Here is a 72,089-nt window from a genome sequence, read left to right as displayed (position 1 = left end):
GTCAAATATATTATGGAATTCGTGATTGAACAAATGAATAAGTTCAACGGTGTATATTTTCATGATATTTCTACGTTTAATTTTGTATTTTAGCGATTTTTCCATCAAAATTTAGTTTCTTCCTCAAACTGAACTTCGACCAAAGCCTAAAATGTTTAAGTAAAGCATTATTTAATTAGCACTTGATTTTCCTTGATAATTTAGACTTCGCATATAAGACGAAGATTTTGTCGCAGCTAATTTTATGTACTTTTTTCCTCAACTGAGTAACTTACTACGGAAAAATCTTATATCCACTAGATATATTTTCATTAGAAAAATAAGGGAATAGTTAATTTGTGATTGTTGCCTTGCTCCGTTTCCTTACAAGGGAGTCCCGAATGCTTGTAGCAGTACGTATTTTGCCAGTCTATCTAATTATTCCCTTTCATTTACCTTTATAAATTTTTGCTTTGAAAATGATCTTTCTGTCTTAAATGCTGTCAACTGAGCTCGTGTATCGTGTACGCGAGTGAGTATTTTGTACGCGTCCAAATGTTCTGATTATAGCGAGTTGTTTCTTTGTTTTGTCATGTTTAAATCATTCAGCCAACTGTCTCAATATTAACTGTGGAGAGTTTGAAGTCAAAAAAATAATATCCTATAAAGAAATTATTATCTTAAAAATCCTTCTCTTGCATTTTAACAACTGACCATGACAAAATTCAATGAGGAAAATATAAACCGATTTAACCTTTCCAAGTAACAGATTTCAAAGCATCTTTCGTTCATCCGATCAGATTTCGATTCAAACTCTACGCAGTTTGAGGAGTGTTGAACGAAAACCGCCCTCTCGCCTCGAGCACCAGACCCATCTCCGTAACTGTTCCAAGAACATTCTATTACCCGGCAGTACCTACGGTGGGGATGGAGGAGGAAGGAAATTCGCCATTTTTTAATCAAACGAGGAGACAAACAATGCAAAGCAATTGCAGTGCGAACCCCGCTGCGTCTATCCCCCGCCCCCCTCGACCCTGCACAACCCTCGGCCTGTTACCTCATGCGAAGTGGGCCCTGATCGACGCGCAAAATGGAAGTTTTGAGCGATTGAAACTTACGTACGAAACTTTTACGGCTTTAAATTAAACTCTCTGCTCTTGAATAGGTGTGGTTTTGGTTAAATAAGGGCGGAACCAATTTTTTCCCCGTAAACTTTGAGGGAATATGAAAATTTACCTGTAGGCAAAGCTGTATTCCTCATTTTTGGTTCCAATTACCAACTCTTTGCAACAAAATCCATCCTTTCTCATTATATTTTATATTTTAATTCAACGAGATTAACTTATTAGGGCAATATAGTATCCAGTAAGTACAGCGTGTCACGCAGTCATGACGGATGACGCTGCTAATGTTGTGGGGTTTTGTCTACGATATCGATATTATTATGAAAGTGTAATTTGGGATACTCCCCGCCAACTATCGTATTCATAACGAGTTCAAGCGTAATGGTCGCATTTATTCGCACGTGAGTTTGCGATACAAAATGAAGGATTTTTCCAGTATTGTAATCGGATCGAAAGACTTAAACCTTGATTAACTTGCCAACTTATTTTGCGATGGTTTATTTGTAATATTTCAAAGCAATCATTTTTATATTTTTTAATCGGGGGGTAAGTGGAATTTTTCCTCGCAAATATTTGTCGCGAGAATTTATCTCAGGTCTTCAGGATATATATATATATATATATATATATATATATTTGTGTGTGTGCCGGCGCGTGTGTGTATTATAATAATATATGTATATATGCCATATATATGGCCGTGCGTATTTGTGTGTGCAAAATGATTATGGTCATCGTATGGTTCCATTTAACTCTATTAATGCCTCCAAAACGACCTGGGTAGATGGAAAAGGTTCATTCCAAAAAGGTGTAATTTTTCCATGTATTTTTCGTTTTACATTTGGTGGCAAATCATAAGAAATTTCAATTTATCCGACTAACCTCGATAACCCATCTAGAAAACCCTGAATCGGGTCTTTACTTTGACTTCTTATAAAAATAACCCTCACTAAGGTTTCCCACGGAAATAGTTGTAATAATCAAACTTTTATTTTTAACCTTAACCTTTTTTTACTTACAATAGCTTAATTATCGTGGCTCATTTACATGCTACTGAGCTTCTTTACCTGGCAATGATAGTTTTAAATGAAAATTTGTAGAGCATTCATATAGCTTTCTGTTTTATTGTATTGCTATTATAACAGCTTCTAATAAATCATGTTTGTAGTTTAATTCTGCCTGCTTTGTTACTAGATTGAAACAATTGATTATGTCAGTTTTGTTACCTAGAGTCAGTCACTGGGTTATTTAAGGTGCCGAAGTGTTGGAATAATAATGTCCACTCCGGAGAAAACCATATACCATCTCACCGGGCTCACAAGTTTAACTGCGTCTAATTTCCAGGCTACACATTTATTTATATATTCAGGAATATAAATTAATTCCAGCTTTTGATAAAGTGGAAAGTTTATAGTGCTGCATGTGTGCTGTATTTGTACCTAGTCGGAATATAATCCTCTAATATTTTCCAATCAACGTTTTCCAATCGATGTTTTCCAAGCAAAACCACAATCAAAGATCACAAATTTATAACTACACAATGCAAACAGTCGGAAGGCCATGTGGCTGGGAGTGCTCGGGCACCATCCATACATTCAGAAATACTTGCCATACATTCAGCACTTGAATACATGCCAGCTCAAACAACTCTCGTGCATATAAATGCCGATATAAAACATGCAATCATTGTTCCACCAATACGATGTATCAAATATCAATTTCAAAGTTGATTTAATTTTTTTTCGAGTTCTTGTGCCCGATTTTGCTGTTTGCGTGTCGTGCGAGGGAAGAATGTGTACTTGAACGTCTCTCAAATCACTATATTGCTAATCAAATAGCTAAGGCATGTAGGATATACGTTTCCATCTTTGTTTCAGGGGTTAGTGAGTTTCAGTTTCCCTGGCAACCGATTCAATTATGTTGCGAGCACTCAGGAACTGTTCTGGTTTCACGGTGAATATCGCTCCTATTAACGCAAGAAGGATGTAGGAAGTGGTTCTTTCGGGTTTTCTTCCGCGTGTATCCATTTTTCGGACGATATTTCGCCAACGTTCCAGTTGGCTTCCTCAGGTCCACTGAGGAAGCCAACTGGAACGTTGGCGAAATATCGTCCGAAAAATGGATACACGCGGAAGAAAACCCGAAAGAACCACTTCCTACATCAATAATCTCCGCGGAAGCCTACATGGAAACGCAAGAAGGATGTTTATGTGTATTCGAACTTGTCCTTTGGTAACCTTCCTCAAAATGTGCCAAGCAGTGGAGTCAGTTCGAACTGCTCTATTTGCTTGTAGTAGGATTATACGCAAGAGCATAGCTGGAGCATATAGACGCAAATAGGTCCCCCAGAGTCAAAGCATTTTTGGAATGCGTGGACATCAAGAGCTGGGATGCCCCTCAAGGTCAACCAATGATTCTTAGTAGTATATTAATTGTCACTTGAAAACATTCATCTAGTTTATAATCAGTATTTTAGTGCTCTCCTCTGTAGTTTCCATGGTATTTTTTTCGATATGTATTTCAGATATAAACGATGAATTCGGTGACGTGAAACTACTGATATAGTTACTGTTGGGCGAAATTGCTGCACCTACGTAGTAATTTTGTAGCCTCGATTTCATTAATAATCTCTCTGCTTAGTTCAGGATAAAATTTTACCAATTCCTCCTCTCTTGCATATAGAGTACCTGTAATTTCATCGTTCAATTGCCTCCTTTTTATTTTTTTCTGTACTATATCCTTTTATTACTATACTATCACAATCATTTTGAAAAATCTGATTTTCTTTTTCCATATTTTCTCTTGCAACACGAGTTGTATTGGCAGGGATTTCTTTAGATCGAGCTTTAAGTTGTGTCTCGCACACCTACTACTAAGCCCTAGTCTGCTTCCTTCAGTAGACTTGCTCATGGAAAAGATTGACGTCGCGAACAAAGAGTAGATTCAAGAGCTACATTTTATGCGTGCTGCGTCAAGGAAGGGGGTGTTAAATTACATGGCCGTGGATTTAGAAAATTTTCACCTTCATACCTTCCAGTTCTTCATCGGTTGCTTCATTATGGTTATATCTGTCTTATATCTGCCGTATAATTGGTTGTGGATCATTTTGATTTCCTTTAAGGGATAAAATTAATCGTTATTAATTAACTAGTGTTACCTACTAGTTTTTACGCTACTATGTATCTATACGCAAGGCATGTATGTGTGCACCTCCATACACGTCATTTTGATGGATTTTAAGTATTTTTTCCGTTTTCCTTCACATCTGAAACACCCTCCCTCACATTAACCCTTACCCTTTCCATCTGATACTTGCACCCCCTGCCATACATTTGTATTGGGGGTATTGTATTTGGGGTAATCGTGTGGATGTAGATGAATACTACATGAGTTTTTTTATAATGTTTGTAAACAGAGATATGTGTATTGGCATTTTAAGTAGATAGCTTTGAACAAAATGCATACGTGCATGCATTTAAGGTCCTGAAACGATGCTTCACATATATATATATATATATATATATATATATATATATATATATATATATATATATATATATATATATATATATATATATATATATATATATATATATATATATATATATATATATATATTTATTTATTTATTTATTTATTTATTTATTTATTTATTATAAAATATAATAAGCAACACCAATTACTTTCATTTCGATAATGGTAATTGTCACGGCTAAAACTGGTGCATTGCAAGCTCTTCTACCTGGATCAATAAATTCCCATGTGGCTTTACTACTACTACTACGAGGGTCATCCGGAAAGTAGTACCCGTTCGTGCCGCATGAAGTGCTGACGACGCGAGTAGCCGCTGGACGAGGTCAGATAGCTTCAGTGGCTTGTCTGCCTTCTCTGAGCCAAGTTGCGTGACGCTAGCATTGCCTGTGTTGTTTCTGTGATTGTTTACAATGTTTAAAAAAATTGAGAACGCCGCCAGTTGTGAAGTGAGGGCAGTGATTAAATTCCTCAATGCAAGAAACGTTCGCCCATGTGATATTCATCGCCAATTAAAGGAGGTGTATGGAGACAATGTAATGGACGAGTCGTCTGTTCGGCGGTGGTGTCGCAACTTCAACATGGGGAGGGGGAACACACACGACGATGAGCGTTCGGGGAGACCGTCTGTCATTACAGACCAACTGGTGAGCTCAGTTGACGAATTCGTGAGGAACGATCGGCGCGTCACAATTGATGACATCTGTGAGCATTTTCCCAATGTTTCTCGAACAATTGTTCATGAAATTGTTAAACACCATCTGCATTATGCAAAAATTTGTGCAAGATGGGTCCCTCGCGTATCTCAATGAGCTGGCGGCGAAGGACTATGCAGCAGGAATACAGAAACTTGTCACACGTTATGACAAATGCCTTAATTTGCTTGGAGATTATGTTGAGAAGTAGTTTAAAGTATCCTCTTTCAAACAAAATTTTTTATGTTTGTTAATATTTACTTTTGTGTCTTTATTTCACGAACGGGTACTACTTTCCGGATGACCCTCTTATATAATTATTAAAATTTATTTTTTTGCGGGATATTTCACTCAAGACTCTTATTTCTGTATTTTTAAATTCTATCCCTAATCTTTATATCTCATATATAAGCCATATACTTCTGCGTAGTTACCTGTTCGGCTAATGTGTCTGTCAGTGGATGAAACAGCACTAAGCATGCAACATCAAAGCAAACTAGCAAAATACCATTGGCGATTATCTCCCGATGATATCGGCTCTTTCGGTCAACTGAAGTGAGTTCTGCAAGTGGAACATAATGGCCCTGATAAATGAAGTATCCAGCTGGTACACAGACTTATGTTCTCTATTTCAAAAATTCATTCCTGAGATACATTTTGGTTCAAGTCCTGAATGTTCTCTCCTTTACAATATCCCATTAGTTGATTTTAATGTTTTTCCTTGGAAATTAAAAACTGTCTGAGGGAATCCTACAGTCACAAATTAATCAGTAATTGCTATGGGCGTCTTTAAGTGAAAATTGATTGGAAGGCGGATGAAAGAGTACGCCGAGACAATATCGCCTACAAGAGGAGCGGCGAGCGATAATAACACCATGATGGGACTAAAATTTTATATTGCGAATAAAATAAGAAGTGGATTCATTACAAAGAATAAAAAATTCAAAGGGCGCCTTCTTCGGAGGTTTTAACGCTTCCGGAATTGAAAAAGGAGTAGTGCTCAAATTTAGAAAAAATTCTTGTCTTGATTTTATTATTTTTTCGACATTAAAGCCGTGTTCTCTAGTGCCGTGTTCCCTGCTGCCTTTTCCCGTATTATCTTATCTTTTTTTTCCTTTCTTCCACAGCACACTCTTCTCAGAGGTTGCTTTTTATGTCGCACATACACGTAAATAGGAACAGGCCGAAGATTTAAGGAAAACTGCACGAATTCACCTTTCTCTCCCTTTCTTTTCCTCGTCACAGCCTTACTCTTCTTCCCCCAACTTCCTTCATGTTCTCGCTCCCTTCTTTGCTTCGCCAACCTTTCGTTCCTCGTGCGAACAAATTCCATCAGTAGTGTATGGGGAGAATTGTTTTAATAATATCCATTGAGCGATAAAAAGGGCACCCAATGTGTACGGAAATCTGGGATCTGTTGCGGAGTAATTAGAGCGAGAATAATGCGCACGTTATGACCGTTTTTGGAGCGAGCAGATTTTTCTCATCTTATCACCCTTTGTGAGGCGTTGGATTGCAATATGGCCACGTTGCATATCATACAAGCATCACATTCTTTGTGAAATTCTGGAATATTGGATGGATAAGTTCATATTTTTTTACAATATCGAATGGTGTGCAAGGTGCATTCCTTGCTTGTGCATAGTAATGCAATGCAATACGATAATATTGATAGTAATTCGTAAGAGAATGTTATGAAAATGGAAAATAGGGAAATGAATTCAGAAATCGTTGGATTGAAAGATGTTAGTGACAGTATTGTTGCATGAATTATTGAATATTTCATACGATAATGCATCTATCAAGCAATTGGAAGTAGTCATCAAGTTTTGCCTTCTAATTACTTCCGTTCTCTCTTCAGTAAACTTATATAAAAATATTGTGTCCATCGCCAATTCTAAGCCCAAATAATTATAGAACTTGCTAACATACCAGTAAGGGTTGTAAAAAATTTTCTAAAGGACAAAAAGTATACGAATAGGAAAAGGACGACTTTTTGAAAAAATCGTCGCTAATAAAATACACAATGTGGAATACTAGCCGAGCATTGTGGCCAAATAATATAAGGCAACCATTTACGAGTCAGTCTCATGTGCTTTTAATTACTTTACAATATGATTACTGTCTTGTTAATTATTCGGCTACATTTTTTGCGCTGCCCGATATGATTTAACAAAGGCGAAGAGTAATCTGCGGGTAAACGGGCTAATACCAGCAAGAAAAATTCCATTTTCTTAATTATATAATTCATCAAAAACTGAATCACAGGCGAATTAATTCTCATTTATTTGCCTGGGAATTTAAACAATATATGATCATGGACTCGTAATTGATTAATTGGTAAATAATGTCGGCTAGGTAAGATTCCTGCACTTTCGATAGAGTAGTTCTAAATTCCATTTATGAGTGAGGACCTTTGCGTTATATTTAATTTTATTTGGCAGGTTTTATTTACTCTTATTCGTAAGTATTGGCAATTTTAAATACAAAAGGAATGAGTTAATTAAAATAAAAGGCTTGGACGATTTTATTTCAGTGATAACATCCCGAACCACCGTCCTCCGTCCTGTAAATATCTTCGATTCCTATCAGATCCGATCTCTTTGCTGCCCCTCACATAAAAGGATAAATAAAATATTAGTTGATTTAGAGCGAAAAGCAATTTAAAAGAAGGGTTCAAGAGAGGCAATTTAGGAAAATCGTGGAATAAATAAACTAAGAAATAAATCCCCGATATCTTAGCCAACGGAGAGAGGAAACCCAATCGAATCTATGCATTACCCTGGGAATTCTCGAGTCACATCCCTTCAGGGTATTGAGCCATCCTTACCACTAGAGTGCTCGCTGCACGTAGCTTAGCAGTAGTAGTTTTATAGGGGCCAAGGAAGGCTTTCGACCACAGCACACATGTGCGGTTCTGCTCGTAGAGTTATTGCCAATGGAACACGTTCAAGTGGTGATACGCATTTCTGAAAAGACGGTCAATGGATACGAAAGAAAGCTTCCCCATTGGACGTGAGAGAAAGGATGCGCAGGCATTTCTTAGAACACCAAATCTCTGCTGAAAGCTGTCGATTCTCGTCAAATAGCAATGAGAGTGTGTTTTCACTCTTACGGAAATGGAAGACTCAAAGGTGTGGTGCAAATGCTCAACGGCAAGACGACCACTTCGGCTCTTAGAGTTAAATCTTGAACAGACTTAAAGACTTTGATTCTCTTTGACCTTACTCCAGGGAAATACAAGGGAAAACGCCATTAAAAGAAGGTTCAATACATCGAGACAGAAAGCAAGCACATATAATTCCTCTCTTCCAAGGCGACCATAGGTAGGAACGCAGTAATTACTAACCGATTTCGTTAACTGCGATATCCTGCAGAATCTTAGAATATTTTATTAAAGTAATTGGTAGTGATACAATAAACTATGTCAACTGTATAAATGTTTCTTGTAGAAACCAGCACAGGAAAAAGCAAAATGCACTTTAGTCTTTTTATTTTGATTGTGAATTGGGTGAAAAAGAATAAAAAAGTGGATTCTGTATTTTCATGTTTCAAGAAAGACTTCAAACCCTGTCACGTGAAAGTGATATACAAATTATGATACTATAATTTGAATGATAAATTAATTGACTGTATTGGGGACGTCTTATCGTCCACAAAAAGTAATCGTTAACGGATTGGGTTCATTTGAGTCTAATATAACTTATAGATTGCCACAGGGAAGTGTAATGGAACTCCAACTATTCAAGATAAACATTGAAGACCTAACGTCCCACATTTGCAGCAATCTTAGATTATTTTCAGTCGACACAGTGATTTATAGATAAGGTAAGCCAGATAGCGTGCTTCATGACACCTTATTATTTTAATATGATAGTAGGGGTTATAAACACATAATAGAAAACGCATAGCACAAGTTTTGTAATAATATAAATTATAAACAACACGAAAATCACCAGAATTATATAATACGTTGATTTAAAAAAAATATCGGCCTGCCAAAATTTGTGGAAATGAGGATCTCATACTCCGAAGTGGAACATTGCATATTATTAACAGAGTGGAGCAATATGGTAATGCGACAAGCATAAAAATGAAAATAAATTTGTTAACAAATATGGATGCATATATTTATTTGTCTACTTTGAACATGAAGCGGTATTACACCAAATTTATGACTTAATACAAGTGTAAGCTATTTCGATAAAACTTTATTGATGAAATGTTTCACTAATCAAAAAAATATAATTCTAATGTATTTACATTTTATAGTAAAATGTCCCCAGTACATTTCTCATCAGGAAACAGGGTCTTAAGATGGGGAAACAGGAAATAACGTTTCTTGAACCGTAATAATGAGAAATTTGAACCCAATTTTTACAAACGTATTCCCGCCGATGTTTTGTAAACTATTTTATCAACGTTCTGTGTACTCAACGCATGAAAATAACATTGGATGAACTCCTAAGCTAGTACTAAATCTCCCGACGCAATTTTTTTGAATCCCATTAGCCTTTTGTTGTAAATTTTACATAAGCATGCATCTATATATTTTCAGGAAACATCAACACGTGTAACAGATATAACATATTTTGGAAAATGCCAATTCCCGCAATGACTGCGAATTATCCCATTTACTTGCTCGCATTGTGGTACAGCTGATTCCTTTTCACTGTACCAGGATTTGCAAATAGTACACGTGAGTCATGAAAAACTTATTTGGTCAGCAGATGGCCTTGTTTAATTTTATTGGTGAGCAGTAGTTAGTTATTATTTTTACAGATAATGTACCGGTTAGGTAGGTTTTGGATGGGCGCAAACTACAAAGTAATTCTCTTGTATTTTTTAACACATCAAATTCAACATCCTTCTCTTCAACAAGCCCCTCTTCATCCCCGTACACTTCCTTCATCCTTCCACCCCGTCCAACATCCCTATCCTTTTCCTGCTCCTTCCTCGCATGTCTAACATTATCCCCTCCATCACCTGTCTTCAACATTTCCAATCAGTATTCTTTGCACCTATTTTTCCTGTTTCTTTATGATTTCTCTCAACAATCCCTTCTTCTTCCCCCCTCACCTAACACTTCCTCATTTATTTTCCTTTCCGTCCATTTCACCCTCTCCATCCATCTCCCCATCCACATTTTAAAAGCCTCTAATCCACGCCTATCATCCTTCTTCAAGATACCATGCTTGCGCACCGCATATGCCTACGCTCCATATCAAAGTTTTCACGAGCCTTTTCTTTCCATCCTTACTCAACGTCCCTGTCATCAACTACCTCCTCTTTGAGAAAACCTCTTTCTCTATTGCAATTCTCCTCCCAATGTCCCTACTACTTTGACCATTTTGGTCCAAAACGAGATACTTTTCTGAAACTGTTCCACCTGCTACAGTTTTTGCCATCCCATTTCAACGTTTAACTTAGCCTTTCTCTTTCTGGAAAACCGCATACACTTTGTTTTATTTAAATTTATTCTCATCGCATATCTAACGCACCGAGTTTCCAATTTCACTCAGCAATACTTGCAACCTCTTCGCTGATTGACAAACTTAGGCTTTGTCAATCAAACTGTCTTTGTTGTGATCAAACTTGTCTTTATGAGTTCTTAGTAACTGCGGGAGAAGCCTTGACCGTAACTTTTAACGGAGTAATCCGCTAGATGTGCGTTACAATGAAACAATATCAGAGCGTAAAAACAATTTCCATTCATCCCGGTCAAGGTGGACGATTTTTACTCTGAGGTTGTTGCATTGTTATCTGTATTAATTTCACGCCGACTTTTATTCTCATCTCAATATCTTCCCAGGCCTATTTAATCATTTCCTCCACATATCACATATGCTTCAATGATATATATATATATATATATATATATATATATATATATATATATATATATATAAAGTCAATGTTAAGAGTATAATTTGTGGTCACCTTTCAACAATCGGATGATATTCTCATTATGATCTTAAACCTTTAGCTTAAATAATAATGTCATGGCTTTTTTAATTTAATTAATTGATAATTTAATTAATGGAAACTGTATTACCTCCAAAAATAACTAGAAATACAGTTAAGGTTATTCAATACACGCCAAAAATTTTGCAAAATTCCTTTGAAAATCCGCATTTATTTACTTCCGTGAAGATGATCCAAAGTTATAGAATTTACAAATTCATAACTCCAAGGCTTTCAGAATTCTCCATTAAATATGCTCAAATCTTCCCTAGTGGTTATTAAAGGATCTCTAAATGCCTCACAAACCTGGAAAAAGTGTTTATAAACCAATAAAATATTCCCATTCCCAGCATTAGGAACCCTACCATTTAAATTTTTTCAGGGGAAAGAGAAATAAAGCCATCAAGGAGACGAACTGAGACCTAACTAGAGGATATATGCTAAAACGTTCTTCAATAAAGTTCTACCGTGAGGGTATATATTCTTTTTAACTTGATGATGGACCTACGCATTAGTTCTGTAATTTTTGTGGCACTTAACATTGAGAACTATTGTTAATCATTTTAGGAGATTTTACGTTTCATGCCCGCTTTAGAAACATACAGTAAGTTTATTGTTGTGTCTGTGTGCACAACGACATTTTTTCGCTGTATGCCATGAAAGAGCAATGATACTGCGGATTGGCAAGCCATCGTCTTATATTTGTCTTTTTGTTATGTTACTATCGTCAGTTATCTAAAAATATTATATTCATTCGTTTCATCAAATCTGGTAAACAGTTTAGTAAAGAAGAGCGTTTACTTCATATCAAAATATTTTTGGTGAAGTTGGAGTAAATCTTAAAAATCATCCCCATAACGTGTGAAATTCCCACATGTTTCGGATGAAGAGGGAGAGGGATGGCTAAAGTTCTTTCCCCCTCTGGTGCCTAGATAATCCAGGAAGTTCTGGAACCCAGATTTTGTTTGCCTACGATTTTCCAAAAGGCAATACCCTGATTTTATGTCAATAACCTTCGACTGTTAGTAAAACAAAATGCACTAATCTCCCGCATCCCTTGAATCGCCACGTCCTCCATCCCAGTTTCAAGTAAATAAAAACTCTTGGAATCAATCATTTCATGCTAAACGGTTTATTCAACAAAATTGCATATTTGAATTCCTCATGTAGGAAAAATTGGAAACGGGAAATAATATTTCCGTGTTCCTCAGCGAACGGTATTATATTTACTCTTTTCAATATAGGTCAAGAATGATACAAATGATTCTCACCTACCAGCATTTTTTTCCAAATGTGCTGTTGTGAATTTCACTTCAATCACTCGTTATCCTACGGAGGACGTTTCCTATTCTTTTTTTTCTCATATTCCTTCCCACAGTCTTAAATTCCCTTAAATTATTCACTTTCGTGATACTCATCATCCTCAACACTTAAAATGTATCTCATTCTGAAGAGATAGGCGTAACTTTTAAACATGGAACTGAATTCCATGATTTTACAGCGCTCTCCAAGAGAAGTAAGTCTATCTTTTAATGCCCTGCAAGCCACCGTTAGGCTGTGTGGCGGGGGATGATACGCACCAGACTAATTTTGACCCGAATATTTTCCACGAAGCGCGGTCGGACAATATTATTCTGATGCTTAATCGTTCGTGGGAAAAATGAAATCTTACATCTGGTTTATATATCTGTTCTACTCTAAATCTCTCTCATTTTATTGGCACGATTTCGCCTACCAGAGTACGATGGGGCTAATGATACATTTTTAACATCATTGCTGAAAGGACATGCTTCAAATTAATGCAAGAGATTTAATCCGCAATTTAACCTCCGCTCCGTGAGTGATTCGCAACATGGCCCCTATAATAATTTTGATACGGCATGCGAATAAGCTATTTTGCGACAATTTAAATGAATTATGCCGAATAAATGATATGAGTTTATAAAAAATTGATATTGATAATCTTTTCGCGGAAGCATGAGGAGTACGCTGAAGTTATAACTTTGTATCCATACTTGCATTAAACGTAAGTCCGTAATGTATTAAGAATTTGTATTAATATTTTTAAATTTTTGATACAGTTAGTGGAAATACATTTTAAGTAGAATATAATAGCTCTAACTGATGACATTTCGTTAGGACAGAAGTCTGTTCTGATGGTTACCGGGATTTTTCTGGCATGCCTTCCGATAAGGATTCGAATATCTCGTCGAGTAGGTATTCAAGTAGAAACTCACTGCTAAATAATTGATGAATTCTAGTTTAGAGGCACCCGAGTGTAAATAGTACTTAGAGCTATGTCATTGCTTTATTATAGCTTGCTCATTAAGGAAATATTTCATTTCTGCTTAGTTAGATGAAAAAAACATGGTTTTAAGAAAAATAATATAAATTTTAGAGAAATCAACGTAGATGCATGTTAGATGCTGTAAATGATTCAAAAATAAATTTGAGAAATAATGTATTTCTGTCAACAGTCTATTGCTAATAATAGAAAAAACATTCAATGTATGTTTAACGGAATTCGAAATCAGTTTCAATTCTGACGAGTCTAAACACCATAAGTAACATTTCTGCGCGTCAGATTACGACTCTACCGATTTTCTTGAGTATAACATTACGCCTAAATGTTTAAGGTATGCTTTTTTACAATATTTCACTTAATGCTGCGAAAACTAAGCTCTATTATAAATGAATGAGTAATACGTAGTAATACCACGATTTTTTAAAAGTCAATTCTATAAGTACCAACGAGGTCTAAATACCAATTTATTTCTTTATGGACATAATTTTTAAAAACGGAAACTTATCTGGTGAGAGGTAATATCATTTGTTTAGTGATCATTTTCAATGGGTTCAGTACTTACACGAAGGATATTACAGAAGCAAAAATGTGGACTCAATTTATCAGGATAATACAATAATTTCGTTTTGATGGATAATTTATTATAAATGAACATAATATCGCTAAAGTTGCTTAATGTCTTTTCCTCAATGATAGAGTACTTCATATATTATATTGTTGAATAAGTATTGAGAATCTATTTTTATTAAAACCTTTAGCAAAAAGATTTGGAAATTGCTTTAAGAATGAACGCGACGGATAATTTATAGCCAGTGCACCTTATATCTTGGCACAGCCCGCCCGCTGAGTTCTTCCAATAATCCTTTTCAAGGGACCTTTTGATGAGACAATTTGTTTGAAATTCCTTAATTTGAAAATAAAACCTTGAGAAAATGAATTGAATCTTCGCGGTCTTTAGCCGTTAATAGAAAAGCGGTGAGAATTAACGAGTGACCTTTTGATGAGATGAACTTAAAATTAATATAAAATTGTGACCTAAAATAAACGGATGATACTAATAATCTTTTAAAAAAATCACACTTCAAGGAAATATCCATGCTTTTATCATATTTTAAAAATGTCTTATCCAAATGTTTATAATCATAGATAAATTTGCAACATTTTCATGCTATTAAATTTTACCTACTCAAATGCGAAAATAAAATTAACACATGGATGCGTTAAATATCAATTTTGCATCAATAATGGAATTGAAAACTATTGAAATAAACTAACCCTGGCCTCTATTACCAGTTTTAAACAGTGACTCATTTTGGTATCCATGACGTTTCAAAATTAGTTAAGACAGATCTCCATTACAAATATTTGTTAGTGAAAATGCCCTTTGTGTCATCCCTATGGCATTGAAGGGAATGAAAAAATCTTTTTGGTCTTTAAAACCCTTGAGTAAAAAGGTAATTGGGGAAATGGAACCAAAATGTCTAACTTATGCTTGAAGGCACTGAAAGTGATTACAGTTGAAAGTTTATTGGAATGGAATTTCAGGTTGATTAGATTTCATGAATCTATGAATTAGCCTTTCGAAATAGATACATGTTAATACATTTCCAAAAGCTATTCCCGCTAGTTATGGTGGAACTGACAATCATATTCATCAAAGTCACCACGTCATAAACATTAGTCTATGGAAACAGTCCCAACTTTAATGAAGAATACCCGCACAATTACTTAACCCTACGTGAAGCGTAACATGCCTGGATTATGGTTATTTCTATTTCGCGGGAACCCGAAATTGAATTGAGGGAAATAACTGAAATAAAACATCAAAGAATCACTATATTCCACTTGTGAGCACCATTGGATTATATTTGTTTGTAAATAGGCTTTTTTAACTGCAATGGTTATATTTAATAATTTTAAAAGTAGCTTGAAAAATCTTTAGAAGTATAATTGGCTGAATGCAACTAAATAAATGACGGATCTGCTGTAAAAAATAATTTTTCAATGAAAAAAATAATCTAGTTTGTACAAAGGAGGACTGATAAATTCAAAGTCAAATTACCTCAGTTAAATTATTAACAGTAAGTCTTTCACCCCATGTCATTATTTTTGTGTATTTAGTTTTAACGGAAAAGTGCCATATCTATTTTTTATAGTATTTTAAGATTTAATTTTTTTTATTATCCTTAAATATATTATTCTGCAAATTAAATGTTAACTGCGACAAATCCATTTAAATTTAGTTAAGCACTGGCATGCATGTATAGTTATGCAATTAAACACTGCACTTCAACTATCGTGAATTCGTCATGGGATATTTTTTTCTTAAATAAGCTGGATAAAAGGTTTCCTTCCGTGTACTACGCATTCACTCTCAAAGTCTTTGCATTTTTTAATGAAAAGCGACTTCCCTTTTGTGTTTTTGACACCCCGTCGTTTTCCCGTAAGCGCTCGCTGTTGGAGAGAAAATTGGCGAGCGTCATACAATGTTGATGGATTAATGGAATAATTGCTGATAAAAGGCGTCCTTGCCGCAAGGTGGTTTCAGTACTTGGTGTATGAATTATTGAGCATATTTGTCTGAAGGAAAATATCAAAGGGAAAACATATGTCCTCTTCAGAAATTCCCCAGACACGTGCGCGGAGTTATACGTAATTCATCCATTGAATATAAAAAAGCTATATTTTTCATTTCTACAAAACATTTCAATCACTATAAGGCTTTGATTATCCATTCCTTTACCATTTTAAACATGGGCAAGGCTCTGCAGATGTCTACCATGATTCGAAGGGAGACTGTTTCAAGTGGAGAAATTTTAAAAATGGGCATGCATACATCCTTGATGTATGCTTATTTTAGATTAAAATTCAAGAAAATAAAATTTGGTAAGGTCGACATATTAATTTATTTGTGCTTGAGATAATTCTCTTTTAATAGGCGAGAGTCATCTCTTTAATATCAGGAACAATTAGTGATAAATTAACTGTTGGCGTAATCATAATGTATTTTATTGCAAATTACAAGCGTGATAAATCAACAACAGGGTTTTCCTAAAGTTCCGAACCCATGAAAAGTGGCCATTAGATCTTTAATGTCATTGCTTTCGTCTTTCTAACATTATTTCGTAATTCTCTTCACAAAATTCCTCCTTTAATTATGAAATTTGGAATAATGTTAAAAAACGCTGTCATTTCCACTTTTTATTTCTGCATTTGGCCTTGGGCATTAGATTGATATACTTCCGCTTATTAAATGTAAATATGAAAATAATTTTTGTTTTTATAATTTGGTGACAAATATTTCATTTTGTTGCTCTCCCCGCTTTTGTGTGCAGCTTCGTATGTTTAATATTATTATGTAATCATAGTGAAAGTGATTTATGTACAAGATGATTACAATGTGCGATGATCACTACAAATGCCAGGTGAAGTGTTCAAGGTGGGGTCCTTGTCTTTAATATTGCATACAAGAGTCACCATGCAATCCGATTGTTTACTATTATTTACCCAATGCTTTTCAAGTAAAGAAATAAATTATTTTGCATAGAATTCGTAGAGCATACATAAATATATTCAAAATTAATCTCCCAAATATAATTCCATACTAATTTCGTTTTCTTCTGTTTTTTGAATTGTTTTACTTGGTATTCCCTAAATGCTATTTTTAGCATTAAGTGAGTTCTAAAAGAGGTGCGTAAAATGTCTGCCTAAATATTGAAATACAATGGTTTCCAAAATAAAAATTAATAGCAAAAATATTTTATAAATGTAAATGGCCCATAAGTTGGTATGTTATGATAAAAAAACTGTTTTGTTCTCCTACAGTAATTATAATTTTAATAAAAATGTGATATCTCTCCATATTAGTAGTAGTTTTTTAAAAATAGTTTAAAGACCGCAGCATAATTAAAAAGGGTATTTATTGCATCAAAAGTAATGATGAATGATTCTGAACGGTTCATAAACCTGGACCGAAATTGATGAGAGAGTGAACATGAAAAGGTAGATAAGCTTAAGATCGCGGGATTCCAGGGGCACATGAGTTTAAAATATTAAATATTAGCTGCTTTTGGTTTAAAACCTCCAAACGGCTAAGATTATATTGCTTTATCGAACCTAAGTTACTGAGGTAAAGTAATCGAATTTCCTTCGCGTCGTGGAATCCGAACCTTTAATAGCCCAGCATTGAACGTTTTGAATACTGTGCCCTGCGACTTTCGAAAGGAAAAAAATTGTTAAAACATTTATCGAGAGGTGCAGAATGATTGTAAACCGTGATATAAGCCACTCGCTTGTATCATGTTTCGGTAAGTACGGTTGAAAGTGACGGAGAACAGAAAATTAGGATGACGTGGAAAGGATTATATCGAAACCAACATAAAACAGTGTGGGATAAAAGTTGTTCGTTTCATTTCAGAAATTCACCAAGTTGGGCATTGCTTTTTTTTAGAGACCGTTCGTAAGCCTACGTCAACACGATAGACTAGATACAATAGTAATAGGGTTGCACGCAGCAAGTCCTGGTAACAGCGGACGCAGGTGTCCGGCGCAAGTTTCCTTCCCCGAGGGACCACGGGAAAGCTTCTCTCTTCGCCATTCATATTTCAGCATTTTCCGCGCTTCGTCGTCTGCAGCGCCCGTGATCCCTATATCGAGAGCGAGAAGGATATGTTTGTTGGACGGGGACGCCGTTCACGTAATGTCTCTCGCCAACTCCTTCTGACTTCCTTCATTACGCCTAGCAATGCCGGATTACGAACGATGGATTTGGGCGAAGGGGGCACGGGTGGAGAAGGATCCAGCTAACGCGGCCCCTTCCTCTCTTTGGTTCAACTCTCGCTCCCCCTGCCGATAGCAGGCAATTTCACTATCTCCTTCCTCCGGCAGAAGAACGATCTGGTTCCGCGAGGAGCGCCGCGATATTGAGCAGAAGGATTTTTCGAGAGGGAATGGGTGGAAGAGAGGGAGAGGATATCACGGAATGGCATTTTTAGAACCCCCATTCTCCTCCTCTGCAACCCCCTCGGGGGCATTAAAAAGAGACTCTTGGCCCATATATTTTTTCCCGTAATTTTCATTCCACCAAAACGTTTCCCATTCGGGAGGTTGGAGGGAGTGGAGGGAAATTATATAAGTGTGCAGTGAGAATATATCGGAAAGCCTCTCGGGAAAAATGCGAGGAGTAGTAGTCAGAAATTTACCTTTCTCATAATTTTGGCCACGACTGCACCATACTTTTGCTGCGAATAGTGTTTATAGTCAAATGCCAGCACACATCGTAACTCATCGTGTCAACTTGAACAGCATAAGTATGCAAAGGTTTTGTTGAATAACATTATCGTCCTTCTTTAAATATTCTCTCTTACCCTTAATGGTTGCAAGGGGTGGGTTGCCTCAGCCAAAAATTCCGGAGACACAACACTAGTAGTCAACCTAGTGATAGAGAAATGACACCTTGGCATTTTCTAATTTTCTCGATTAAATTTTAAGTTTAGCTATAATAACAATTTTAGCACTGGTTCAAAATGCTTTATTGGTTAATGAAATTACAGTTAAGCTGATTGACGACATAGATAAATGTAATTGTTCAGATAAATATGTGAAAAATAGCTTCTAAATTATGGTTAATGCCATGGATTTTTGAGTAAATGTTAATTTGCAGGGATTTATTGGATTAATTTGAATACTCGTGCATTGAAAATTCTAATTTTTCGTGCTACAATGCCGAGAAGTTCTTCAGGTGAACCTGAAGATGACATTAAGTGTTTGAAACCCGGGTCGTGAATAAATCTCTATTCAAGTGAAATTTGCATAGTTTGGAATCTGTAAATTAGACTTATTATTATTTTTCCTGTGCAATAATTCATTTCTATCTTTTCAAGCAAATTCAATTTAATTGAGCCATTATATGATGTCAGAGCCCTTCTGGAAGTACGCAGACCCTTCTGAAATACTAAAGATACTGGCCTATTGATTACAGTTTTGCCTATCATCGTCCTCCAGGAGAGATTGAACTTCCTCGTTTTTTTTCCCATTGACCCCGAATTAATATTTTGTCATTCTTTCTAATTATTACCTTTACTACGTTGGACAAATCGGCTTTCATTGACTTAACCTCCAAGTTACTTAATAATTTATTGATGTGTGACGTATGTATTTCTTGATATTGTCCTCTCCAGACTTTTACTACTCAATCGGATTCCATTGAGTGAGTACACATGGGTCCGGTGGTTTTTGTCCATACCGATGTTATCTTCTCTCTCTTCAAAGCTTCCGCTACTTGGTGCAATCCAATATTTTAGAATTGATTTGTTGATCTCCGAATGGACTATTAACTAGTTTTTCATAATGCTAGGTGTTCCTTGTGTTCATGTTGTCGTTGACTATCTTACTGTCGTATGATTTGACTTTGTTGTTTTGTACAGGGCCTACCATCCGTACTATTCTTTAAAAATAACTGAAAAGTTAACCTCTTCCCCTTCTGTTGTTTCCCCATCAGGTTATCCAATCTAACTTCTTTGATGGTGTCTTTCGCTGCTTCCAATTTTCCCTCAGTTGTGCGTTGAATCTTTCCTATTAATATTTTTCCTCCTTAGTTGTCATTTTCCATTGTGTAACATTTCTTACCTATATTTATCTCTTTTTGTCCCATTTATTTCTCTATTATAACGGGGTCATCACTATTTTTAACTGCAATATATCAATTACATTGCTCTAGTTGATATTTGTAGTTTTCCTATAAAATTATCGGGTTTTAACTAGAGAGGAAGTTCTCATAATGTGCGAGTGAAACTCATGATGTTATAAATACCTCATTATTTCATGCAAAGTGATTAATGGAATGGTTTCATTTCCGCTTATATAACTGTGACCTGTTTTTATAATGCTATCACACAATTATTTTAAACTGCAAAAATAATCGTACCTTTCTATCGGGTGAATATTGCTGCTGCTGGATACCCGTATCTTCCTATCTTTCCTAAAATCTAAATTGTATATTGCCCCCAATTTCCTCCACAGATTCGTGAAAAATATTATCGAATCATCTTTTTCTCTCGGGTTCCCCAAGCCTCGCCAAGCAGGTCCACCCTATATGCCTGTGTGGCCTCTTCTCTCAAACCCACTCCTGCGTTACCCTCCTTTATTCCAAACAGACGCCTCTTCTCTCCAAGGAAATGATTTATCCGTTAAGGAGGCCGGGGAAAAGATAGAAGACATCCACGAGCCTCCCTCCTGGACTTCCCCCTTTACATTTCTCCTTTTCCTTTACCATTCCGCAACTTCTTTCCACCCTCCCGATTTCCCATTATCTTCGTTCTATTCATGCGATAAAGTGGTTTTTTTTCTCTTCAATAAGGTACCCTCAGTCTGAGTTCTTTAAAATTTCATGCCTGCCTGGAGGCTTTCAGACTGGCTAACCAGATACTGTTTAAGGAAAATTACTGAAAATATTGTTGTGAATTATCCGGTTCACATACCGGGATATATATACAGGGATATATATATACCGGGATATATATATATATATATATATATATATATATATATATATATATATATATATACTGTATGTATAATCAGTGAATTGAACTCATTAGTCTCATCTCTTCAATGTCAAATAAATAAACAGATGATTTTCCACTCAAATTAAATTCCATTTACATATTTCAAATTGTATTATTTCCTGAAAAATATATTCCTAATTGGTATCGTTAGCATTATCCCTTTAAATATGGATATCCTTAGCGTGCTTCGTCGCAACAGTCAATTATCGAATGACGCAACTGCTAATTAAAATCACATATTGTAGCAAAATTTACCGCATATTTTCTTTTTCTTTTAATCAACTGTTGATTCCGTATCACGGAACTTATATCCATCGTAGAAAAACATGAAAATTCAATTCCTCATAAACTATATATTTACTTGTTACGCATAAGTACTACGAAAGTAATCGATCTTCACCATAAATATTTTATAAAAAAATAGATACATTATCAGCTGTGTAAATGGAAGAAGACCACAGAATAATTTCTTATATCTAATATGACTATTTACAATAAAGTATTTCATTTCTTTTGAACACTTGGTCAACGACATTTGATTTTCAAGGATATAGCCTATTTAAGATTTTAACATAAATGTTCTATTAAAATTTTTATTTCCCGTCAACAGCGCATCAAATGATGAATTTAGTATTGAATTGTGCTACCTGAAAGAGCGTGTTTAATCGATTAATTAGCCTAACTATTAATTTTCATTTGCTGCACAGGTAATTATACCACATAGCTAAGTGAGTTATTCAATGATTACAATCGATGAAAACTGAGTCTTTAGACTTATCTCTCTCTCTCCGTAAATTTCTCTAAGATTTAAATCTTGTGTTTGGATACTTTTGTTAGAGAAAATCTCATTTGCAATAATTAAAGTCAAGTTTTAAACGTTTCAGTTGGTCCGCTGTCGCAACCAGCGAGCTCAAGAGGCCGTTTACTCTGTTTAACCTATTCTACCCTCACCTATAAATAATCTCCTGTTTCTTTATTTAATCTTTGTTGCTTTAGTCCTTGGTTTTTTTCCATCCGAAATATTATCTTTTATTTCTCAACTCTCTGAAAGATAGAAGTGTGGGGGTATTAATATCAATCAATGATTCTTAATACTTTTATCTTCGTCACCCTTATACCCTCACCGTGACCCTTAAGAAAGAAAAGTCTTTTTCTTCCGTCCCTTCCCCATCCATCCCCTACCTTTTAACTCGTAATATCTCTCTCTCTCTCTCTCCCCCCTTCTCTCTATCTCTCTTTCCCTGCTTTCCTTTCTCCTGAGCGCCATCGCCAACGCTCTATTTCCCTCCCCGTAAGCTTTTATTTCATCCACCCCTTCCTACCCACGCCTTGACCCATAAAGGTCTCACCTCTCCGTAGCCGCCCATCCTTTCCTTTCATCTCCCTTTCGTACCCTTTCCCCTTGACTCAAGGAACCCACGCACCGTCCTTCGCTGCACGATCCCTTCCCGTCGCCTCTCATCCCTCTCCTTTGCTTACGGAACTCTCCGATTTAAATTCTTCAGCGATCAATAGATACGTATCACAGTGTTTCGAGACTTCGCTGTTTGTTGGATCTTCGAAGAGGCAGAGCATTTTATGAGAGATATTGGCGCTTGTGAAACCTAGATCGACTTCACAGTATCGTTTAAAACTTGAAAAGCGCTTCTAAAACTTCATCGAATATCAAATTGATTCAAAAGTACTCATCTCTGCCTTTCAAGATGAATTTTTCTGTTTTTACACAATAAACCTCCCTACTATTACATACTATTTGAAATTTCCTGAATCATATTTCCCAAGGGAAATGACCTTGTGGGAAAATTCTGTTGACCACGAAGAGAAAATAAGTATTCAATAATTGGTGATAATGCGGAAATGAAAAAAATGGTAAGAACGCGATCGAGATTTATGTATTATGGAATAAAGAGCATGAACTTTCACAAATTTGAGTCATAAAGCATTAAATACACGAGATTTATGTAGTTCGCAATTCATTTAGAGTTACTGTAGCATATGCATAATTCGTTCAATATGAAATGAAATAGAGGAATAGCTGGAGGTTGTGGGCGAGAGAGAAGGTATCTCTTATAGAAGCCAATTAAGGGGAATTAATAGTTAAACGATTTAATTCCTTTTGCTATTTTTAATTAATAAATATGAGGACATTTTACCTGACTTCTCTTTCCCATAGCTTAAATCCTTTCAGAACCTATCTCAGTAAAAATTAGAATCCTTCAAACATAAACACAATGAAATAAATCAATGGAATCACTGAGTTTCAAGAATGTTAAAGGGATTTGACTTTTTATCCTATCCATTACTGCAATGCCCTTTTACAAGTAATGAAAGTTCTCCGTAAAAATTCAATATTGGCGAATTGGCTTCGGAAAAATTCCGAGTGGTCGCCACTGCCGCAGTCGTGTATAATAAACACCCATAATTTCCAGCTACGCTCTAGCAGCTTGACTTACGAGTATATCTACGATAAGGAAAGTGGAAGGCGAAGACGTAATGAAGTTTAAAGGAAAATCTGCGTAGTAGGAAAAGTAGCGTATATGCATCCAGCCCTCGAAGTTATGTCCGAAGTGCAGAGATAAAAATCCAATGAAGAGAACAACAAATATGAAGGGGTCTTTAAGCAAAAACAAAAGCTCACTGCCCTCAGGTTTCATAATTAGAAGGTTGAGCTTTTGATTTCCGCTTCTCAAGCTTCTCAATTAAACGAAACGATCGAGAATCACAAAATATAGGGCTGAGGTTTTCACTGATCTCTTCTTACCGGACGGATCGGTTGGCCAGAAACCTTTTTTTTTTAATATAAAGTTAAACTTGGAACTCATCCCTATCTCCGGTTATTACTCGATGGTTCTCTCTCCTTATATAAATATTGACTATCCTTTTCAACCCTTGAATTTATTTTTTCTCGTCTCCCCTTATCTACCGGTATCCTGTAAATTATGTAGTAAATTTGACGCTTCTTTTAAAAAAATACTTACTATAAGTGTTTCTTTACCTATGTATAGAATTAATTTCTGACTACTTCCTAATACTTTCTCGATGAGCCTTCTGGCTTTTATTGTAATAAATAACCGGTGATGATCCACGGTAGATGCGAAAAGTTTTCAATATTAGTTTCTTTTTTCCCTTTAGGTACTTTTATTCATGCACTCTTCGCAGGGCTTCATTGTTAGTCATTGGCATAATCATGATGTCCATCACCAATGCATTTCTGTCTGTTCCAATCTTCTTTTTGTGACGCGGAGACCGTGAAGTGAGTTATTATTTTGGTAAGTCCATGATAGCATATATATCATTTATTTTAATATTATAGCAGTTCTATGTGACGCAAACCTCTGAAATGTAATCACATTGGTTTCAACAATACGATATATATAAAAAATTTAATTGGTTAGACTCATTCGCATTAACCATCTGTATGTATTATGTGTTTATGAAATCTATGGATATTAAGAAGCGTTACTGTAGTGATTGGGCCTACTCCTACCTAAGAAAGAAATTATTTGTTGTAAAAATTAATTTATATTATTCGTAGTATGTGTGTATATATAATATATATGTATATATAATTAACATTTGAACCGCACAATAGAACACAAACATATAAATAGAGAGCACGTAAAATGACACTCACATTTCAAAATGTTTAAGCTTTCGGGCTTCTCTGAGGCATTTATCAGGTCAGACTGACCTGAATAAGACCTCATGTATAAATAAATATATATATACGATTGTACGGAAAAACTCACACGAGCGGCACAATAATGGGCTGACACAATATAACACAAATAGAAAAGAATAGACACATTTAAAAGAACACTCACACGGTAAATTGTTCGAGCTTTCGGCCCTCTCAGAGCCCTATCGTCTATGTAGCTTAGCTATATTTTTATTCTCTGGACACATGGCTCTGATTCTCTCAACAATTTCTTATCCGCCTTAAATTCATCTTTCACTGTTAAATTCACCTCTTCCATTTCAGACTCCACCATCACCTTTTTTGGGACACCGAATTTGCAACACCACAACCACTCTCAACAAATACCCTGCCAATCTACACCTTGCACTCCTCAAACGCGGTTACCCAGAAAAGTTACTACGAAATAAAATCCACCGTTCCACCCGACCAAACACACCACACAATAACATGCCCACATCTGACGCAGGACACAACCTTTGCACCACCTATTACCCCGGATCACACAGACTGAAAACCCTCCTTAAGGAACTGTTTCCAATTTTACATGACAATGACGCGACCTCATCCTTACTACCCCAATGCCCATCTATCGCATACAGACGACCCGCCAATCTCAAAAACCTTCTGAGATCCACCAACCCTTTGGCGCCCCCCCGTGACAAATTTCCCAATATTTCCCCAACTTGCAACCGCCCCCGATGTAAAACCTGTCCTCTTATTATGCCTACTCCCCTCTCCCTACATCCCCTCATAGCCCCCTCTCCTCGTTCCCACGCTAATTGCCTCTCAAAAAATATTATTTATCTTTTATCATGCAAGCATTGCACTTCCTTTTACATAGGTGAATGCATTACCCCCTTATCCATCCGAATGAATAATCACCGGTACTCCTGCAATTCTGCCTCACTCTCTTCTCTTCCTATCCCTTCACACGCCAATTCCCACAACCTTTCATTCGACCAGTGTTTTGCTCTAAGCATCCTAGAATCCCTACCTGATTCAGCCACCAACATAGAGGTGAGAACTCGTGAATCCGCCTACATACTATCCTTCCGTTCCTTTAAAATTCCCACCCTAAACCGCCATATTTAATTTCCCTCCCAGCATTCCCTCCACACCTCCCCTCCACGCCCATAGCTCTTTCCCCTCTCCTCTGCAATAGCATATTTTCAGTCTCTCTTGAAGAAGGCCTCTGAGAGGGCCGAAAGCTCGAACAATTTACCGTGTGAGTGTTCTTTTAAATGTGTCTATTCTTTTCTATTTGTGTTATATTGTGTCAGCCCATTATATATATATATATATATATATATATATATATATATATCTGTGTGTGTGTGTATATTATCAGTTTTTCAATCCTAGGATTGGTTTACTGCATCCCTCCAATCTACTCGATTTGATTTCAATTCCCTAAATCCCTGATACCTTCTCTGTTTTAGGTCCCATGTGTGTAATTTGTCCCATGTACATGTCTCTTGGTCTTCCTCGTGGAATCATCCCTTCCATTTTCCCTTCTATTACATTCCTAATCAATCCATTGTGTCTCAATGTGTGTTCAATCCATCTATTTCTTCTTTGCCGCAGAGGTGTCCATATGGTCCTATACTCTTCTGCTCGTCTATATAATGTTGTTACAGTTACGACACGATTTAATGGTGCGTTACCATGTTTGGCATAGCCTTCGAGGAAATTTAGAGATGCAGCAAATTGCTGTTTTTTTTGTGGTCTCCCGTCAAGATTTGTCGCACCCACCTGGCACAAAGCTTGGGATAGCCAAACTTCCCGGCAAAATTTTCATGCAGTAAACGTCGTCAAATTTGGGTAAAATTAAGAGAGAGATCCGTCCGTAATCATAAATGGGCGATTTTCACGAATTTGTTTTGTTAATTTTCACGGCCAGTCTATCTGTCACTAGACTAGGCCGACCACTGCGGTCCGCTTCGAGGACAATTGTGCTGTAGTGGGGGTTTCTCGGAAACCCACTACCGGGATCTGCATGGACACAGTCATCCTTGAGGATGATTGCATCCCCCCAGATAAGACGAGGCCCACCGCCAAATCCTCCCCTTTGGTCACTAGTCCTCCCTTGGAAGGAGCAATGACCGCGCTGTCGCCTGCGCGCGTCAGCAGCGACCTTCGACCCTCCACGACCCCTTAAAAGGCGAGGTGATCGCGGAACAGGGGCACCCCCCCCCGACCACCTCTGAGCTGCGGGTCGTCATCCTACCTCCTCCGAGCGTCCTCCTGTCCTTCCCAGCTCTCTGCGCGGGTCGTCTTCCGACCTCCTACGAGCGTTTCCTCTGAACAGCGGGTCGCATTCCCGACCATCCTCAGACTCCCTCGCCTACCCCGGAGACGCATCCCGGATACTCCCTCGAATCCCCGCCTTGTGCTGCTCTCCTTCCGCCATCCCCTCGCCTGTCCCCGGAGCCTGCCGTCGGCCCGAGCGCCCTCGAGTATCCGCCGCCGCACGCAGACTCCTACGACACATCGCCATTCCCGTTGACGGGGTTTCGAACCAAGGATCAAAGGCTGTCCCGACACTCTTGGAGCCGCCGTTAGTGACTGTTCGCCCCTACTCCCCGGTGCCTGACCTCCCTTGCGTAAGTTAAGAAGGGCTCAATTAAGATGTATACCAAACCATCTCTCTATTATTTAACTCGGTCCTAGATACGCTCCCACCAATGATGCCGCGTCTAGCAACCATGCGACAGTGCTGCCATTTTTAAACTGAATACGCCACTGCCTCAGTCCACCATCACTCATTGTTCCATTTACGTACACTTCACAAAGTTTAGAAAATAAATACTTGGTTATTCCACATATATTTTTTTTATTCAACACGACCCGGGTGTCGACTTACAAAGTCATCATCACCCTGTGTCTTTCTGTACTTTACCTGATGATGACTTTGTAAGTCGAAACCCGGGTCGTGTTGAATACAACAAAATATATGTGGAATAAGCAAGTATTTATTTTCTGAAATGAATTGCTTCCACAAAGTGACGCCTGAAACTATTCTATTCACGAAGTTGCCAATGAATATCAATAGCTTTATGGTTTTTTCCTGGTAAAAACCTAATCACAGATTGCACTTCACAACTCACGGTATTTCCTATTGCAGTACACATTTTAACGGTTCGAAGTGAGCAACGTAGAAGAACCACAGTCAGCACGCTACCACAGCAGGATGCGAACTAAGTGTAGAGACGTTGAGACACCGTAATAGTGGCTCTAGCCCTACCCACCGCCTAGACCGAAACGTCAGTTTCTTTCTGGTCAGAGCTTTTGTGTGTGTGTAAATAAACTTGCATTCATGGTAGTAGTATTTAGGGGAGGCGACCGACTGCTGAGGTAATTTGCGCCATTAGGGATGGACAGGATATGATGAAGGGTGGAGAGAAACCCGGCGTCGACATTAGCCTGCTCTTTGCGAAAGGCGCCAAGGGGTCCGCAGCTTAACATCCTATCTGACGGACGGTGTACTCACTCAAAGTACCCTCCACAAAGCACTTCGAGTAGGGACCGATATACCATTGAAAAATATTCAACACCGCTGGGATTTGAACCCGGACCCTCTGGGTGGGAAGCCAGTACGATAGCCACCGTACCATCTCGATCCCCACATGCTTTCATATCTATAAATGTGTGTATACATATATTTACGTATTCAAACACGAAAATCCGCCATATGGCAAGCAAATATTCTTTCACATGGAAATAGATATAAGGTAAAGGGATAGGAACACATATAAAATACGAACACAGGAAAGGTGGGTGAGGCGGAATCGAGCAGATCACTAGTGCAAAAATATTTCCTTGATCGGGACTTGAGTCACGGATCTTTCCACTTACCGGGCCGACGCTTCGATGGTCAGGCCTCTACTGTTTTCGTCTTTTGTATGTTTTCCTATCCCTTTTCCTTATATCTATTTCCATGCGAATGGGTATATATGTTCACATACATGCACCGATGATGTGGAACCACTCACAAGAGCTACGCATATATCCCTTCAATGGCACAATATGACAGAATGATATTCATAGAAAACACGTAAAAGGACTCTCACACTTAGGATATTTTGAGCTTTCGGCCTTCTCCAGGTCAAACTAGAAGCTTTAGGGCGGAGAGAGTGCAAGGGATGGGGCGGGGGGGTAGGGTGGTGCGGGGCGTGCTGGGAATGGGGAGAGTAAAAGAGGATGGAAAGGATCTAGTGGGGAGCGTTTAGTCCGAGAAATTCAAACGATCGGAATGTTAGTATATTAGCAGCTTCGCGAGTTCTCACCACTTTAATGGTGGCTAAATCGTTGAGGAATTCTAGGATGGTTAGGGAGAAACACTGATCAAAGGAGAGGTTGCGGCAATTCGCGTGTGAAGGGATAGGAAGTGAAGAGAGTGAGACAGTTTCAGGAATAACGGTGATTGTTCATTCGAATGGACAAGGTGGTGATGCATTCACCAATGTAGAAGTATGAGCATTAATTGTATGACAGAAGATACATTACTTGGGAGAGGACATTAGCATTTGACCAGGTGGGGAGGCAACGTGGATATGGACATGTGTGAGGTGATGGCAGCAGATCTGAGAAGTGGACATGTTTTACAACAGAAGAGGTTCCAAGTTAGGTAAAGAAGGGGAGTTCGTCAAGGGAGCGCGCTGGAGGGTTGGTGGATTTCAGAATGTTTCTGAGATGGGCGAGTCGTCTGTATACGAGAGAGTGGCAGTTAAGCAGAGTAGAGTCTAGGCAGCGTTATTAACGTTTAAAATAGGAAAAGTTCTCTAAGAAAGGTCAGCCTGTGGGATCCTGGAAAATACACAACAATTACCGTTTCCGCATTAGCGCATATCAACGTTTTCATTTTTTTGTTAATTACTTTAAGTATATTGATATTATCGTATTACGTAGACGGTTCTGCATTTCGTTATTTTTCTCTCTTCTTTCCATAAAAAAATGAATAAGCCATCAACATTTCCATATTTCGTAATTCAAAAAGGTCTACTAACGACTGACTAATTACCAGCCTTTAGTAGGAATTATATGGCTACTATTTCGTCATTATCATGAGTGAGTTCCTCGTTATCCTATTCAGAACTGAGTCTTTAGTCATCCATTATATCCATTTGATTTTCATTAATCTTCGGCAGGAGAGCAGGATTTAAATAGATTCAAATTATCCATTGTTCTCGCAGCATTGTTCTTCCACCATTTCATTTTCACAACATTGAATATTAAACTTTTGTGTTTAAATGAATTGATTATCATTTCATTATTTTTTTGGGAATTTCTTGCTTTTTTAAGTTTTTTCCTAGGTTTTTCCAATACGAGCGGTATTTATATCCTTCCCGTTTTTTATAGATCACAATAAGGGTTCCCAGGCTAAATAATTAATTGCTTTTTGCTTGCTATTTTTAAGTTTTTACTGGCTAATATCTATTCTGGTAGTACATTTATTCAGAGGTTTTCCAGTTTTTATTTGAAATGCCTTCAGGTTGAACTCTTTCATCTTATCTTTCACAAAAATCAATATTCTAATCGGAAATTCATCTGTTTTGCCATTTATTGAACTGAATTAAAATTTAACTATATACAGCTATCAACGAAAATATATGTGCTTAGTAATATGCTAAATACTTATGGTATAAGGAGATAGTAAAATGAGTGTTATGAGTCCCATTTTAATTATTGAAAATATGTCGTGTTCCCAAAAATGAGATATCTTACTCGTTTACATTAATTTGGTTATACATTTGACATGCATGATACGATTTGTTGGTGGCAAAATATATGAAATGGGAATGCATTGAATTTCTCTGTTCTTTTTATAACTTAGATGAAGATAAGATATGATTTCAAACCTCTTCTAATGAAAATAAATGCATATTCTCTTAGGTATGTGTGTTCTCGTTTACCTTATGTTAAGTCTTATAACCAATTAAGTAATTTTTATCTATTTGTAGTTAAATTAGCGTTACTTTTCGCAACACTAGGCTCTTCCTTTGCTCACAAAGTATCCTCTATTAAGTTTTTCCTCCATGGTTTGCCGAGCTCTGTTAACAGAAATGATGGCTATCGCCATGTCACCGCGTCAAAAGATTGGTTTTATTAAAAAATTTTAATGCTAGTATTTCTTAGAATTTTAAGCATAAGATTGTTGTCTCACTGTCATCGATGCCCGCTTTATTATTCCGAAGTTTCAGGTTTAGGAAACCCAGTTTTTTGAAACTACACTCTGTAAACTAATGAACACAGATCATCTGCATGCCGCTAGATATATTTTGCAGCACAAATGCACTCGCAAACCTTGGCCATATAGTTCAAAATAACAAAAGTATCCCGAGAGCCCAGTATTTTTTTATTATTATTTATAGGTGTTCTTTCTTTTATTTTGTAATTAATTCTAATGATTTTTTTAACCTGTTAACTAAGTTCAATGCATAATTCACAAAACAGTTAGTGAAAATAAATTTAAAAATGTTAAATTAGTATCTACAACACAGAATTAAGTGTCTGTGCGCTAGTTGATGAGACAAAAGTTTAAATAAATACTTCAGATTAAATTCGTATGTTACAGTCCCATGGTTTATAAAAGTATGGAGTATTTTCATCGGCCTCCATGCATAAAAATGAAAATTAATAATTTTTTTCACTTAAATGTGGTTGCATGCAAAACATTAGGTTTCTTACTCCACTTCTATCCTGAGGTTTTATCAAAAATGTTTACTTTTTCAGTCACAATGATGGAATTCGATTGAATTTCTGATGGCAGGAGCCATAGTCGCAAAATAATTGACCTTGTCACGATTGTAAAATGGAATGCGACAGTATCGTTTCTTCCTTTGGAAAACCAGTTATTATATATTTTCGTATGATATAGATGGAAATGGGCAGGCCATATATTAATCAAATAGATTCCCTGGAAGTTGATTGGTACAATGAAAGAAAAAATGTAACCAAAGCTTTATAACTGGTATTATTCATTTGAAAATATTGAGTATTCAAATGTTCTCTCCACATTAAAAATTAATTTTTACATCGATGCCAAGTCTTTGAGTTTGAAAAGACTGTTGCATTCATGTTATGCTAATATTAATTTCAAATGTCTCTGTGATATTCTGTGATTTCATTCGAATTAGGTTAGTTTTGAATTAGGTTACCCAGGTTTTTAAGGAAATAAATTATTCGCGAAGATTGATATAATTCCTTTGAAAAAATAATTGAAATTTTCTCCCAAAATAGGTCATCTTCAAACATGACTTCACTTAAATCGTAGATCACCTGATAGAAATCTCAAACCCTGGGGAACAGGAGAGTACTAGATACATTATAGGTGCTAAAATGATATATATTCGAAGATGAAAGAATTAGATTTCTTTTTATACCAATAGTGATCATTCAATCGATCAAACTTAATCTGCCTATCACTTTGAACGGGCCCTAGTAACTTTTATTTTCTGCCTAGCTAGTGAGCTCCCTTTTGTTTGCCCTGAATATTTCCTTTTTTAGTTCTCCCTGCGTTCTCCCTACCTTCATACTGTCAATAAAACCAAGCCCCCTGCTTTCTAATATTCATCCCTTTGTGTCAGCCTCTTTAACAAAACTCTTCAGTATCTCTCATATTATCCACCCACTATATATTATCTCTTTTCTATGAATTCCACCTAAAAATCTCCAATCTTCTTTCGACATACTATCTAAATTTCTTCATAGGTCTAACTTTTTTTTAAACTTTCTTTCTGAGTTCTTCTTAATATCCGCAATTTAAAATTATTGAATCCACGCAAAATGTATTAAATGAAATACAGTATCATGATATTGTACTTGTTTTCTTGTTTTTTTTAAATATTCTATTTCTTTGTTTGGAAAAAACTGTATTTAAGCCGGAGCTAGGGATGATAGGTGAGGATATATTCACCTAATAGTCTCTTAGCCCAACGACGTGTGACATGGCTGGAGGGATCTTTCCCTGTTCCACCCGTGGTTTCCCTGGAAGGACTCGTGTCCGAAAAGTCACATAGTTGGTGTGAAGCGAAGGGTGTCCAGAGGTGTCACCCAAAAGGGAAACTGGGTTGGAAGCTTTGTATTCTATTCTTAGATTACCAGGCCCTTCTTTCATGTTACTAAATATGTTTTGCTTGTATTTTAACGGAATTCCGCAATAAACTATAGGTACATAATTTTATACATCATTCCGTAATTTGTTTACGATACCCTCTCCATCTTCATTGCTTAACTCTTGGCCTAACGTTTGGTAGGTTCTGCAAAGGTCAAAACAAAATTTAATCCATAAATCGTTTCATTTTCATCAGAACCTCATTAAAAGAACAAAGCAATCTTGAAACAAGATCAACTGCATTAGTAACACCGATATAAAATGTTATATTTTTGTCGTCTATAGGTATTCATGGCAGTGAATTGATCCTTTGAAAGTATAACAAAGGCATTGAGGTGAAAAGAGGTGTTTTCGGAAATTCTCTCGGGGAACTTCGTAGTGTGGGAAAACATAGCATCGCGCCCGATGGATACCGTTTCGCGGCAAAAACCGAAGGGAAAATTGATCAGAGCACAGCGCACCAATGGAGCGCAGCATCGATTATGGTAGGCGCCCGGCTTAAAACTGAGACTTCGTCGTTTTTCCTCCTCTCCATTCAACTTATTTTCGCCATTATTCACCATACTTCCAGATCAAAAGCCTCTCTCTAATATACGCTAATCCTCGTGGCTCAACTCCCAGGTTTCGGAACCATCCCCCATTTTAAAGCCTTTAGTAATCTTCATCTTTGCATCCTAGCGTAACTGGCGTATTAGTTATCACTATCCTTCACTTAAAAATGCTTCTTTTGTCCAAGATTTTTTCTGCGTCTTTTTTTCTCTGCACCATGCATCCATACATCTCCAAAATATTGCATAAAAATGTAAACTTTTCCAATTTTTGGTAGTTATTACAAATGCAATGTTAATTTTAACCTTCATATGCATTGCGAATCGTGCTATTTAAGTTTCCTTGTGATTATTCGTGATATCACGCTCATGCTATAATGTAGTCATCATTTAAGAGATAGATTTGTAATTATAATTGTGATAAATTATCTTATATTTAGGTTTTTAGGGTTGAGACATTGTAGTTCACTCTGACGCTAATCCCGTGTCACAGGGAGGAATATATTGCACTTGATATTTCATAAAACAATAAGCTTAGAAGGATAAAGACTAAACAGTACAACACGTACACAAGTGTACCAGAATAAAAAAATCAAATGGGATCCGATTGTTAGTCCGTTCTCCAGAGCAGATTCATGAAAAAGTTGGCATTATGTATAGCCATTATAATGGTTGGTCAATATTTGAAAATATATTGTCAAGTAATTGATAATGAAAGATATATGCACTCAGGGGATGGAAATTAAGGATTCGACTGCAGTGTTTAATGGTAAAATCCATTGCAGGAAAGCACTTGTAAAGGGAGAGTGCTGTAAAAAGGCCAGCTAAACATACTGATAGATCAGTTAAATTGTGATTACAATTCTTTGATAGAAGGGAAAAATACATTAATTTCATCTTTAAATTGATGGGTGAGTGCGGAGAGAAAAGAAACATGTTGCAGTGATTGATGGGCTTGACTGAGTTCTCGTGAAAGTGCTGAAAGCTCTTTAAAAAATAATAATGAATGGAAAAATTAATCTGGTTTTCATATAAGGATTATTTCAACGATGGTTCATTTGGATCATTCAACATTGACCTTGTGATCAGCATGTTTATCATTAGAGTAACTATTGTTGTTCTTGCTTGTTTTTAAGTGAATGATGTAAAATGTGACCTATTGATATTAACGTGGAGAGTAATTAGGAGCATTAGAATGCTGATATATTATTTTCAGTTCGCCTCATTTGTGTGCCGTTTAATTAAGGATATATGTAGTGGACACTAAATGGGAGATAAAGGGAATTCATCAAAGCGTTTGTTGATTTGTTTCATTGATGACATTCTGTGACCATAATGATTAGTTGTATGTGGTGATACTGTAGACGGGAATGACGAGTTTATAGTTGACTCCTGTATTAACTTTATGTATTATATCAAGGCTATATACTATTGCAGCTTTTATGGAATTTTCAACGTAACATCAACCCAGGAAAGTGTAGTGAAACCAACTCGTTTAAATAGCAGTAAAATTCATGTTAACTAGAATTTTGTTTGCTAAATTGATATATTATTCAAAATTTGAAATTCGTCTTGGTTACATCACCCGTTGAAGGTAGCCATCCGACATATGTTGGTAGAGTCCAATGTTCCTTTTCCAGGCGTTTGCGTTAATCCCAGAACATCCACGGCTGCCCCTTGAAATTTTATTCTCGTCAACTTTTTAATTCTCATGGCTTGTTTTACATTATAAATCCCCATTGTTTGCACAAGTTTTACGTTCATCAAAAAAGTTTTAAGTCCAAGAAAGTGGCGATGTTCAAACTTTTCTCCTGGAAACTCCTGTTGCCTAAAAACTTCAATTCTAAAAATAGCACTTTTCACTTTAGCCCTCCTCACTCCCATCATTCCTTCTCCCAATCCGTCTCTCTTTCTCGTCTCCCATGTCTTGTACGAGGCTTCCACGCACAAGCATCGCTTTCCCGTCATGCCCGAATTTCTTCACGATAAAATTAGTGCCCGGACGTGTGTGCTATTCGAATGGGAACCCATTTTTCAATATCCCGTCTAGAATGGAGATCTTAGTTTCCCGTGTCGGAAGCGTCATGCCTGTATGTGGACTGTGTCAATTACCAAGCTTTGCATGAGTGCCTCCTTGCGCCATTGAAATACTTCAAATATGCAGCTCGCGTCGCCATGCATCCACTTCAAACAGGAGATAGCAAACAGCGTGAAAAACTCCCGTAATATATCCAGTAGACAGTACTCGGGAACGCTTTTATGCTCACTGCGTTTGTTTTATCCAACTCATACGCTTTTTGCAGGTATCCTTGTATGATTAGTTTTCTTTCAGTTCCATTTTATTTTTCTTGCTAATTACTTTGACCGTGTAAACGTATTCCTTAGTCCCAAGTGTGCCTATTCTACTGAAAGAGATTGTCGCAGGTAACAAGCCTGTGCATTTTTTAACTTAAATTCAAGTCAGATCAATTTTCCGTAAATTAAATATCGTGGGAAAAGTTATTTTTTATTCTAATGTCACTTTTTTCCAAAAACTATACATCTTAGTTACAAATTTCCCGCACTGTGAACATTGATACACTATGGAAAAACGGCTTTCCCATAGGGGATATTTGCACTCTTGTTCTCCTTTCAATAAAAGCCAGCGTCTTAAAACTTTACACTATGTATGCACTAACTGATATATTACATTAATTTTTTTAGTTTTAAAAGTGTCACAATTTAACATATATAAGTAGATTTAAAATATAGTGCCCGCCCCTGTATTTTAGTACCTCAGCGTTTTGACCATCTTTCTTTGTGCTTTTTTAGTTGATATTCTGACTTAAAATTAATATTAAGGTAATTAGGAATTGATCTTTCTTCCTCCGTTTTAAAGATCTAGTACCATTTCATTAATATTTATTATTCATCTTTCTTTATACTAATTTTTACGCAAGTATAGTTCATGCCCTGAATAATAGTTTATGCCATGCTGTTGCAGCACTTTAAAAGGTTGATAACCGTTCCCAACCAAATCCTTTGAAGTAACGCATATTTCGTGATCGTACATTCATCATTTTCTAAGGATGGGAAAATTCTTTATGCATTAATCTCACACATTTCATCGTGCCTGGATGCCCTCTTAGCTTGCCTTCGAAATCCATTTATCCGAGAGAACCAAAACTTTTTCCTCGCGTTGATTCAACAGCTAATTCTGAATGAGTGCCGAAACGTGAAAGAAAACCCCATCGCCATACCCAGGACTTACAAGTTTGGATGGGATGAATTAAATATCTTTTTGAAATAGCTCCTGGCCTTATGCAGATTCCAACAAATTTTCTGAGGGAAATTTTGTCTGGAAATTAGATCAGTTATGTAGTGTATTTGCTTTTCAGGTTAGCTAAACCTGAATTATGATAGAAAATTTTAAGGATATGGTTCACGCGTGTATTGCTTAGAAAAATATGATTTTCATGAGCTGTTTAATGAATGTTTTTCACCTGATTAGAATGGTGGCGCTAACTGCATTTGACGGCTCGAAGACTATAGATATATACCCACCCAAGAGCTGGATGACGTGTTGTCATATTTTATTTCGTTATTTCATTTTCGACGGATAATCACTCTTTATAAGGACTAAAAACTTAAATGACTATATCATCTGATCAAGGAAATGAGAGGATTGCCTTTTAGTTTAGAGCAAAATAGTAAAATCAGTTGGAATGAGTAAAACAATTTTATCAATTTAACATAACAGAGCCACTGACTAAAAGGCAAGCTGTTTAAAAATAACTCAAGAATAAGGAAAGGTTTATAGGATAGCGATGTGCCACTTTCATGCAGTGAACCTTTTTTGCCACCTTTACCTTTTGTTCTGTAGTTAATTGGCGTTATATGGACTTATTTTCGGCATAATGTGATTTGAATAAGAGACATTATAATTCGTGAATTTGAGGAATATTTCTTACAAGTCTATGTAACATGATAACGTTGTTGTGTAAAACCTATTGGCAAATTTGAACTTGTACCAGGTTTAACACAAAAAAATTGATTGAAGTAAGACTTGGATTCAGAACTCGTAATGCATGAATTTACAATGCATAAAATTTAATGGTGGATGTTAAAACGCATTCAATTTAAATATCTGAGTGAAATCACTCGCTCAAGAATCCCAATATTGAGTTTCCAATCTGGTGAATCCTCTGCAAGAAATTTTCCAACCATTCGTTAGTTTCAGAGTGTCATATTTTTTACATTTTTTCATTAGTCACCCACTGATAATGAATGCTATGAATTTCTAAATTGGTTACAGACGGTGATGAAGGTTTCTCATTCATTCTAATCCCTAGCATCCAACAGTAACAGTCACACTGTCAGCGTTAATTTGGTTGAAGCCATGCAGTCTAATGGGATACCTATTTCAGCCTTCTGTTGCAAATAGCTTCATAGTACTTTGGGCAATCTTCTTCGAATACTCGAGAACAAATTTATGTATCCCCAGCGCTATTGTTAATTTCACACCATGAGAAGAGACAGAGAGATGTCTCTAATAGTTCCATTCCCTATTCCGTCGACCCGAAGTCATTTTGGAATGAACGGAGGCCTTATTTTTTTCCTCTAATTCGCGGAGCAGCCTCCTTGATGGATAGCCAGAGTTGCCCCAATTTCTCTCCCTTTGTCTTTGCCCTTTTGATTCCCTCCTTACCCATCCGTCTCAAGCGGAAGAGAGTGTTGTGCTGTTGCTCCCTTTTTAAAGTAAGCGTCCCTGCTCCGAAACCCTTCTTATTCTCTTATTTCCCTTGGCCCTTCCGCCGGAATGCTGCCCTTTCCCCGCCGTTACCCTACGGCCTCCTCGTCAGTAATGGATCCAAGGGAACCGGCTCGCCCTTCCAAGACTCCATGTGGCTTCGTACTCTTTCTCTGTCGCAAGCTTCTTCGCCTATTTTTCCGACTTGTTCAGAGGGAGCAGGTGAAAGGACCATGCCAAAAAGCTTGCTGAGGGGAGTAATACCTCTTTTCTTTCCCTCTGAGGGGGTAGTAATATCCCTCCCACCACTTCGCGTTCTCCAGGTCAACCTTTTCTTGGATAGGTTGTAGAATTCGGTGGCGTTTCTCCTTTTCCCTCTTTGCATCCTCTCCCCATTCATTCTAAGCCCACGCCCCCACCGCACCCAACGACTTCGTAATCTACATACTCATCTCGTCCACCGCCGCCACCCACATCTATGGGCCGCCCCCTTTCCTGTACTCCCTCATCCGACCAATCCCATCCCGACCAAAAACAAACCAGCCCCAGCTTCCAAACTGAAAACTCTTCCTTCTATTCCTCACTTTCTCTCTCTCTCCCTCTCCATACCTCCCTCCTTCTCTCTCCCTCTCCATACCTCCCTCCTTCTCTCTCCCTCTGCCATCCCGCGACGCTCTCTGGCTTCTGCACTCGGTGGGGGAGTGAAAATCCGAAATTAGGATGGGTGTAGGGTGGACATTAGCAATGCCGCAGATTTTTTTGGTGCGTGTGGGGGGTCGAATGGGGTGTTCACAGCCCCTCTCTCGCCTCGCACATCCTCCTTTTATTCACTCTCCTGCTCCAAATGAACGGCTGATGTCGGTTTTCCGCCCCCTTCCCTCCCCCCTCGTCCTTCCTTTCTCTTCCTCCCCCCCCTCTCTGGCCAAAGTGTGCAAAGTTTTGGTCGCTCGTCTGCCGAGACCCGAGGGATGGCGGGGGGTGGGGAGGGTGATGGGGACGCAGGGCGCGAGAGAGACGTTTTTCGGGGACGTTAATAAATCTCAAAGTTTTTCCCCCTTTCATATCTCACGCGGTCCCAACCCGAGGAATGAATGATGTTCGTCGCCTCAGTGCAAATAAAGAGCGCTCTATATACGATTTGTGTATGTACGCATTTTTTCAGAAGACTCCTTATTCATTCGTGCTCATTAATTATTTATCAGGTTAGACACATGCCCACAGCATAATATTGAATCTGATCAGCGTATTTTCGTCTTAACACGTTGTTCTTTTGGTAATAGATTGGTTGTTTTGACTGACTCCGTTAGAGTCATCAACGGTTATTGGGAATAAAGGGAAAGGATATTAGTTTGATCAATATGAGAAGATATATGAAATTATTATTTCGATGCTACCTTAATTCAGTTTGACACATTATCTTTGAATGGCGCAAATCTCAAATGACAAATAAGGTTGTGGTTGGTTGAATTAGTGTTCTTTTCCCGATAAATTCAGTATGTCCCTACGGTATCTCTTTCTGTCTGAAGTTATTTATTTTCGTTTTAATAATGTATGCCCTACCTGTAAGCTCATCTGCATTACAAAACTCAGTCCATTACCATGCGCATAGAGTTTGAACTTCGGGGGGAATAGGACAAATTTAAATAGTTCACATGCTGATTTTCCCTCCGTTTAATTATTTTGCGAAAACGGCTCCTTGTTGGAAAATATCGGAGAGTCATACTCGGCATAGGTGAACGAGAAATCAAAAAGTATTAGGGAATGATGGTTTCATGAATATATGGTCGAAGCATATTTGTGAGTGACAAGGAAAGTCATATTTTTGCTGGGTTTTCTAGTTTCGTCGGAGAATAAATTTAAAAAATGTCCATAATTCATATTTGGAATGTGTCTTAGTTTATAACGATGCAAAAAAATTATACTTTTAAATATTTTTATCAGGGTACTAGGAAAATAGAGAGTTTTCAACAGTCACCAAATGCTTATTAACGCATAAAAATAATAGAAATGCTAAGCCGATGGTTTATTTGTGTTCGAAATTTGGTCTTCAAGTTATTTCATTGAAATCTCCCGAAAAGCCTAAGACTTGCCATAAATGCGCGAATAATGGACCACGATGTCGTTAGTAATTTCAAATCTCAATCCGGGGAACCATCATCTTTAGATTCGGATGCTCACGGCAAATATTGTAAATAATTGCGTTAATGATTGAATGCAATATTAACGAGTCTCTTATTTCTTGTCTCGTACTACTCAAAAATACTGTTTTCATTACTATGATATTATGTTTTGGACATCAACGCCACTCACATGCTTGATTTTTGTAAACCTAGTATCGCAATTCCTGTGACATTATTTACTCATAAATTTAGGCAAATTAGATACTCAGCAAAAAAACCTTAAACTTTGTTTGTACTTAGGTGAGCCCGAAAATCAACTAATAGGTGTCATTAGCATTGTGAATTAAAATATGCTTTATGAGCCTCGGAATTCGGCCTATGTAAATGTTGCCATAGGATTTTTCAGAATTTTTACTTTATGGGATATTTACATAATCACCTATGCTTAGGTTCTTTAATAAATTTTGCGTAAATTTGAGGCATGCGATAGTTAAAGATTCCGGTCGTTTCAAGTTGATTCACGAACAAATTACAGAGCATTTTTATGGGGATATTTTTGTCAAATTTGATATGTGGATTTTGAGAAATATTGAAGAAATAACATGGACAAAATGAAGAACAAACGAAGTTCTCGGTATTTTAGAGGAAGAGAAACGGCAACTGAGAGAAATTCGAGCGAGGCAGGACAACTGGGTAAAAGACATGCTGAGCGGCTGTGTGCTGCTGATGATGGTGATAAAGGGGAGAACGCTTGGCAGTTGAGGAAGAAGGACAGGATTATGTTTCTTCGATGAAATTAAGGGAAGCATAATAAATTCGGAGCTAGAGAATAAGTTTTTGTTACATTTACTATATGGTTTAAGAATGTTTTGTGTAATGTATGACGAGAGTACAGAAGTGTGTAGTGCCAATGCCTACCCTATTCTAATCCACTAGAATACTGCGTACTATTGGGCTTAAAAATTATATTTTTTAAGCACAGAATGTCTTCAAAGCGTAATCATCAGCTCAGCCAAAATATCTTAAAGATCCTCGATTGAATGGTTTGTTCGATAAATCTCAATCACCTGCAATATGTTTTCAATTAACCAAATCTAAGTTAAATTCGAGTTTATACACGTTCCCATTGTTCACAACATTTAATACATTTGTTCATTTTAAATTTCAATTCTATCCATCCAAAGTCATCGTATATGTAATTAGAGCTCTATATTATTAGATTTTTTCTGTCTATGGCTATTTACTTATGGGTCGCGGTAATCCTGGGGTAGAGGGTTGGACTCCGGACTGTAGGGTCCAGGTTCGATTCCTGGGCAAGCCTCTCTGGGCTACCTCAGCTCCATCCAAGCTTTGTGCTTTCTCTGGTACCAGATCTTCTTGGGAAACCATAGCCGGCACAGGGAAAGGAACTAGCCGCCCCTACTCTGATTTGCTGTTTGAGTGAACTTCACACACTATCGGGCTTAGTACTGGGTGAACTCTACGATCACCTACCAAACCGATAAGCACAGTAATCAAGCCGAAGGTTGATTACTGTGCTTATCGGTTTTGATCACTGTGTTTATGGTCTATTTACTTGCGTATTTCTATGTATATTCTTATAGAAATTTCACTAATTACTGTTGTAAAAGACCTTCAGTAATTGAAACTTATTTTGCTTTTTTCTGTTTTTGCCTAGTTTTTTTTCAAAATAAAAATGAGCTTCTAGTTAATTCGGCACACACCTGGTGATGACTCGTATCTGAAATACAGTGTTATGTCAAAATATTTTTGTTTTTTCCTTATATTTAGATTTCTATAACATACGAGGCCCATGTAACTTGTAAGGCACGTGCTCAATAGTACCCAGATTTAACTATGCTAGAGAAAAAGTCTCTTCTGATGAAACGACTTCTATCGGTCGATTTTTCCTAGCGATAATTTAGTTTCAAACATTTTCACGCATTTCTCAATTCAATTAGTAATTCCTCTATCTGATGAATTAATTAGATAAAATCTGTATTTTTCATTCTTCGTTCATAGTATTAATCTCCTTGAACACAAATCTGGGGGAAAATTAAAATTCCCATCTGCAGAGTAAATTTATTTCATTCTTCTACGGAGATCTATTTTCACAATAGCAGTTAAAGGGTTTCTCGTGTTCGAGACGTGGTACCCTATGCAAATGTCAAAAAGTTTCAACAGAATGGTTTCACGTCCAGTGGAAGGCTATCTTTTAAATACGAGAGGACTTTCACATCCTTCCAACAAACTATGAGTATGGTAAAGGAGGGAGCCTATTTTTGATGCATAGAGAATAAGGATTTTTTAAATTTTAACCTTTTGTTAGATAAATAAATGTGCGCTCGCGTAGGCAGATTATCTAATAATATTCTTTCAAGATTTTTACGCAAGTAATAATTTAAGAAGACTTTTATTGATCTTAATTGCCTTATTTAAAGAAAAAAGAAGCTAAATACTAAAGATAAAACTTATAATTAACCAAATATGTGCCTTTGATAATGCAGAAATCGAGACAGTGTTTCGTATTTCACAGCGAGAATAAAAGTTTGCAATTTGGAATATATTAAATTTCGTCAAAAATTATATAGTCTTAGAGCTCCTCCAATGGTTTTCTACAACAGTGAAAAATTCCACGTCCATGCATCACAACGTTTTTTTAGATAATACTCGATTTGGAATCGACACTTGTTTCACTCCAAAATTAGCTCTAGACGTAGTCTCCTGATACACGAGTCTATAACACTGTTTTTTGGGCGGTAAAATAGTAAATAAGAATCATGCTACCCATCGCCAGATTGACCAAATTACATATTAATAGTCTGGTTATCAGCATCATGATGAGAGGAATTGATATTAGAATCTATATAACATTTTAAACGGCAGCCGTTATTTTATGAGCGTACCCGACCATTCCGGCCCAGTGGACGTAAATTTCGCCATGCCGATTCCCCCGAATGAGCCATTGAGCGGGGAGGTGCGAGAGGGAAAGGCGCCGCCGGCGGGATATCTGAGTGCTCCATCAGGGTGGCGGGCACGGGAATGAAATCGACGGGTTGGAGAAGTGGGGAAGGATGATTCACATCCGGGATCGACAGCCGTTTTGAACGTCGGGACTTAAGATATTCTCGAATCGGGAGATCCGCGCCCTGGTAGCAGGAGTGGAGGTATTAAGAGGATATACCGGGGAATCCTGCGTCACATCCGAGAAGGAAAGGATAAAATGGACAAGGATACCTCCTTAAATCATCCCCATTCCTTCACCCACCCTCCCGCACCCCGTCCCATAATTCCTCGGGTATTCTCTTCCTCGGCAACAGCGGTGAAGCAACATGGTGGGGCATTCCTTTAAATTTCTTCCGGTCCGAAAAGGGGCGTAGAGGAGGTACCATTCGTCTCGATAAGGTAAGGCCGTCTTTTCAAAACTCTTAACTCGTGCGAGGAGAATGAAGAGAGAGGGAGCAGCAGGGGAAGTGTGGAGGGGAGAAAAGGGTTTGTGAGGAAAAGGGACAAAGGGGGTACAAGAGAAAGAAGAGCCCTTAAAGCTTAGGGGATTACTTTTTTTTATTCGTCCCCGAGGCCAACAGTCTGAGAGCGGTAGGGGAGACTTAGTCGAGAAGACGGAAGAGGAATGCGGAGGAATGGTAGAGAGTGTGTGAGAGAGAGAAAGAGAGAAAGATAAGATGGTCTACGGGGGCAAAAATTGGTTTTTAAAAGAAAAGCCCCGGAGCATGAGCGTGGGGATACTTGAAGCAGAGAGAGAGAGGAGAAGGGAGGGAGAACGTACCTTAAGAGCGCGGAGGGAGGAAGGATTGGAGGTAGAGATAAGAGTGAATTAGGGTAAAACAGTTTAAAGAAGGCACCGCCAGGAGAAAGCATTATTTAGAGGATAAAAAAAATGGGAAGGCGTGTGAGGGACGGCCGCATTTGCATACGCCCCTGCAGACCACGGCAGTGATGCAGGGAGAGTGTAAGGACTCCGTCACGACTCTCGGAAAGAGAGCAGCGAAAAAAGAAAAAACTTCAAGTATATAATTAAAATTATCTTAAAAATGTCTCTCTCTTTTTATTGAATATTTTTGTGGTGCAATTATCTTTCCAAGATGGTTATACAAAAGTCCCAGTTTGGGACCCATTAGATGAAACCTGAATAAGGGTGGTTAAAAACAGTCGGTGAGCACTATCCCCTTGCGTAAATAAATAAATTAACAAATATATATTTTCCTAATAAGAAGCGCATTGTTCACAAGTACACTTAAATTAGTTTATTCAAACAGAGATTTAAACATTTAGAAAAGGAATGATGTGAGACTTACGGGTGGTGCTCGTTTCTATTTGCCTTGAATGTGAGAGGTTTTGGGTTCAGATCTCGGATGTATTTTATTTTTGCCGAGGAAATTCCTTATCCCTTGTGTTCATCCGTATATTTTTCCTTATCTGGTTTTCCTTTACCCTATAGCCGGTGTGTTTTTAACCGCCTGGTGCGTCTCCTGATTATATTTTTGTGTTTATGTATTTATATTCGTTTACTAGTTAAATATATATATATATATATGTGTGTGTGTGTGTGTGTATATATATATATATTTACACACACTCGCAAATATGCAAGCACACATGTGATTCCATAACTTGAATCTGAATACATTTGGGAAAACAGGTCTATTCTTCTTCCTATACCGAGCGGGGATATTTCTCAGATTTCTTAGATAAGTATTCCGCTCCTCTCCTTGTAAAGTTTTGGGCTTTTTCCTTCCTAATTTGCTGATAAAGAACGGATCTGATAATCATACTATTAGATTAGCTCAAAGCTTAGTCGTACGATAATAGCCTTGCAGGTATATTCATGTAATCTTTTTCCCCGCACTCCACATTATAATTAAAATGAGAACGATTTATTTAAAGTACTTTGTTCTTTAGCTTCTTATTTAGCTGACTTCTCTAAAGTCTGCACATCCCTTTGGGGTTTCATGCATGATATTTTCCAGACTGCAGTACAAGGCCTGGAGAAAATGTCTCTTTGGGAGAGATAAATATCAGCCTACTCCTCTCCCAGGCGACTACTATGGCTATAATGGGTTTTTCTTAGCTTATAATATGAATTTTCAAGAGAGAAAAAGCGTAACTAAAATCATTACTACTTAGTTCCTAATTACTTAGGTGCACTCTCATATACGGCTCTAATAACTTATTTTCTAAATACGGGAAAGATCATAGTCAATGAAAAAAGTAAAATAATGGAGAGGATAGGAAAAAATGAAGAGGCTGTAATGAAAAGAAAAAAATGGGAAAGATTTGAATGCAAGTTTGGTGATTGGAAAATACAGTGGTGCGTTGGACGTCTGAATTCAAGGATCAACGTAGAACTTATTTGGCGAAAAAATTGGAACTGTCCTCGTTCCGCTTTCACTCAGAGTATTGTCTGGATTCAGGATGTGAGAAGAAGTAGACTATGTCACTGGTGTTGAAGAAAGAAGTGTTTAAAAAAATGGTGGGAAAAGAAATTACCGTTAGAAGCTCGGGTTAAGTAAGTAGATGGAAGGATTTCTGAGAGAGACGAAAAGAATGCAAGAGTGAATGAATGACGCGGGGGTTCCGAGCACATCGGATGACAAAGGCACTGAGGCTTCTGAATCGTGAGATGCAACAATGAACAATGCGAGTGACGCGTAAAAAGACAGATTGTTGATAAAGGGCGCGTGAGTGAAGAAGTGGAGGAATAGCTAGGGGGCATGTTTCGAATGGCAAGGGAAGAAAAAGTAAAAGGTAAAGGGGGTCTGTGCTGGGAGAGGCGAGACGGGGCCTGGTTGGAAGGGAGTGGTGGAGGAGGAGGAAGTGAGTTAGGCGAAGGGCGATCGGCTCTCCAGGGGAAGAGGTGAGGTGAGAAACACGTAGCGCTGCCTGCGATAATTAAATGAACTAGAGTAAAGAGAAAAGGTGTCTTGGAGGAAAAGGTTTTCGAAATATTCAGTCTTCCCTACACTCTTCGCTCCGTCCAATGTGTTAATTATTGCGGAAACATCCACTAATAGGATCACTCAAACGTCATATTATGTGCTTCTTCCGTGAAAAACGACAAAAAATTTTGTAACTCGGGCTTCGCTTTCCGTCATTCCCCCAAAATTTCTTATAAATTGTTTTGATTCGTTAGATCTTACTGACAGCAAAGGTAAGATTTTTTTTGGATATCCATTGATGGTTATATAGAATTAAGGATGAAATTCAAAGTTAAATAATAATTATAAAAATTAGCACTATAACCATATTCTTAATGCATTCAAATTTTCGCGCTCATTAGCGTATGGACTGTAAGTAAATTTGAGGCCGAACTTTTTTATGGCATTTCGTTCGTTGAATTGTGCAGCCAAGTGCCAACCATTTTTTTATCATACGTGCATTTACTTGTGAATAGTTAATTATTTGTCACAAGTTCAATATATTTTCACGTTTGGTCTAGAACCCTATCATAAATTCATATTATACGTGTCCACTAGGAATCATTTTTCTGATAAAATATTTTCGTTCAAAATTGGTTCTTTTTCCTTATTGCAGGGTTATTATGTGTAGACATTATGCAAGGAAGACGGGTTTTTTTGTTGCATGAAATGTGTTTATCAGCTGATTTGAAAAGAGTCATAGATTATAAAGTTACTCCCATGCCCCGTGACTAGTTGGGGCCGTCACCAAATTGGTTAATGCGTTCTTCGGGATAAGGATTCACTCATACCTTGGTATTCGTCACATGCAATATGCCTCGGAATATTTCACATGACGTGATTACTCTTATTTTGTCTTAAAAGTAAAATATTTTTTCCTCATAATGCGTCTTGAGTATTTTTTATCTTTTTACCTCTCCTTTGCTTCCTCATTTCGTGTGTTTTGAACTTAATGCAAATGTTCAAGTGTGAAAAATGGCTATAACTTTTTTATCTTCTTTGAGGAGATGTTTAAACTGTATACTGTTCGAATACAATTAGCGATGACTCAATGTCTTCTTCTCTTATCATTTGAATGGCATCTTTGTTCTAATATTTCTTATCTTAACCGTCGTCATCTAATGCTTAAATCCGATCTTTATTCTTCATGGCAACGGTATGGGAGACCATTAGGTAAATGATTCGAATATCACTTGGGCAATATAGAAGGGCAATCAAGCCAAACCATACGTATTTATTTATCTCTGTATCAGATAGTTTCAGGAAAAAAGGAAGTGTGGTGAACATAGTGGAAGGAACTGCTACCCTTTCCAGTGTAAATTTCTCAAGGCGCAATTCAAAATACAAAGTTAAAACCACCCGCATCCTTCGTAGGAATCACTATAGCGGCTGTCAGAAGTTCTTAGTTTAAATACAAGAAATGGATACCGTTTAATTTTGATGTGGTGAATCAGTGATGAATATTATTAGACAATTTATTATAGGGTAGTTGACTACTGTCCTTTTAGAAAGGTTGACACGCCACGAATAGCTAACAATTTACCAAACATCTTTTTTAAGGTTAAAATGTAGCTGATATTGAATTAATTCTTAACATACCGGTAGAAAGAAAATATTTTTTTCATAATTTCATAATTACACTTTTCTTTCATAAGAATTTATTATCACTTTACTTCGCAGTACACTTCTGCTGATACTACCTTGACCGCTTGCTTTATCTGCAAAAGAATTTTTCTGAAAAATTCTAGTCAATTTCATTTTTCTTGGGAATAAAGGTATTTTACGTAATTTTTTTATTCTTGCTTTGCTGCTAAAATATTATAATCCCTGTCTGTCTGGAGATTAACGCGCTTTGCCCGAATAAATGTATGAACATGGCAAATTAACGGGTTCTTTGTTCTACGCAATCCTCCCATAATTGTATTTTCTTCTCTCTCAAGGGTAACATCGGTGACTGACCTTGACACTTGAGCTCTGAAAAGGCCGCTTTCACGTGAATTTCTCTCTTATATGAAAAAATTCAACGACTTTCATTCCTCGCCTTCGGTCATCTCTGCTATTCCTGCCTCCACTTCTTTCGTCCCCGGCCCAAGGGTCCCCGGAAATCTCCCCAACTCTTTCTCGTGATACAAAGGAAAGAGGAGTAAGGCAGGGATGTTATGCAAATTCGGTCATTGTTCGCCACGAGGGAATAAGAATAAATGCAGTAAAAAAAGAAGGCAGTCTCGATTTGGGAAAGGAAAGGAATCATTTTCTTGAAGCATGTGGATGGTTGGGTAGAGCGATAGGAAGAAGAGATATCCGGGACCCATTTTGGTCAATTCTATAAGCACTTTGCCTCGGCACACATACAAATGATCAATTCTTGTTTATCTTCAGTTGTTACAGTTTGGTTTGAATTTCGATTTTGCATAATCCACGTGATATTAAATAGTTTTTGCATTATGCATATAGGCAAAGCTAGTACATTGAACACATATAAAACGTATCCCAATAGTATCCGTCATCGTCCGTCATAGGTCGTCGCAACGTGTTGACGCTAACTACACGCGTAGGTCCGCTGTCGAATGAGCGATGGATCGTTGAATTGGGACAGCCTTCCGGTAAAGATTAAGGTAGTGAATGGCCTTATAATGGGGCTAAGATCGTATAGCAAACCGATCACATAAATATCCAGCGCCTCACGGAACCCTTGATCTGGACGAGATTTCAATCCGCTGCACTCGAGTTTACACGCGGATATGATCCTAGTCGTGCTGTCCGTTTTCTCAGTTATCAGTCTATCCCGAATTCAGAAAACTATTGCTTGAAATACTGGGATTTCCCTGCGTTGAAAACAGGGTTGCCTCGACCAGGATTTTTACACTCTGAAATACCTATATTTCGGTGCACATCAACGAACGACTTAGTTAAATCAACTTTCGAAGTACTTTCCGTTGCTCTTTGAAGGACTTTCTATGCCGGAATAGTCTTAACTAGTGCGAGCTCAGTGTTGGCATTCACAAAATAAGGGTCGTCAATCTAGTACCTCGATTTATTTCCATTACTTTACTTCATATGTACCTCACCCTCGCTTTTCTTAGTTCAGTCATCATCACATATATTGCCTTAACCTCCATCCATTTAAGCAACTTAATAATATCCGTGTCCTTGCAGAATCCTCGTGACTACATTAATTTTAGGCGATCATCGACAAATTCGGAATACACTTTGAAAGCTCGTTAGTTCAGTAAGTTGAACTTTGGACTTTCTATCAAAGGGTTCGGAATCGAATCCGCGTGGCGTCTTTGAACACCTGCGGGTTTTACCCAAGCTTTGGGTGATAGGAACTGATCCCCTACGATGAATTATCATTTCCCCGTTCCTAGAGCATATCACTACGTAAGGTTTACATCCACCTATTACATTAATCGTATCAATGGCTATTTAGGTATTAGTTTAAACGAAAATGTTTTAATTCAAGCACCGGGTCATGACTTTTCAAAAAAGTTAAAAATTGCATGGGCGCAAATTCCTTGCTGAGCAGAAGTTCTAAGCCTTTCTCCTTCTCTCGTTGCCCGATAATATTTTATTTTTAATACTCACCATTGCTTTAATTTAAAGCAAACCCTATCTTAAATAATCATATTTCATGTAAGTGGAGGATAAGCAAAAATATCGAATGTATTTTTTCAATTTGTGAAAGGACCAACTAGCAGCTGGAAATGGTTCGCTTTGTGCTACAGCTACTCGTACAAATAGCGTAGTAAAAATTTGCCAGTAGAGAATATGGTTGCATCAAGCAGTATTTGCAATATGTACCGTATTCTCGTAATACCTTAGATGCAAAATCTCTGTATATTTTTAATGCATATGTATCAAATCGTTGGCGAATATTTACCTTATGAATGTGCCGATGTTCATTGTGCTTATTAATATATGTTTTCGTTACGAATTAACGACAGAATTTTTTGTTTGCATCGTTTATAGTGGTTTAAAGAGAGATAGTCTTATTTTTTTGTGCATGAGTTTTTCGCATAGTTTAAGCTATTGATCAGATTAATTGTATAATTTTTGAAGAACTAAAAATCACGGAAAATCTAAGGTTGTTCGAAGGGATGAAAATTCTTTTGCCGTAATTCGATCCAATGAGTGCCTGAATTTGAGTTTTCTCATGTTTACTTGCTGAGGATAAAGCCACTTTAAAGAAATATGCCTTGTTTTTTTTTTATTTCTCTATAACAATCATATTTTGTTTTTTGTTTCTTTTTATGGCACGATTTTATGACTCTCTTTTTGTTAGTTTACATGCGTTATTTTTTGCGTCGATACAGTTATGAGTACAAATTTCATCTATAATTACGTTGGCATGATAAATGTGTGCGCACACATATTTGTTGGAACTAGGATATTTATGCATTCGCGTTGATGCAACATCAACCTTCTATCTATACAAACCTTTTTAAAAAAGAAAATTCATGACGTCAATGTCTCACTGTACTGCAGTCGTGTAATTGGATTTTCAAGCCCTTAAGCTGCAAAATTATTATTAAACTATAAATGGGTATGTTCAACGTTTTTTGGCAGATAGAAAACTTGAACAGATTTTGGTCAAAAGCGACATGTTTTTCTGTGTCATTTTACAATGTCGTTGACATGCTAGGTTTTAACTTGTGTTACATTTTACATGTGTAGCACATTTAATTTAAAATAGCAGATACGATATTTCATTGAAATTTTTATCACTTGTTTTTCCCAAAGAGGGGTTCATTCGAGGGGGATATTTCATTCCACAATTTCCTAAATACTTGCGAAACAAATTGAGTGATTTTTTTGCTGTGTTGTTTGGTAAAAAATTTAAAATCTATTGGAATTTACTTCCCAAAATAACAAATGCTTTTGATTTCTAAATCTCAATTTTCATTCGCAACAAACTCATAAAATTTGTGCACCTTAGTATGTTTAGAAAATAGCAGATGATGATGGCCACTAAATGCGTGGAGAAATTTAATTAAATGAAATTTACCAAGAAAATAATAAGATGGAATTTCTGTTGTTTAAATTATCAATTTTAGCGAGCAATTTGACGTCATTTATTTAATAAGGTTGATTTCATCATTAATTACACCATTAATAATTTTTATGAGTCAATTGAGATTTCATGGAATGTGTAAAAATGCATGACCCTATAAACTTAAATTAGAATATAAAAACAATATTCCTTTAACCTAGGGAGAATATATCAATATGGATGATAAATATATCAATATAGATTATTGGAAAGATAAAATTCTCTAGAGATGCCACTTTGAAGAATATTGGCTATGCTATATGCCGATCGTATAGGATGTAATTTGTGTAATAAGTACAATGTTTGTTAATTTGATATTGTATTCTTTTTTCATTTAGTTGGTTTAATATTTACACTTGCGAAAGCTGCTTTTTTATATCATAATTTTCCTTATTTTTTAAAAATATTCTAAAGGTTTTAAATGTGGATACCTAAGACATTATTCCTAAAATATATAAATAATCCTTGCGTAGTTGCCTAAATTAATCTTAGTTTGTGTGTTTAATGAACCGTGACCTCGGAATTTCTCGTCATGACGCGTTTGATGTCGATATCCCCGTTTTACAGTCCGAATCAAATGTTATTAACCGCAAGACACCCTTAAGTAAGATTGAACGGAGGAACTTTGCCAGTTGATGCCCTGCTGTGGAGTCTTGCTATTCTGGGTGTCTGCGTGATGGAGTTGGTAGTCTAAAGGATTGTTATTAGTAGAGAACTTCTACCTCAACTTCCCACTTCAATCAGTTACAGTTTCCCTCAACTGTAACTGATTTCTACCCTATCTCGGACGATTGCTAAGTATTTCCTTTCCCTTTTCCCAGTTTGGTCCCTGCGACGAAAATCCTTTCTTCATTTGAGTTGCTAACCATCCGAAGATTCGGGAATCTTCCCTGCTTCTCATCACATCTTCCTCCATTCTTCGCTTCATTGAACTCCACCCCAATTCCGTCGTCGAACCAAAATTAGTAACTCTTCTCCTTGCGTAACAGCTGTAGAGTTTCTCATTCCGATTTACCGAGCAGCTTGCTAAATATTATGTTTTCAAGATGTTCAAAACGGGAAATTCCTATAGAGTTAAACTTCACTTAGGCCAAAGGTGAACCATGACTTCAGGGTTTTTAATTATTCAATAACGTGCATCTGTAAACAATTCTTCTGTTCTAATGATGACTTAATCTTATTTATTGTTCTTTGGTAAGAAGGCTCAGGCAAAAAGCAACTTCGTCGCGATCAGACATGAAACATATTGACTCTACCATTCCTCTTGTTATCATTATTATTATCGTGTCATTTTTGAGTCCACTTACTTTGGAGTTATCGACTTAACAGTAACTAACGATGTTTCACTTATTTTGTTGAAAGTTATCAATATCTACAAGGGTGGTCTGATTTCCGACCTAAGAAAGATGCAAGACATTTTTCCTGAAATTTTTGAGGTCGGAAACTTTTCAGACCAGCCATATATAAATCGACACGATTCAGCGCAAGCCGTTACAAGGACGGGTGGCAGGGGATGTTAGATCATCAGCCATTTATGTACCAATTAAAATATTCATGCGTATACATACACATAATGATACATACGGCACATACACGAATACCTCGTTTATATCAACATAAAAAATAATGGGCTCTTATATATTCGTATTACATCAATAATATTGTTCTTGATTATTATAACCCAATATTATTTGGCAATGAAGTTTATGTGAATGTTTATAATTGTGACAATGGATTATTTTTGTCTATTGGAATACATGCTTTAATTTAACTATATATTTCGCTCAACTGAATTCCTTTTAACAATGATCTCAATTCTGTAACTTTGGCTGCAATTCCAATAATATTCATTTGAAATCCTTCGGTGAAAAACTGCCGCCTTTGTAAAACCCATTTAATTCAATTTACTTATTTTTACTTCCTTTGCTTTTTTTCTAAATATTAATTCATTTTCAAGTGCAAATACATGAGTACGTCTTCATATTTCTTCCTTACACAATATTATCGTTCCAGTTTAAGTCGGGATGAACTATGTTATACAGAGTGAAACAATTATTTGTGGGCTCGTGCAAAAGAAATCATTTACCATCATCCTCGGTGAAGAAATCTTCCCCTAAAGCTCGGGCGAAACCTTAAACGAAATATCGCATCCATACATTGCCAGCTCCAATGCGCAGGATTTGAGGCGATGACTTTAAATTAACTAATCAGCGGGTAGTCATTCCTGCCCTCCAGTCCCTTCACTCCATTCCCCCGTCCCGTTCTCCTCCGCCCGTCCCCTCCCGTACACTCCCGTCTCGTTAACTCGAAGGTAGAAAAAGAGTGGACGCGTTTATTTTCCTTTGGTCTCTGGTCCCTTTTCTTTATGCAGCTGGTTCAGGAATTCGAAGGCATTGAGTGTGGGAGGGTAAAAATAAGGGACTCCTGATGCACTGAACGCGTTCATTGAGATGAATGGCTGACGTGGGATTCCGCCCGGGTCAGGTCTCGAGAGCCAACGGGAAATTTAAAGAGTGAAAGAGGTCGTTTTCTCTTAGTAAGTAAATGCCTTTTAAGACCCTGCTTCCACTCCCGCTTACAAATCCACAACGAGTTCCCGAGAGATGTCTTCATGAAGTGCGAACTGGGATGTAAGACTGCAAACTGACAACGTTTTTAGGGGAATAATTGATTTATCGGTTACCGTTCCTAGTGTGTGAAAATATACGTCAATTTGCCTATCTTCTTCACTAAGTTTATCAAATCTCTTGAAGGAATAACCATTCTAATGAAGATGTGAATATTGTGTGTTAAAGAGAGAGAGAGAGCACATTCATTAATCCAACGTCGGCGTAATGCAGTATATCCAGTATTTTCTCCGAACTACATTACTAGATTTTTAGGAAGTATCACCCTTGAGCTTCCTGCAGTATGGTTTCAAAAGATTTAGTGTACCTTATCTTTTCAGTTATGTTATTTCTCACTTCATTTATCTTCCAAATCTAAAATGAATTTTCTGAAAAACATTTTTCATGGGTGCCATTTTTTTGTATTACAAAGATGACGTAATTATTATTATCAAAAACCTATCCTGAAATTTGAAGACATAAAAGTTCCTCTTTGTGTTTCGCCATGGTGTGCCCTCAAAGCATTTCGTCTATTCAATGATCATGCACCAACCTGCAATTTGCTATCAAGGAGCTGATATAGCTTATTCCAATGAAGTACGTACATGTGAATATCCAGTGCCATGTGACGAGATTTACATAAATGTGGTGATAGTAAAAAGAATGTATGCTACTTTAAAGCAACGACGGATCATCAATGTATTAATCTCAATTAGACTCATTCCTTAATAAAATAAGGACAAAGCACTAATCCAAAAAAATAAAATAAAATCGCATTATATAAAATTATAAAATATTTTATTGAAAATTGCTCTATTCTTACTTTATTATGGATTCTTTTCACAACACAAACCCTGAAATTGTTTTTCTTGGACTCCATTTATACGCATTTCTGTGGCCTAATAAGTATGACTCGTTTGTGAAAAAGATTTCTGTGAAATATTACCTATGTTCATTTATTGTAATGACAAAACAAGGTTAGAAAATTTTAGTTTCTAGTATTTGTGTCATCGCAATCTATAAACCAGGTTTTTTTTATGGTTAAACAGAAGAATAGTAAAACTTTACCATTGAGAGATGTTCTTCCGTGCAAGGCTCAGCTTCCTGTTCTCCAAACTCTCCTGTAGCAATTTTTTGTCGTCACACGCTGCATTATACGAAAGTTGCTGATGCCTGTTCAAAAAACCCTTTCACCTCAATATGTCTTTGCCGTGTTTTCACGTCTGTCTTCCCCGTCTTCGCGTTGGCTCCCTACCAACATTCATCGCTCCCCCACCGCATCACTCTTTCTTCCGATTGCCATTGAGGGCGTCGTTGATGAACGAATTTGATTCCTTGCCAGCCATTTTCGGTGGTTAGTTTGCGCCGTAGCAAAAAGATCAGGCCAATATCCGTACCCGGTATTAGGCCTCTACCAAATCACTCTCCTTTAACTGCATATCTCTTCGATCGTCTCTCCTATGCCGGTGTGTCGTTATCCATAGACGTTACTAGGACAACCAGAAAATTCTAGATTTTCAATAAATCAGTGCATCGGAAGTGGAGCACAACAAAATTCACGTGGATGAAAATTTCCGTGGTGACTTTAATTAATAATCTTAAAAAATCATCTATTAATATTGATTACATATTTCCATCTTCTGAAGGGTTGAGCCCCCAAAAATATGCATTTTTAATGGGTAAAATCGGTTAATAATGATCAAATTTTTGCATGCAGCGTTGGTTAAATTTAGGTGCTTAATTTTATGTTGTGAAATCTTTATAATTTCTTAACTAACCCAGAATAAGATATGGAGAGTTATGAATACAGTCTCTCCAACCCGACGAAGAGCTATTGATGAACTCGGAAATATTGCGCATCAATGTAGCATGAAGGGAGATATAATATACGCAGAATTGAAAAAGTTTCTTGCTGTGTCGGGTGACAGGCGAGGCTAAGAAATGTCGGAGTATACAATCTTTGTCCATCCAAAAAACTACCTTAAACAATAGATTGCCAAAAGCGTACAGCATTCCTTTACAGTATAGTCTGTGTTTAACGTAGTCCATCATACAAGTATTATTCATAATGAAATTACTAGTTTGCTTCCAGTCATCAATTTGTGCGGGGAATGGTATAAATATGTGGTGCAGGATTCATCCAGTTCATTTGTGTCTATATTCGCCTTTGCATGACAACATTCGTCCGCCTTTAATTCTTTTCTTTATTTCTTTTAGTGTTCATTAATTCAGCACAAGTTAAAAAGTCATGAGGCTCTAAGCTCATAATTACGAATTTGAACTATATTTAGGGAAGGAATCATAACCTCGTCGATGCAGTTCACGAACAGGAACTGAATTTTTTTCCTAAAAAGTTGCGTCCATTCTACACAAATATCTATCTCGAAATAGGAAACTCTCGTAAAATCAGATTTAGAGTATTTTGTTTACAAGTAGCCTACGATTACTTCAAACTTCGTTTCACACGTTAAGAACAAAAAAGAGAGTTATTAAACTCAGCAGAAAGCGACTTTTTTGTCAAATAACCTCTCTTTGGGACCCTAACTTCCTTTAGATTTTTGGTCTGATTCCAAAACCCTCAACTCTTCCTTTAAGATCCCAAGGGTACCACACTTTCCGACCAGAAGGTGAAGTGATTTATCATCTTAGGTCTGGTCTGGTGGCACGAAGTTTACAGAAAACTTTCCAATCTAATAAAACTAGATGCTAATGGAAAGTAGAAATTAGGGCAAGTTATTGGCTGTTTTGTTGATAAGCGGATGAAGTACCGTCGAAACGTGCTTTCTCGAAAATATATAATCGATGAGGTAATAACATCTATATTAAAGGCGGAAGTCGAGCAGATGGTCCGTTGTTTATGTATTTTATCCACTTTACTCGCGTATAATTTACGTTGAAAGTTCGATTAAAGGTGTCTGAAATTTATCCTGCAGCGGATACGAAGCGACATCAGCTGAAAAAAGACCACCTTGGTATAAAATCTCGAAAATTTAGAATCTTCACGAATAGTTCATAATGATTTGGCATGGAGAAATTCTTTTAGGTATGTACTTAATCATATTAATATGGCAAAAAAGACTATTAAGTAATGAATAAAATGTTGAGTTGAAATTATTTTCACCAATTTTACAGCTACTGCCTGGGTAAAATTAGTTGTGATTAAACCATATTGGTGCTGGTTAATGATCTTCAAAAACAAAACTAGAAAGAAGACAGTTGAAAATGGATTTAAGAAACTATAATGACTGTAAAATTATTCTCAAATGATGGTCTTTTGAGGCCAAGTTGAAAAATAACCATGGAAAACGTTATTGCAATGCAGCAATCTGCCAGTTTTCTTTCAAAGAGTACACATTTTCACTGTTTTTCAGCCTGCATGCCTATTTTAATTATATGCTGTTATTTTCATGACTTCAGATCTCCTGCCAACTATTTAAATAGGGAGTCATAGTTTGATTATTTACACGGTTATTTATTTCAGGATATGAAGATGTGTTACATTTTCTGAAATAACTTAAAGATCTACTATGTTAATTGAAATCTAAGTTGAATATTGAATAAAATTAAGGTATTATCAGGAGAAAATTGAAATTTTAAAGGCGAATGGAGTCAATTTAAAATAATTTTCCTATAATTTCTCCTCCTTAATTTTACGTGACACCCTCACGCTTCAACGAATGCTTCAAAAGCAAACCGTGAAGATACTTAGCTTCCGTGATTTTGACCTTCAGATTTCTCGCCTTATGTCCCATGTACCTGCAGTAAAAAAATTTCCCCCAGTTTTGAGAAACATTTTACGCGACTGAGGAAGAAACACTAGATGGAATGCAGTCTTATTTCTCCATCCGTCCGTCCGACGTCTTTCTAATGCGACTTTTTATCATAGACCGGATACACATTCGCTCCGAGTCATCCTCCCTCCACTCAACCCTTTTCCCACCCACCCCTCTGACTCAAACTACCTCTGTCCCCTCACGAGTCCCCCCTCCCCGCCATGGACCTGCTTAGACGGCGGAAATATGGCGTCGCATTGCCATGAATGGATTTTATTTATGGGTTTTGATAGGGGAACCGTTCGATGGTGCACCTGATCTGCATTTTAATAAGCAAACCCTTTCAGGCGCACGCGAGTCTCCCACTACCGGATGGAGGTTGTGACGCGAGGAATTTTTTCCCTCAGTCCTTTCTTTTCTTTTCTCCTTTTATCCTCCCGCCATATGAATGGGGCGTAATGTATTGCAACCAATAAGGCAACCTCGCCTCTGTTCCTTTCCATCGCATCTCGGATTTCTCTCTATCTCTCCTTCCCTGTTCCCACATCTCTCGGCTCTCCCCTCTTCTCTCTCCCCATACCCCTCTCTCTCCCTCTTTCACTCACTCACTCCTCCCCCGACTCTACTACGTTGCTCTCAACCACCCTCCCCCTGCTGACTCTTTCAACGTCGCGAAAGAATTCAGCTTACCAGCGACCGTGTGCGCGTCTGTGCATTATTCACGGTCTCCGACCGCGAAAACCCGGGTGAGATTTTCATTTGGGCCACTCTTGAATTACGCGGAAATGTAAGACGAGCGGGCGACGCTGGTGATTGATGGCTTGGAGCACGTCCTTCAGCGGCGAAGGCTGTAGGGAAATAGTTGTGGACAGCTATTATTCGCCGTAATTTCTCACTTGCGCGGAGAGAAAAGTGCTCGCCTATTGTTGGGTTGAAAGGCGCCTCATTTGGAATTAAATGCTTCGTTCAGCATCATTTCCGTTAAATATTTGACAGTTAAAAAATATAGGTATCTTAACAATGACTCAGACCAGAGAATTTATGCACTTCAAGGCGAGTTCCAAATAAACTATGGGAACCGTCCAGCCTAAGGGGAATATACTCGTATTTGAGAATATATCAAAGGAGAAAACAAAAAGTCCATAACAAATAAAACAAGAATTGTTGATAGTACGCTAGTTTTTTATTTTAGTGTCGAAAGTACTTATACTATATATATATATATATATATATATATATATATATATATATATATATACACTCACACACACACACGCACACACTTATATCTTCAAGATGGAACGCTCTTCGGCGACGCACAAGTATATGAAAACAGATGTAGACTTTTAAACCATAGAGACCCAAAAAAGGACACTCACAATATATTGTTTTGACGTTTCGACGGCTCGGCCGTTGTCTTAAGAATGGCGTCCTCGGGGAAGAGCGAAGAGGACATGTGCGGGGGTGAGGTGAGGGAAGAAGAGGAAAGGGACCAATAGGAAATGAACAAGGGGGTAGGAGGGGATATGTAGGCAGCCATATGATGCATTCAGTGGGCTTGGCTCTGCCCGGGCGGTTTAAATGACTGGGTCACCCGGATATGCGCCATCTCGCGGGTTCTATCCTCTATTATACTAGCAGATTTGGGAAGGGTTTCAATCACCGAAACGGAGAAGTAGTCATCAAAAGATTGATTGTGGGAAGCAGTGTGAGTAGGGATGGGATAATTAAGGAAGGTGGGAGATTTGGTGGAATATCGGTGGTTATTCATGCGGAGGAAAAGTGTGGCCGTGCATTCGCCCACGTAGAAGGCAGGGCAGAAGTTACCGGAGAGGCGATTTTTTAATATTTTTTGAGGTACAGTTGGCGACCGGTTGGGAGTTGGTGCTAAGTGAGGGGGAGGGTCTTAGAAGATGGCAACATTTGCAGCGTGGGCGGTTGCATGGTGCGGATTGGGGGGAGGAGACGAGGGTGCTCGCAGTTGGTTTTGTGGACTTAAAGATGTCCCGCAAGTTCGACGAGCTCGACGGACGGGCGCCAATATATATATGTATATATATATATATATATATATATATATATATATATAGAGAGAGAGAGAGAGAGAGAGAGAGAGACACATACGATGCTATGGATATGGGAATTAGAAAGCGAGAGATGGGGAGAGGAAAAGAAGATATTTTAGGCCTGTGCGAGCCGAGACGGATGGATAACGTGGCTAACTGGAGCATAAGTTATAGAGTAACATATGGCAGAGGTGAAAAGAGTCATGGTGAGTGACAATTTCATTTAGAAATTTCATCATCATTGAGAAAAGAGCTACGAAGAAGCTTATTAAACATGTCCAACATGGCATGTTGTACAGTATGCCGTAAGGTAGATTCGGAAATAAAAAAATGTTTAATGCATTGTGCCAGTTTGTCTTGTTGAAAGAACACAATTGACAGAAAAAAACAGATAACCAAGGACTTCTACGAAGCACTTCTTCAAAAAATAAACCATCCACCTAAACGTATGCTTTCCATACTTAGCTCCTTGTACTTTCTAATAATCTCAATTCCATCAAAAATGTCTACAATCTTTCCTCTTTCATCAGTTCCTCAATTTCCAGCCTATAACATCTAGCTATCAATTAGAACCTTGTCTTATCAACCCAAATTCGTTCTTTGATATCCTCATTTACTCATGTCTTCCTTTCATGTTCATTTTACTTGCACTTTATGCAAGGTTTTTTCAGTCTTTATCCATATTCAAATTATAATATACCTTATTTTTATACGTTCATTTGTTCATACTATTCGTAAAAAAAATTGGTTCCGGACTTAAAAAGCGCTCTGCTTCATGTCAAAGTCTTGTTAATATTGTTTTTGCTTTTTATTTACGGCCCCAGTCTTCAATTTTCTCCTCTTCATGAATAATAAATATGCCGACGTAGTTCGTATCTTTATTACTGAGTCCGTTTGTGTCCAAAATACTACACACATATTACCCGATGATAATATGTCTTTCATCAACTCGAATTCATATCATACTTCTTTGAGACTGGAATCAACTCTCATATTTCCTCATAACCTTATTAGTTTTGCTTTTTTATATGAATTAAACTCATCTCGCACTTTTCATACTGATTTAGGAATGCACCCAGTGATGATGGTAAACCTTAAGTTAATTGGAGGGTGAAAGTTATCCAAACACAGATCTGACTTAATCTGCTCTCGGTCTTCTCCCAATCCTAACCAAAGGCATCCCAAGCACTTCATAACGGCGTAAATTACAAAATAATGCCAATAACGAGCAGCCCCTACTCCCTGCCTATCACAGCTTATCTCGATTCCTCATTTGTTAGATTGCCTTCGAAGTTGGATCCACGGACAGGTTTAGAAAAAGGTCACCTATCTTTCCACTCCTCTTCTAAATTCTGCAAATCTTTCATTAACTTTTCTAATCAAATGAAGAGAATGTCGTATCGTAATCCGAATCAAACAATCAAGACCTACGTTTCATGTTTCTTTTCATTTTTGGAATGGCCTGGCTACCAATTCATCGACAAAAACTGGTGGTCGTCCCGTCTAAGGTTCACTCCATCCTTCTTCCAATGCAAATTATTATTCTTCTTCTTTCAATCTCTCTTCTACTCACCCTTTCACCTGAACCTTATTGAGAAATTCATTACATGATTGATTCTTAGCGCCTTTCTCTATTAAATATTGTGTTAAATCTTAGGTATTCAACTAGTTCATCAAGCTTCTCTTTCTGCTCCTCTTGAATTTTCAGTACAATTCATACTTCAATCATTGCCCGCGTCACATACTTGTATTTGGAGATTGCGAAATTATCATTCCTTTTTTAAATCTTTCTTATTAGGATAACAAATACATACGAGGGTCATCCGGAAAGTAGTACCCGTTCGTGCCGCATGAAGTGCTGACGACGCGAGTAGCCGCTGGACGAGGTCAGATAGCTTCAGTGACTTGTCTGCCTTCTCTGAGCCAAGTTGCGTGACGCTAGCATTGCCTGTGTTGTTTCTGTGATTGTTTACAATGTTTAAAAAAATTGAGAACGCCGCCAGTTGTGAAGTGAGGGCAGTGATTAAATTCCTCAATGCAAGAAACGTTCGCCCATGTGATATTCATCGCCAATTAAAGGAGGTGTATGGAGACAATGTAATGGACGAGTCGTCTGTTCGGCGGTGGTGTCGCAACTTCAACATGGGGAGGGGGAACACACACGACGATGAGCGTTCGCGGAGACCGTCTGTCATTACAGACCAACTGGTGAGCTCAGTTGACGAATTCGTGAGGAACGATCGGCGCGTCACAATTGATGACATCTGTGAGCATTTTCCCAATGTTTCTCGAACAATTGTTCATGAAATTGTTAAACACCATCTGCATTATGCAAAAATTTGTGCAAGATGGGTCCCTCGCGTATCTCAATGAGCTGGCGGCGAAGGACTATGCAGCAGGAATACAGAAACTTGTCACACGTTATGGCAAATGCCTTAATTTGCTTGGAGATTATGTTGAGAAGTAGTTTAAAGTATCCTCTTTCAAATAAAATTTTTTATGTTTGTTAATATTTACTTTTGTCTTTTTATTTCACGAACGGGTACTACTTTCCGGATGACCCTCGTATCTTACAACACTATATGGCATTTCCCATGCATAAATCAGTACTTTTGTGTAATGAATGGAATGGTGTTGAACCAAGTACTTTAATACATGTATCATTATCCTTTCTCCTGAAGTAAAAAAGCGTGAAAAGGATTCATATTCCTCTGTGGGAAACTTCAGAAAAGTGGAAATTTCTTACAGCCAACGCTTTTTATGAAACGCAAATGAGTTTTAGTTCTTAAGTTCTTTGGTTCAATTTTTCCCACGTTATGCCCCCATATTCTAAAGGACCAGCCTGAAAATTTCAAAACCGTATTCTGAAAGTTGAAATCCAAATATAAAGCTTCATTTCCACTCCTGCAGACTCGGCTGTACAAATATAATAGCCTGCAGGGAAAATCGCTGAGCCGTTTCTTTTTCATCCTAGTGGGATGAAAGCCACTGTGTTTAGTATTTATTATGCTATTACTTCCGTCGATCATACTTTCAAGCGGATAAAACTGAACAGGCTTCCCATTGCCTGACAAACTAATATTTTATAGGATGTGATACACTGTAAAAAGTGATCTCTCAACTAGGGTAAGACACGGTTTAGCCCGCTCTCAGTAAATTACAGGACTATGGACTAACCTACTCTATATCTGTGTTGACCGACGGCATCTAGTTCCCTCGTTCGAATTGTTATTCACATCCGTAATACTTTCGTTTATTTATATTTTTAATTTACGATGGCCTGAAAGAACTGTGCCTTCTTACGTCGTCAGTTGGCAGGAGTTAATGAGCTCTTGTTGCAATATATGAGCTTTTGTTAAGGAGTTATCTTATGATATAAAATTAAAATAGTTTAGACAAGGAACTAAATCGATATTCTTTGATCCAATGAACGTTCAATGAATAGACCTGGCAGCTAAAATTTGAAACAAAATAAATGTAAATGTTTAAATAGAAATCGGCATAGATGAAATATATTTTCAATGGAAAATTCTAACGTGATTATGCATTAGTTTTCACCCAATAAACGCGCATTATTTTTGAGGAATTTGTTGTTTCACCAAAATATTCCATCAGGCATTAAACGCCCTTTTACGTGTTTGTATGTTTTTTGATTTCTCACACGTGTTGCATAATGCTTATATCCTTGTATATACATTTTAACGGACAAACGGAACAAAAACAAAAAAAATCAGCTATAAAGTATTAGGATTTGAATGAAAAGAGAGAACTTGTTTGATATTACTGATACATAAGACACACACTTATTGGAAATTTACTTTCAAATCTGATATCTTTATTAAATCAATTCTGGAAGAAAAAAATTCTTTGCATAGCAGGCGAGACGCTCGACAGAAGTGATAACAAAAATGGCTGATCTGTTAGTATGGAATTCTTGTCGTTTACCTTACGTTCACTCTTTGAAACACGTAAAAATATATACAAACAAATAACATGCTTGCTTTCAGAGCAGAAAGGTGATAAAAACTAACAAGTGAAAGAGAAAGTCATATAGCCTAGTCGAATACAGAGGAAGGTGGGGAGAACAGGCTTAGACACATACACACGGCATAGCAACGTGTATAAAAGTCCACACGGCATTACAAAGAAGGGAAGAGCCAGCCGGCGCTCTTCCATTTCCCCCTATCCCTCTCTATCAATCACCCTTCCATACAGAATCTTTCCGACTCTGTGAATGTGCCGAGCATGTAGTCATGCTACGCTCAAACTCACGTGTTCACTCCCTTTCGAAATCTGTCCTGTGTATTTGTACTTATGGGTGCCCCATAAGGAATTTTCACTTAAAAAAATTTACACAAAGTGTAACAGAAGGAAACCAAAAATGTAATAATTCGATAAAACAAAGAATGGCACAATGAAAGATTGAAATGATGCCCTGAGAGAAGGACTAAGTTTAAAGCTAAAGAAAAATAAACCTAATATTGATGGCTTTAGATGAATCCAATTGACCTAATTTGACTCTACATTTCATCATTGGATATGAATACAAAGCCATATTATTGACCCTCTCGTGCGAAATAGATCAAGGGCATTGCGTCCATTGAAGAGTTAACGCAAGCCCCCTTTCCTTTTGCAGTCACTCTCCAAACGCAAGGATATTCAGGTTCTGCTTTGGGGTTAAGGGGGGAGGAGAGAGCGAGGGAAGCGACTTGCTAACACGAGCACACGGTGTAGGATGGTGCTCCGAGCATATTGCATATTAATGAAGACGCATTTGCAACTTTCTTTTGAACTGTGCCAGCCTATGCTCAGGGATGCTCTATAGAAAAAGGGGAAAACACTATTTCGAAAAGAGATTGAAAAACGGAATGGGAAGGAATATTATGCGAGTGAAGGTACAGGACCTGGATTTGAGGGAATCGGATTGCTCCCAGGGTAATTGAAAGTAAAGGCAGTAGTAATCCGATGAAGTATTAACAGAGTAAATGAGCAGAGTTGATAAAAAACGTATCTCTTCCAAAGTTAATCTATAAGCTGTCACGATGTAATTTCAATATCAAATCAATCAAAATCAAATTAAAATTATATATTTCACCCTAACTTAAAAATGAGTGATTGGTTAAAATGCTTTCAGCAGGTACGTATTAAAATTATTTTATTTTCTGAATCATTAAAATAATCCTAGGGCATGAGGAAATAGTAAGATTTCAGGTTAAAAAATAACAGCGATATCATTAACATTGTGTTTATTCTCCCACAAACCAATGTCTGTTTTACTATATTTATATATTGTGTTGGTATTTGATTAATACCGCGAATAGATGGTCATTAAAATTGAACGGAATCGACCAACGGCTGCTGCAAAGAATTTGAGCTCTCGCTATGCCAAATCTGGCAAAATACTACCTCGTCCATTCAAGCCTGTTGACTCATGGGATGGTGGAAACCAATGCCAACTCATTACTCATAATGTATAATAGGCATTGTTTTCGAGGGTAGTCTTTTAGGACCTTTCGACCCGACCCGTAGTATATTTAGTGGGACCGATGCAGAAATACTTAGATAGGAAAACAAGAGCTGGTATTATAGATCGAAAAGAAGATGAATTATATTCATCCTATCAGGTATCAGATGTCAGTTTATAAGGCCTTCAAAGTCACCTGAGCATGCCTTCTCAAAACTCGTTACCAACTACCTGCATTTAATTAAAAATCTCCTATCCTACGCAAAGTTCGTCGGTCAGTTCATTCAAAACCACACTTTTCTATATCACCATGCATTCTCTACATCCTTGAAATCAGCGCGTAATTACATCAGTGAAAAAATTATCTTTGTTAAAGTAAGAGTACGTATTAAGTACATTTTCACTGATTGGTAAATCACCTATATTGTGTCAATATTATATGTTTATGCATATATACATAATATATATTCAAATACATTTATATTTACTCTCGCATAAATTGGAAGGTCTCTTTAGCAGTGATGTTGAAAATGTATTATTTCTCCCATCGTACTACGGTTGGAGATATCATGCTAGTAAAATTAGAGAGATTAAGTGTTGAACAGTTAGATTCAAGATGTCATTTTTTCGCGAGCGATAGGGGATCACAATAAAATTGTTCGACCAAGGTAGGGTCATGTTCGGGAAAAATTATTCTGGTGTGTATTCAACCCCTGCTACACACCCGGCGGTGGATTGCAGAGTATATATAAATAAATAAAAATACCCCAGTAAGAAAGATTACACAAGTACGAGGGTCATCCGGAAAGTAGTACCCGTTCGTGAAATAAAGACACAAAAGTAAAACTAACAAACATAAAAAATTTTATTTGAAAGAGGATACTTTAAACTACTTCTCAACATAATCTCCAAGCAAATTAAGGCATTTGTCATAACGTGTGACAAGTTTCTGTATTCCTGCTGCATAGTCCTTCGCCGCCAGCTCATTGAGATACGCGAGGGACCCATCTTGCACAAATTTTTGCATAATGCAGATGGTGTTTAACAATTTCATGAACAATTGTTCGAGAAACATTGGGAAAATGCTCACAGATGTCATCAATTGTGACGCGCCGATCGTTCCTCACGAATTCGTCAACTGAGCTCACCAGTTGGTCTGTAATGACAGACGGTCTCTCCGAACGCTCATCGTCGTGTGTGTTCCCCCTCCCCATGTTGAAGTTGCGACACCACCGCCGAACAGACGACTCGTCCATTACATTGTCTCCATACACCTCCTTTAATTGGCGATGAATATCACATGGGCGAACGTTTCTTGCATTGAGGAATTTAATCACTGCCCTCACTTCACAACTGGCGGCGTTCTCAATTTTTTTAAACATTGTAAACAATCACAGAAACAACACAGGCAATGCTAGCGTCACGCAACTTGGCTCAGAGAAGGCAGACAAGCCACTGAAGCTATCTGACCTCGTCCAGCGGCTACTCGCGTCGTCAGCACTTCATGCGGCACGAACGGGTACTACTTTCCGGATGACCCTCGTATTATTCTATCAAGTAGTTTTCTATTTGTTCTAAAGGTAGTTAGGAAAATATGCATCCATTATGAACCTTTTCACTTGTTTCTCTTTAGTATTATTGCTAAAAATTCATGTTGAGAGAACTAAGGTAAGAGTTTCGCATTCGTTGAATTTTTCTTTGAGCGCTTTCCTTGAGAGATATCCTATCTACATGTATGGTCATTTGAACTATGAGTAACAACGGTTTTAGGGGAGACGACCGACAGCTGACGTCATTTGCACCATTAGGGATTGACATTAAAGCATGACGAGTGGAGAGAAACCCGGCGTCGGTATTAGCCTACTCTTAACGAAAGGTACCAAGTGGTCCGTAGCTTAAAGTCCCATCCAACGGACGGCTTTCTCACCCTAAGTGCGCTCCACAAAGCAGCTCAAGTAGGGATCCGGATACCACTGAAAAATATCCGCCACCTCCGGGATTCAAACCCGAGCCCTCTGTGTGGGAAGCCAGTGCGTTAGCCACCACACCATCCCCATCCCCTTTCATTTGGTCAAGGTATACTATTTTATAGCAAGCAAATCATTTTTGTTGTCCGGTTAAAAACATGAGAATTTAAAATGTTTGGAATTTCGTTGACCAAGAATCACTCAATGCATTAGACACGTACACATATTTGGATTTGGAATGGATTAGCAATAGGATAAGTTTCCTTGAAAATCTAGATCTAGTCCAACGAGAGCATTTTGTCAAGCTATATAATAAATGGTCTGTTAGAGCAGTTACAGAAATCATGGGTATAATCTTATTTATAATTCGTATGAATTCACAGCCATACCTTAATATCTATATGCCACATTTAGGTCATCAAACTCCATTTTATTATCAAATCCTTTGCCTTAAATATATGACAATACGCGGATACGACAATGGATACGTGTATCGAGGAAAATATAGTTTCCTTGTCAACCTATATCAACCTCATGTTCAGAGATTCTTATTTTATAAACAATTTTGATAAATAATTGCGATGAAAAACTTTGGTGTTTATTACTACAGATTTCAAAATATAAAAAACAAATGCCAAAGTTTATGTCAGTAATACTAAATTTGGAATAAAACATCTCGGAATATTTGGGTCACAACAAACATGCAACATGACGTAGGGGAAGACGGCTTAGGTCCAGGCATACTAGATAATGAGATAGAAAGGGCATTAAGGGAGATGAAACTAAATAAGGCCGTGGGGGTGGATAAAATTCCCGCGGAACTTTTAAAAGGCTTAGGAAAATATGGGAGGAAGAGGCTTTATGGCCTGATTCGTAGTATTAATGAGGAAGGAATCTGGCCGGAAGACTGTGAGATCAGTTTTAGCTCCTATTCCGAAAAAGGTAAAGGCCACGTCATGTGAGGACTACAGGACGATAAGTTTGATATCCCACGCAGCTAAAGTTCTTCTCAGAATCATAAACAAAAGGATTGAGAGTACGGCAAATAATTACTTAGGGGATGATCAGTTTGGGTTTAGGAAGGGGAGAGGTTCGCGTGATGCAATTGCAGTAATGAGATTATTAATCGAGAGGAATATAGAACACAACCAGGAGGTATTTGCCTGTTTCGTAGATTTCGAAAAAGCGTTTGATAGAGTGAATTGGGAAAAACTTATGAGTATTCTGCAGAAAATAGGAATAGATTAGAGGGAAAGGAGGCTAATCCGCAACCTGTACATGTCTCAGACTGCTCAGGTGCGGGTGGGAAACGGGGAGTCAGGATGGGCAGTGTTAGGAAGGGGTGTAAGGCAGGGTTGCCCATTATCACCGTTGCTGTTCAACTTGTATGCAAAGGAAATGATCAAAGAGGCATGGGAAGAACTCGAGGTAGGAATGAAAGTGGGCGGGGAATTCGTAAAATCAGTTAGGTTTGCTGATGACCAAGCTTTAGTTTGTCAGTCAGCCAAAGGGCTGCAAGCATTGCTGCGTGAATTGGAAATTCAGTGCGACAGGTATGGGATGAGAATCAATATTAATAAAACAAAGGTTATGCGATTTTCTAGAAAAAAAAAGGCCAAGCTTAACATTAAAATAGGTGGGCAAAAAATAGAGCAGGTAGAACAGTTTACGTATCTCGGTAGTGTTTTGGACCAACAGGGGCAAAGTAGTAGGGACGTAAGGAGAAGAATTGCGCTAGGCAAAGAGGCTTTCACAAGGAGGAGGGAGTTGATGACGGGGACGTCGAGTAAGGATGTTAAGAAAAGGCTCGTAAAAACTTTGATATGGAGCGTAGCTATGTACGGCGCGGAAACGTGGCCATTGAAGCAGGAGGATAGATGTAAATTGGAGGTTTTTGAAATGGGGGTGTGGAGAAGAATGGAGACGGTGAAATGGACAGAAAGAAAACGAATGAGGAAGTACTTGGTATGGTGGGCGAAGAGAGGGGTTTGTTGGGAGCAATCCTATGGAGGCAGGAAAAGTGGATGAAGGGGGTGTTGACCGGCAGTGGGATGTTGAAGACTGTGATAGAGGGTAGAATGTTGGGCAAAAGAGGAAAGGGAAGGAACAGGATAGGGATGTGGGACGGGATGAAGGGAGGAAGAAAGTACTCAGAGATGAAGAGGGACCTGATATAGAGTAAGATGATGGATTTTGTGTTTTGTTAGGAGTAATAAAATATTTGTTTGGTAGTTGTGTCCATCCAAAAACCTACCTTAACCGGTAGATTACCTTAAAAAAAATATATATATATACTCGAACATACATATACGTACAATATGTTGCTAACCAGATTTCGTTCTAGTTTTTGTATCACTTATTTCGTCTCTTTTATCTTCCATCGAACAAATCAATTTAGCGGGAATACAGCGGTATGAAACAAAATTATTACCGAATTCAACTTCTTTTGCTATATGAATGTTGTCGTTAACGCATTCTCAGTTTAAGAAAAAGAATGAAGCTTGCTAATGGCATGCTCTTTCATCTCAGCCACAGGTAAAAATGTAAATTACACAAAAACGATTTCCAATCGGTAGGAACTTAGTGATATAAGGATACTTATGGATAGCATGTATAAGCCGATAAAACGGAAAATGTAGAGCGCCTGACATTCTTCCGCTGGGCTTTGTGACGTTGTAAAAAATTAGTACATATACTCAGGGATAAATCTGACATTGACCTTGGTGTTTGTATCTATCCATTCCCCGTCTTTTTGCTCGAATAGAGATGCTGACGGCTTTGTAATACATTAACGACCTCGTCCCACTTCTTGCCGTCGACTCACTTTTGCCCATGAATATTGTGGACTCCGAAAATGCCTCTTCTAGTCACACCTTCATTTCTGCGACTGCCTCGTGAATCTTATTGTACATGTGGGAAATAAAACCCTTGCCTTCGATTATTCTAAATGAAGGGGTTTCCTTTTATTGCAAACATGTCTCCATTTGATATTCCTCGAAGCATTTCTGTAGTAATCCAGCTAATATCACGTTTTGATGGGATATGTTTTGGTGAATAGTTATTGTTTGTTAATTGCATTTTCACCAATCACATAATGCTAAAAACGTCTGCAGAACAAGTTATTTAGCTACATTAACTAAATAATAGTAGTCTAATTGGCTAGGCACTTCTATTCGCCGGCAACCAGGTATTAGCTGCAGAAGATGTATGCGACATAATATAAGTAATGAACAATGGTAAATGATGTATATGGAAAATGTGTTGTGAATAAAAGTTTGACAAACTAAAATATAGCGTTGCTGGAGGAACTGAAATGTACCTACATGTTGATGGATTTAAGCTCTTCAGAATAATGCCGCCAAAGGAGCGGAGCCACTGGTAAGAAATAACACGTATAATGAATACAGTAGGAAATACGATTCAAAAATTTAACTCAAAAATAAGTCTGCACAAATAAAAAGGCAAACAGAAAGCAAGTAGGTATGTAAAAAATGTATATTATTTTAAGGTACGGAGCGAAAATATGGAAAATCTGCAATGAAAACAGAAATATAATACAGGTACTGCAAATAATTTATAGAAGAAAAAATGAGGAATATCTAGCCTTAATCACGAATAAGTAAAAATAGAACAGAATGTAAGAGATGAAAAATAATGAAAAAAGCCTTTATGTTGCCCCCAAATGAAAAGGATTGAAGATCGGAATAGAAAAAGAAAATACTTTATTCTTCCGCATACATTTTATTATGCACGACCTAAGTTTTGACTAAAAATGTAATCACCAGGTCTTTGTGTTGCTATGGGTCTCTAACCACTTGAGCTATCGAGGAAAAGTAATTTACACTGAAATCTGCGTGGGGTTTATTCAACCAAGCTTCCCGATTCTTTGGCCAAGAGGTGGCGTTAGGGAGCTGTTTCTCCCACCAAAGGAGAAATAGACGGCACAAGAGGAAAGAACAGCAGGAAAGCGACCATATAACGCCATAAAGGATAGGAACTATGCGTTTCTTGGCGCGCATAGCCAGAAGAAAGAAACGAGCCGCAATGGCCAAATACACATTCAAACACGAAAACCCGCCATATAGCGAACATATACGAGGGTCATCCGGAAAGTAGTACCCGTTCGTGAAATAAATACACAAAAGTAAATATTAACAAACATAAAAAATTTTATTTGAAAGAGGATACTTTAAACTACTTCTCAACATAATCTCCAAGCAAATTAAGGCATTTGTCATAACGTGTGACAAGTTTCTGTATTCCTGCTGCATAGTCCTTCGCCGCCAGCTCATTGAGATACGCGAGGGACCCATCTTGCACAAATTTTTGCATAATGCAGATGGTGTTTAACAATTTCATGAACAATTGTTCGAGAAACATTGGGAAAATGCTCACAGATGTCATCAATTGTGACGCGCCGATCGTTCCTCACGAATTCGTCAACTGAGCTCACCAGTTGGTCTGTAATGACAGACGGTCTCTCCGAACGCTCATCGTCGTGTGTGTTCCCCCTCCCCATGTTGAAGTTGCGACACCACCGCCGAACAGACGACTCGTCCATTACATTGTCTCCATACACCTCCTTTAATTGGCGATGAATATCACATGGGCGAACGTTTCTTGCATTGAGGAATTTAATCACTGCCCTCACTTCACAACTGGCGGCGTTCTCAATTTTTTTAAACATTGTAAACAATCACAGAAACAACACAGGCAATGCTAGCGTCACGCAACTTGGCTCAGAGAAGGCAGACAAGCCACTGAAGCTATCTGACCTCGTCCAGCGGCTACTCGCGTCGTCAGCACTTCATGCGGCACGAACGGGTACTACTTTCCGGATGACCCTCGTACTAT

Source organism: Hetaerina americana, unplaced genomic scaffold (genome assembly GCF_022747635.1).
Source record: "Hetaerina americana unplaced genomic scaffold, ioHetAmer1.1.p SCAF_1, whole genome shotgun sequence".
Lineage (NCBI taxonomy): Eukaryota > Metazoa > Arthropoda > Insecta > Odonata > Calopterygidae > Hetaerina > Hetaerina americana.
The sequence above is the reverse complement of the archived record's forward strand: the minus strand, read 5'-3'. Positions refer to the sequence as shown.